General features: G+C 42.3%; 7 protein-coding genes and 2 long non-coding RNA genes across 11 annotated transcripts; 3 read left to right on the forward strand and 6 right to left on the reverse strand.

The window, feature by feature from the left end:
- The first annotated feature begins 12,664 nt into the window (after positions 1–12,664).
- Positions 12,665–16,089, forward strand: LOC9272371 (uncharacterized). Its single transcript, XM_015755560.3, has 7 exons — positions 12,665–13,086; positions 13,408–13,620; positions 13,698–13,850; positions 14,065–14,184; positions 14,258–14,344; positions 14,438–14,905; positions 15,619–16,089. The coding sequence occupies exons 1-6, from the start codon at positions 12,727–12,729 to the stop codon at positions 14,873–14,875; spliced, it is 1,371 nt and encodes a 456-aa protein (XP_015611046.1). The 5' UTR covers positions 12,665–12,726; the 3' UTR covers positions 14,876–14,905; positions 15,619–16,089.
- A 1,328-nt stretch (positions 16,090–17,417) lies between these two features.
- Positions 17,418–20,669, forward strand: LOC4347433 (uncharacterized). Its single transcript, XM_015756902.3, has 4 exons — positions 17,418–18,037; positions 19,199–19,482; positions 19,650–19,877; positions 19,977–20,669. The coding sequence occupies exons 1-4, from the start codon at positions 17,551–17,553 to the stop codon at positions 20,424–20,426; spliced, it is 1,449 nt and encodes a 482-aa protein (XP_015612388.1). The 5' UTR covers positions 17,418–17,550; the 3' UTR covers positions 20,427–20,669.
- On the reverse strand, positions 20,411–23,412 carry LOC4347434 (IRK-interacting protein). Of its 2 annotated transcripts, XM_015756901.3 has the most exons (3): positions 22,955–23,412; positions 21,431–22,376; positions 20,647–21,356 (listed from the first exon to the last, which is right to left on the reverse strand). In XM_015756901.3, exons 1-3 carry the CDS (start codon positions 23,249–23,251, stop codon positions 20,935–20,937), a joined length of 1,665 nt encoding a protein of 554 aa, XP_015612387.1. In that variant the 5' UTR covers positions 23,252–23,412; the 3' UTR covers positions 20,647–20,934. The 2 variants fall into 2 exon arrangements, with proteins under 2 accessions (XP_015612386.1, XP_015612387.1); XM_015756900.3 differs by having other exon boundaries at positions 20,411–22,376.
- Positions 23,413–30,894: 7,482 nt separating this feature from the next.
- LOC4347435 (lysine-specific demethylase JMJ30) lies at positions 30,895–35,252 on the reverse strand. Its single transcript, XM_015755133.2, has 6 exons — positions 34,691–35,252; positions 34,077–34,286; positions 32,978–33,109; positions 32,759–32,902; positions 31,991–32,083; positions 30,895–31,348 (listed from the first exon to the last, which is right to left on the reverse strand). Exons 1-6 carry the CDS (start codon positions 35,156–35,158, stop codon positions 31,157–31,159), a joined length of 1,239 nt encoding a protein of 412 aa, XP_015610619.1. The 5' UTR covers positions 35,159–35,252; the 3' UTR covers positions 30,895–31,156.
- An 852-nt stretch (positions 35,253–36,104) lies between these two features.
- Positions 36,105–44,802, reverse strand: LOC4347436 (transcription factor TGA2). 2 transcript variants are annotated; one of them, XM_015757080.3, is made up of 10 exons: positions 44,537–44,802; positions 43,305–43,411; positions 41,986–42,038; positions 41,625–41,837; positions 41,418–41,462; positions 41,201–41,260; positions 40,912–40,989; positions 40,402–40,788; positions 38,698–38,937; positions 36,105–36,654 (listed from the first exon to the last, which is right to left on the reverse strand). In XM_015757080.3, exons 1-10 carry the CDS (start codon positions 44,722–44,724, stop codon positions 36,460–36,462), a joined length of 1,566 nt encoding a protein of 521 aa, XP_015612566.1. In that variant the 5' UTR covers positions 44,725–44,802; the 3' UTR covers positions 36,105–36,459. The 2 variants fall into 2 exon arrangements, with proteins under 2 accessions (XP_015612566.1, XP_015612565.1); XM_015757079.3 differs by having other exon boundaries at positions 43,305–43,417.
- On the forward strand, positions 40,313–43,152 carry LOC136351819 (uncharacterized). The gene is made up of 2 exons (XR_010735057.1): positions 40,313–40,983; positions 41,666–43,152. It is a non-coding gene; the product is annotated as an uncharacterized lncRNA (long non-coding RNA).
- Positions 44,803–47,746: 2,944 nt separating the features above from the next.
- On the reverse strand, positions 47,747–50,663 carry LOC136351821 (uncharacterized). Its single transcript, XR_010735060.1, has 2 exons — positions 48,983–50,663; positions 47,747–48,395 (listed from the first exon to the last, which is right to left on the reverse strand). It is a non-coding gene; the product is annotated as an uncharacterized lncRNA (long non-coding RNA).
- A 589-nt stretch (positions 50,664–51,252) lies between these two features.
- Positions 51,253–53,923, reverse strand: LOC4347439 (ETHYLENE INSENSITIVE 3-like 3 protein). Its single transcript, XM_015756608.3, has 3 exons — positions 53,805–53,923; positions 51,665–53,673; positions 51,253–51,590 (listed from the first exon to the last, which is right to left on the reverse strand). Exon 2 carries the CDS (start codon positions 53,503–53,505, stop codon positions 51,670–51,672), a length of 1,836 nt encoding a protein of 611 aa, XP_015612094.1. The 5' UTR covers positions 53,506–53,673; positions 53,805–53,923; the 3' UTR covers positions 51,253–51,590; positions 51,665–51,669.
- A 3,456-nt stretch (positions 53,924–57,379) lies between these two features.
- Positions 57,380–61,500, reverse strand: LOC4347440 (beta-glucosidase 29-like). Its single transcript, XM_015755463.3, is given in 10 exon segments — positions 57,380–57,902; positions 58,620–58,722; positions 58,851–59,472; positions 59,811–59,898; positions 60,024–60,101; positions 60,325–60,400; positions 60,906–60,964; positions 61,066–61,096; positions 61,099–61,140; positions 61,279–61,500. Coding segments are annotated over 10 exon segments (1,533 nt in total). The 5' UTR covers positions 61,426–61,500; the 3' UTR covers positions 57,380–57,615.
- Between the last annotated feature and the right edge of the window lie 7,838 nt (positions 61,501–69,338).

The raw sequence follows: 69,338 nt of genomic DNA on the forward strand, positions 1-69,338 counted from the left end.
CTAGCGCCGCCGGCTGGAATTGGGGAACGGCTGGAGGTTGAAGAAGAGAAGAGAGAGAGAGACTGACAGGTGGGACCCACCCACAGTGCCATTTCACATTTATTTGATTTTCAAACTTTAGAAGTCCATATCTTTTAAAATATAGATCCAATTTCAGTGAAACTTGAACCAATATTCTTCTAAAATCATTCTCTATCTATTGAGCCCCTTTTTGCTATTTTTTCATTTTATTTTATTTTATTTTCTCTATTTTTCTTATTTTTGGATTTTATTTAAACTCCTTTTGAATTTAAATTTTATATGTCTAACCCTAGGTCTTGAGGATTCCTCTGACACTCTAGATAATATCAATCAATCTCAGGACATCGAGCAAGGCAAGTTACCATATACCTGTTGATCATTTAAGCCTATATTTTACAAATCATTTATTTATTTATAGCCTTCTATTCAATATTCTATTTTCTATGCATAAATTAATCATAGAAACCCAGATAATTTAGTATTGCTTATTTTGCTTACAATCTGGTTAAAATACCCTATACTTAGATTGGGACAATACGTAAGATTTGGATGATTTCCAGGTGGCTAGTATTGTCTCAATCGATATAAGTTTTAACAGGTACTTATGTCGAACGAACGGGTACGACCGCAGATTCTAGAATGGGGACAGACCTAGTTATTATGTTAATTAGCAATATGGCACCTCTGTATAGTGGTTCTTATTTTTAAGTCCTCGCGCAGGAGGCAACTATAGCCGCGAAGGGCAACTTTAACCATTACCATGTACAGGTAAATGGTTTGTGATACTCGAGTATAAACTATATGGTATATTTCTAAACCCTGATCGAAATGACGTGGTGTCATACGATCAGTTCCCCTTAAATACCTCGGGAACGCCAGAACTCCTCTTGCTGCTGTTAACATTACGTTCAGAGCATATGAGGATATAAGTTCATGGAACAGGTGCCATAATTGTTATTGACTTAATACTGGGCCATGACTAAAGCCGATAATTATCAGCAAGTCGTGGACTGCGGGTAAAACGTACATCTGCTGCAGTAGAATATCTTTGAAACTATTCGAATAGCCGTACTCATGGAGTTGAGTACTGGGACTCATATGGTACCCTGGTTAGAAATCTAAAGTTTATATGTTTTATAAATTCTGCTATAACTTTTCCAGATTGTCTAATACCGCTTTTTGCAAAGAACCCTATTATATGTCAATGCATAACATATTTCCATGATAACTTGCTGAGTATTGTGAATACTCATCCTTGCTCTTATAACCCCTTTTTCAGATCTGGGTCAAGAGGAGGACCCATATGACTATTACTACGAAGACCCCGATAACTTAGAAAATCCCTGAGGGTTTTACCTCACTAGTCAGAATGTATAGAAACTTCCGCTGTGTACTAATTAGATAGGTGAGTACCTATTATTGTAAAACCCTTAGTATTGTAAGACTTTAACATATGCAATAAAGAACCAGTTATATTGTATGTATCAATTTTTACTGATCCAGGGATTGATACAATAATCTCAGTCGGATCCAAGTTGTTAGTTTTGGGCTCCGACAATTAGCCTAGGCATCTACCACCCTGAAAATCAGTCAACGGCTTGATTGTCTAGATATTGTGTTTCTTTTCATACTTAGTGTTGCATCAGTTAAGTTTGATCTACTAAGTCGTGCTTAGAACCATAATCTCTAGACTGCTTATTGATTGCCAGTAAGGGTTTCATCGGGGTTTCAGCTGGTGAGTTACATGGACGTTGCATCGGCTCATAAGGATTGCATATACATATAAGTTGGATTTAGCCGATGGCAACAAAGGTTTCATTGTTTAATCTAATCTTGTGGATTTCATGACATCGGACCTCCAGCCGATGGGTGCTTTAACCTTCGGATCAATACTTGTTCTACTATATCATATTGTTAGCCGATTGGTTTATACAGGATTATATTGCTATATTACATCATCATCAGCCGATTGCCTTTATATCAGTATCTACATTTGACATATAGCCGATTGCTTAAACCCTATCGCTATCGGCTTGTATCGGCATCGGCTATTATCGGCTATCGGCTGGAACTACTCCATCGGCTTGTCAGCCGATCGGCTGTTTGATCTATTATTTGCAAATCTTGTCAGTTACAGGATTAAATTGACTGGCACGTCCGCATCTCATCAATCTTTGGACCTGCACAGGAGCTAAGCAGATCTCCCAGGCCGGTGTGTTCGATTTTTTCATCAACAGCGCGGCATGTGGCGGATGCAGAGGGGGGCGGGGCGGGATGAGCACGGTAGATGGTACACGTGTCCCCGTTCGGTTTTTTCTATTTTATGTTTTTCTTTATTTCTTTTGCTTTTTTGGTTTTTTTTCCTTTAGTTTTTTATACGTACGAATACAAAGTTTGTATATGTGTATGCAAACTTTGTATATGTATGTATGTACTCCCTCCGTACTTGTAAAGGAAGTCGTTTTGGACAGCGACACGGTCTCCAAAACACAACTTTGACTTCTTGTTTCTATAAAAATGTTTATTGAAAAGTGATATATGTATACTTTTATGAAAGTATTTTTCAAGACAAATCTATTCATATAATTTTTACATTTTCAAACTCAACAACTTGAGAGTTATTCATGATTTATATTCCCAAGGTTTGACTTAAACATTGTCCTAAACGTCTTCCTTTACGAGTACGGAGGGAGTATACACGTATACAAAGTTTGTATATGCCATATACAAATTTTATGTACGTGTATATTTTTTATACATCAAAACTATATATATATATATATATATCATATTTTTTATATACATCATATACACACGCATATATATACTTTATATACATACAAAGTTTATACGTATGTATATAAAGTATATACGTACATATATAAAGTATATACATACGTACTCCCTCCATCCCATAATATAAGGCATGGTCAAACTTAGCACGGTCTTCAAAACTAATTTTTGACTTATAATTTCTCATATGCTATAAGGTTTATTGCAACAAAATTATAATCATCTTAAAGTACATTTAAATGTTAATCTAATGATATTAATTTTAGCAAATAAAATTTAATTTATATTATAATAATTGTTGGTCAAATGTTTTTAAAGTTGAATCTTGTAATATGAGCACGCTTTATATTATGAGATAGAGGGAGTATATACTAATGGGACTAGAGGGGCAGGACTGACCGCGCGGGTGCAGCCCCGCTCGGCTGGTCGCCGATCAGGCATCCCTTGCACAGCTCTAGATCTCATATTCAAGTTGGATTTAAAGTTTGTATGTTAAATTATACTACCTCCATTTTTTAATAGATGACGCTGTTGACTTTTTCTCACATGTTTGACCATTCGTCTTATTCAAAAAATTTACGTAATTATAATTTATTTTTTTATGAGTTGTTTTATCCCTCATAGTACTTTAAGTGTGATTTATATCTTATACATTTGCATAAAACTTTTGAATAAGACGAATGGTCAAACATGTGAGAAAAAGTCAACGGCGCCATCTATTAAAAAACGGAGGGAGTAGTAGTTTAAAATGTTATATTTCATCTAAATATTATCAGTATAACTTTAAAGGTTGTATATTGCTAGCAGGATATAAAGGTGATGTCACGCTTTCTAGTATCATTAAATCATCATCGTACTTCACTGAGAACTTGCCCAAAACCAAAACTAAGAAAAAGTACAGACTAAACAGAAAGAATTAGTAATGTGTATACACCACAAGTACAAAATACACCACGATCAAATAAAAGTATAATTGATGCTTTAGAATATTAAACTGGTAAAATTAGTTTGCATAAAATACACAATTTCTTGAAGATTTAAACTGATGGAATATCTTTAGTTTGAAATGGAAATCTTGGAGCTTTGTCTACTCAATAAAGAGAGAATCAAGGATAAAGCAGAGTAAAATCAACCATTCCATGCAGATTCAGTCATTTGAATATAAATTAAATTTGAACCGGCTCAAAGCTGAGTTCATCAGTTTTATCCCAACTTAACTACCAAACCTAACTCCCATCAGAATCCCAATTTATTTTCTATAAACACAAGAAATCAAACATAGTGAGACTTGTATTGATGTGGTAGAAACTAACTCATGATTAATAAAAATATTTGGTGGATTATACATAAGCTTGAGACTGAAGACTATCAAAGGCTACTGACTTGTATTGACATTGAAAAACAAATTGGCAGTTCAGCCCTGTCAGGGTTATGGATACCACATACCTAATAGTAGTTGACTAAATCTCGGCAGGACCCACCACATACCATGTCCTATACGGAAACAACCTACGGATATAGGAGGGAGTTCCGGATAAGGAAAGACAACCAGAGTTCTACATGGAAACGACAAGGACTACTTGAATTGTATCCATATTGGTTTCCCTAGTTCTACTTGGACAAGGGGACACCTATGGGTATAAATACAAGCCCCCCTAGGAGGACAGGGGGACACACACCCACCATGGAGGATCAACACGATCGACCCCCACCATGAGATGATCAACACCAATCATGAGACGATCAACACCCACCACGAGACAATCAACTCCCAACACAATCAACATAGAAGCCTACATACGCCAAGACAAGCCGCCGGATATCGACATCAGAGATACGCTTGGATCGACCCTATCCGGTACCTTCAGAGGCTGGCCGTAGGGATCTAGCACTGTCTCTGATTCCGTCGGGCGCGAGCTCGAGGAGGAAGGCTACCCTGTTGTCGACTACGAGTCAGACCTTCAGACCGCCATATCGACAACAGTTAGATAGGCTACCCACATATTGTACTGGTGTGATTATGGTGAATAAGAGCAATACCAGCTTCGGCCAACAGGATGTAGGGTTATTACCTGACAACTCAGGGGCTCGAACCTGTATAAAAATCCATGTCTCCATCTCTTTTACCTCAGTCTCGCGTATATCCTAGCACCAACGATCCCCATACTGTCCAAATACCGTAGTCGTGACATCAAACGTCGACAGTGGCGCGCCAGGTAGGGGGATTTTGGTGCTTTAGGATTTCGACGAGATGGGTTTAAGAGATGGACTCTCCGACAACCAGCTACTCGACGACTTCGGCTGTGGGGAGATCCAACCTAACCAGATCGGAACCATCATCGTCATCGACAACTTGGTCTATCGAGATCATCCAAGCCTCAAGATACGCGGCGTACCAAAAGATGTCAGATCATATGATGTCGAACGAGTACGCAATAAGGTAATTGGTAGATTGGTTTTTCAAATTGATCTACTAATTTCGTAGATACATCCAGCATGTATCTACAAAGGTACGCAATATTTTATCTACAATTTATCGTACCTATTCTGATCATACAACATTGTCAGATCTATAATTTATTATGTTTACCTAGAGCATGTTCTTTATACAATAATATCTGTTGCGCGGGTGTCCCCGATGTTAAATCGACTACGATCTAACGCTGGGGGCTCGCTCTGTCTTCTTCTGTATAAATCATGCTTGTTTATGGTTTACATAATGCCTGATATTTACATCTGCTCGTTATATCCTGATAATACTAGAAGACCCATGCAGTTTTTCGAATACATATTCGATATTATCTGCTATATATCTTGCCTTCTAGAAAATATTTTTCAGGAACAGTTGAGCACTCGAGTAGGTGATGGTCGAGTACACTCCATTACCGAGAACATTCTCGACAAATGCGGAGTTATCGCACCCAACCTACCAACGAAGACCGACGACCTATCTCATAGCACCGGCCATCGCTGGACTACTCGAGAAAAGGTTGTTAACGGATAATTCCTCGTGAACGTCGTCGGCTTGATCACCCGACATGATTGCGAGCGGACATCCGAATATGCTATAAGTTGGGTATGTACGTCATGCTGGCCACATGATATGCACATGTAATAAACCAACTTTAGCGCCCCTTTAGGTGATTAAGAGATTCCTACTCCTGGTTCTTGAACCAGTAAAACGTAGTGATCTCTCTCGCCCCACTTTAAGTGGTCGAGTTACGACTACTGCCTGGTCCTCGACCAGCGATGTAGCGTTTCTCCCACTACTTCTACTTTCAGTGGTCGAGTTACGACTACTGCCTGGTCCTCGACCAACGATGTAGCGTCTCTCCCACTACTTCCACTTCAAGTGGTCAAGTTATGACTACTGCCTGGTCCTCGACCAGCGATGTAGCGTTTCTCCCACTATTTTCACTTCAAGTGGTCGAGTTACGACTACTCCCTGGTCCTCGACCAGCGGTGTAACGATTCTCCCACTATTTCCACTTTAAGTGGTCGAGTTACGACTACTGCCTGGTTCTCGACCAGCGATGTAGCGTTTCTCCCACTACTTCCATTTTAAGTGGTCGAGTTACGACTACTGCCTGGTCCTCGACTAGCGATGTAGCGTTTCTCCCACTATTTCCACTTCAAGTGGTCAAGTTACGACTACTGCCTGGTCCTCGACCAGCGATGTAGCGTTTCTCCCACTATTTCCACTTCAAGTGGTCGAGTTACGACTACTCCCTGGTCCTCGACCAGCGGTGTAGCGATTCTCCCACTATTTCCACTTTAAGTGGTCGAGTTACGACTACTACCTGGTCCTCGACCAGCGGTGTAGCGATTTCTCCTACTACCTCTACTTCAACAAAGTTGATAGTAGGTACACAATATCGCCAAGTGTTTTACCCAGAGATCCCTTACCACGACGACACCTAGCATTGAAACCTATCCTACTGTCCCTTTACGCCGTCTTGACAAGGCCTCCGAGGAACCTAAGGGATCTTCGGCTGGGGACGCCCAGAGCCGATAAGGCCTTGTCGGATCCTGTAGAGACAAAAGGCCATGTAAGATCTGGCCGTGTAATCAGAAATTGACTTTTCCAACTTCACGGCTGGGGGCTAGGATCAGTGCTTATTCAACCAAGGCAGGTCAAGGGTCCAAGAGCCTTATCCTCCGAGAACGATTCTCCGACGACAAGGCTGGGGGCTAGGGAGAGTGTATGACTCTACAAACTGACTGATCGAAGTCGGTAAGAGAGAAGACCCTCATACACAAAACATTGGTCGGTAAATTTAATTCATTTTCAATTTACCATACATATTATAACATTGTCACCTTTTGAGCGTTCGCTCGGGGGCTATTTCTATCTAATATTCTTTTCTGAGTATTGATTTCAGGAAAATTCTATTCGACATTGTTGAAGACTCCATGTCTCTGTGGTTCTACACCAAGATCGACTAAGGCGAGTACGACAAATGTCGACAAAGCTCCGTCGCAGACTCTACGCCTTCTTGATCGCTCGAGAACGGTTGCTGGATCTCGACAAGGAATACGGAATAAAGACATGGTGTACCCGCCGAGATAAAATTTCTTGACTTCAATTCAAATTCTCGATTACAGCAAGACGGGAGACTTAGTTGTACGCTATGTACTTTCTCGGTCGACATCAAAGATTGACTTAGACAAACCCTTTCGGTGCCCGCACGAGGCTGACAAAGGAAGTCTAACGTTATCTCTGAACTCACCGAAAACGTTCACATGAGCTCGATAATAGTTACTCCAAAGTCTGCGCGCGATTGATAATATGAATTCGTTCATTTGCATTGAAGTCGGGGACTACTGTCAGGGTTATGGACGATCAACACCGATCATGAGACGATCAACACCCACCACGAGACAATCAACTCCCAACACAATCAACATAGAAGCCTACATATGCCAAGACAAGCCGCCGGATATCGACATCAGAGATACACCTGGATCGACCCTATCCGGTACCTTCAGAGGCCGGCCGTAGGGATCTAGCACTGTCTCTGATTCCGTCGGGCGCGAGCTCGAGGAGGAAGGCTACCCTGTTGTCGACTACGAGTCAGACCTTCAGACCGCCATGTCGACAACAGTTAGATAGGCTACCCACATATTGTACTGGTGTGATTATGGTGAATAAGAGCAATACCGGCTTCGGCCAACAGGATGTAGGGTTATTACCTGACAACTCAGGGGCTCGAACCTGTATAAAAATCCATGTCTCCATCTCTTTTACCTCAGTCTCGCGTATATCCTAGCACCAACGATCCCCATACTGTCCAAATACCGTAGTCGTGACATCAAACGTCGACAGTGGCGCGCCAGGTAGGGGGATTTTGGTGCTTTAGGATTTCGACGAGATGGGTTTAAGAGATGGACTCTCCGACAACCAGCTACTCGACGACTTCGGCTGTGGGGAGATCCAACCTAACCAGATCGGAACCATCATCGTCATCGACAACTTGGTCTATCGAGATCATCCAAGCCTCAAGATACGCGGCGTACCAAAACATGTCAGATCATATGATGTCGAACGAGTACGCAATAAGGTAATTGGTAGATTGGTTTTTCAAATTGATCTACTAATTTCGTAGATACATCCAGCATGTATCTACAAAGGTACGCAATATTTTATCTATAATTTATCATACCTATTCAGATCATACAACATTGTCAGATCTATAATTTATTATGTTTACCTAGAACATGTTCTTTATACAATAATATCTGTTGCGCGGGTGTCCCCGATGTTAAATCGACTACGATCTAACGCTGGGGGCTCGCTCTGTCTTCTTCTGTATAAATCATGCTTGTTTATGGTTTACATAATGCCTGATATTTACATCTGCTCGTTATATCCTGATAATACTAGAAGACCCATGCAGTTTTTCGAATACATATTCAATTTGATATTTAATTTTTTTCCAACGATAGAGCTATTGTGGAGCCATCTGATGCTTTAAAGTTGATGCCAACAACTTAAAAATTTGCATCCAAAATAGCAGAGCTATATTCGGCTACTCCACCCAAGGAACAATTAGAAATACACAATTCGCTCATATTTCAGATGTGTCAAACTATCATCATGAGTAAAGGACCCAAATTTAAATACTTTATTAATACAACACATATCAAATTATCAATGTATTGTCTACCTCACATTTCTCCAGTGATACACCGTATAGTCAGGATAATCGACTGTTGGTATCATTCCCAAAGTGAAGAAAACTATATCTTTAAGCGCTTTGTGCTCATTAAAATGAGTTTGAATCATTTTGGACAGTTGTTAATCCTCTATCAACAAACATAATAGATAAGTAACCATGGCGAATAAAAAGTTCAGATGCCTAAATATTTTCATCATACCATCACCATATGTTATAGGAATTAATATAGCCTTATGAATTTGCAATATGCTAATTGTGAGCATATAACAAAACATAGTGTTAGAATATATAATGATTCCATACCGTTAAATCTTTAACAATTTTTATCAGAACCACCTAATTGTTCCAACCACTATGATTTAGCTGCACTGCATCCCAACAAGCTAATTTCAATTTTAGACAATTATTAATGGATAGACATCTCCAACGGACATCAAGCTAGTTGAGTAGATTCTGATTCTTGGTGATTCTAATTCTAATTCACCCTAAAATCAGAAACTAAAAAAATCAGGATCAATTAGATAATGTGTTTGGTGAGAAAAGTTTGATTGACTCAAAATACAATTAAAATTACAATAATTTTATAAACAATCTCTCTTGCAAGAAAACAATCAACAAGATCTTATATAAATGTACTTCCAATGCAGTAACACAAATTACTGAAGAACTAAAGATGACTTGATCGTAATCATTAAACCATAGAAAGTCGCTACAAGGCAGTCAAATAATATTATTACCTCTCCATTACATATGTTTCGTGTTCTAGAATTAAGCAATGATGCATTAGAGGTACAGTTTACTCTCTATTTGTTTGAAGCGATGCATTTCTAGTAAGACTGGTTATATTGGGCCTTAGGTAAGGATCAACATTGTAAGTACTAAATGCACCACACCAACTAGCATATTTTTGGCATCCTTTGCATACAGTGAAAAGGAGAAAAGATAAGAAGATAGGGGATGCAAATACACTAATATAGAGTACTCTATTCATCACAGCCCAACAGTAGTCCATTCAAGCACTTAGCTAGCCTAGCCTAGCAGGCAGCAGTGTAACCCTACTTCAATCACACACAACATAAACTATATGCAAATATCTATAATGTTTACTTCTATCATCTAGTAGCAAGTAGGCAGGAAACAATATTGTCGTGACCTTAGGTCACGGACAAGATTTGGGATAGAGGGGAAAGTGTATATTCTCCGTCTATCCTGAATATGAGCTCGAATGTAAATGCCAAGAATTGAAGTTTGTATTCCTCTTCCTCCTCCTCTGTTACAAGGTTAGGGTTGGGTTATATAGCCCTCAACTATACATATGAGATTACAAATTTGCCCTCAAATGCTTACAAGGAGTTACTATAATACCCCTATAAAGCTTATAACCCTAAGGGTATATTGGTACATTTTTGTGGTTCCTAAAGATTTTTGGCGCCAACTTGCAAGAGTAGTTGAAGTGGTCCGCATGGAATCTTCTATGCTTGAGAGCATTTTCCTTGATCTTCTATTGCCTTGGGTGAAAGACATTTCCCATGCGAGGACTCGAACACACTCCTCCGTTGGCTAGCTCCTTGGGTGTCTGTCTGCTATAAGTAAAAAATCTCCCCGACTGTATATAATAGCTCGAATGTGATTTGCCATGACCAAACGCCTCATTGGCTATGTAAAATAGCTCGAATACAGTTTTCCATGACCAAACACCTCATCAGCTATGTAAAATAGCTTGAATGAAGTTTACCATGACTAGAGACCGCCTTGATCAGGCTCATTGAGTCGAAAAGTATTTGCCAAGAGTAAAAGATCACTTTGACTTGTTCGCCAAGGGTGTTTAGACTGAATAGGGGGATGGAGTTTACCCTGCCTCAATACCTCATGGACCTCATTTCTTTTTATCCCAAAATCACAATATTACATAGCAAACCAAAGTAAAAGAAAATATCTGTTACCAACATGATGCATACAAAATAAAATGCAATCATTGCTCATCTCCTTAACCAAAATAAAGAAAAGGTGGCAAAAAGAACTATTTATCCATGAAGCAAATTTACCATTCTTTCACGCTGTAGTTGGTATGCAGGATGGAAGGAAAGATGTGAACCGAGGGAAAGCGGCTTTGGTGGCTCTTGTCGAGACGAAGTAGGATGGTCCCAGTGGCACTTGGGGATGAAAAGGGATGATTAGCGGCTAACGAGATAGCGGAAAGCGGCGGCGGGCACGGGTGAGATCGAGATAGGGGTGGGACGGCGGTGGACGCATCAACTGCGTGCTCGTTTGCACGCGCACGCCCCCATGCCGACGTGTGGATGATAGGAAAAGGAATAACTCTACTTTACCTCCCTCAACTCATGCCATTAGTTGAATAGCATCCCTCAACCGCAAAACCGGATATAACCCATCCTCCAACTCACAAAACCATCACAAATTGACTCCTCGGGTGGTTTGGGAGGCGGTTTCGTCTGACGTGGTATCTTTGACCCCTTGACTAGCTGAGTCAACACATGGGCCCAATATGTCAGTGTCTTGTAGTACAAAAAGTCTACTTTACCTCTCCCAGATTCTTCCTCCTCCAGCCGATCTCTTGTTCGTGCCCATGCACTGTAGCGTAACCTCACCTTCCAAGTCTGGCCTCCCCATCACCTCTCTTTCCAAATTACTTGCAGAAACGGATTCTTCTCGATCTCCTCTCCTTTTCTCTCCAAGAAAGCCTCATCAATATCATGTTAAATCCCGCGAATTTTGGCCATATTCTTATCCCGACGAACTCAGGATGAACCCTAGTTTTCCACACTGAATCCATCTGTTTCTAGACCGGTCTTCCTCTCCTCCGCCTATATATATATAACCCTGGTTTGAACTCATGCCCTAGCCGCCTCCCCGAGCGCTTTATCTCTATGTTCGCCCAAGGCCACCGCTCTAGCCGAGCCGCACCGCCGCAACCGTCGTCGCCTGAGGTGGCTGTCGCCACTGTCGGGTTCGCAAGACGAAGGAGAAGCTCGGCCTCACCTCTGCTTCACTTGGACATCATCGGAGCGCTGTCGTCGACATCAACCCGAGGTCGTCGCCTTTTGAAGCTCGCCGCCGGCCACTCCCGTCGCCTCTCGTTGTCGTAATTGCGTCGGTAAGGTCCATCGTGTTCCCCTCTTCTTGCCTATGCCCTTGGTTTCCACCGCCACACCTTTGTTCGCCGTCATGCCATGGCCACCGCCGTGCACCACTACCAGGCACCGCCACCGCCTCTGCAAGACACTGACATATGTGGTCCGATCCACATGCTGACGCAGCTAGTCAACGGGGTTGCAGATGCCACGTCGGACGAAACCACCTCCCAAATCGTCTGAAGAGTTGATTTGCAACGATTTTGTGAGTTGGAGGACGGGTTATAGCCGGTTTTGCGGTTGAGGGATACGATTCAACTAGGGTATGAGTTGAGGGAGGCAAAGTAGACTTATTTCCTTCCTATACTTTATTGGGTGAAAACTGTGTGCAAAACAATACGGTTAGTTTTACTATAGCCCACTTGAAGCTACATGGGTTTGGGCCTTGAGGCCCGTTCCAAAATGGGCTGGATTTCTCAAAGCCCAACAAGGCAACAGCTGGTCTCCACAACTCAGCCGTTTCGTTTCGACAAGATGTCTCCAGTATTTCACATTTCGAAAACCACTTTCGTCAAAATCACCCGCTCAAACCAAAAAAAAAAAAAATCCCCAATTCGAAACGCGATTCGTCAGCCGTCGCCATGGTCGCCGCCGCCGTCGGCGAGGCGACCCCTCCGCCGGGCGGGCCACCCTCCCGCGTGTCCGTGTCCTCTTCTTCGTCCACCCCGCGGCGCCGGTGCGCCGCCCTCACGAGCCGCTTCCGCGAGCCGGCGAGCCCGCGGCGGCACGCGTGGGTGTCGCTGCAGGGCCGCCTCGTCGGCGCCGAGGAGGCGACGTCCGCCGCCTCGGCCGCGCCGGGGCTCCCTCCGGATGAGGCGGTGGCGTGGGAGCTCTTCAGCCCGCTCCACCGCGTGCTCCTGGTCGCCACCGTCGCGGCTGCCTCCTCCCGCTCCCACGAGGCCCGCCGCGTCGAGCAACTCCAGCGATCGATTCATATTAGGGTTTGGTTTTACTGATCTCATATATTTCGCCTTATCCCAGATTTATTAGTCACATAGCTAATACTTAATAGATTGAAGTGTTGAACCCCTTTGTTGATTTTAGTGATCTCATATATACTGAAGCCTGTGTGTTCTTGTCATTTCGGCCAAGTGCTATGCGTATATGACTTTTATTATAGTACCTCGTAGGTGATTAGGTTCCACTTGAATGTTGCATATTCTAATGTTTGCGGTAATGTGCTATATGCACGATATCTCGGCTTTTACATGCTGTTCTTGCAGCCTTAAGTAATCGTATGAAGAAATGTTTATGGTATGCAGGATGAGGTGCTTCAAAGCATGCAGCAGAAGCTTGATGATCTGTTTGACGAGATGAACTCCCTGCAACAGCAGTATGTCAAGTGCAACACCTTCATTTCCTCGGAGCAGGGAAAATCTGAGTTGGTGGGTAGCAAGAAGGTAGGAGATTATGACGGAGCTAGATGCTGTGCGTGTGCAAAGCCAGAGATTGCTGCTACTCCTCACAAGACAAAGGTATTATGTCTTTACAGAGAGCTTGTTCCATGAGGTATTTTCATCTCACTTCCTTTTCATATGGTGGACGAGTGCAGGATATCTGTGGAATGGACGATGCAAAATCTGATGTTGTTGATAGGTCCAGCGTGAGTCATATGGACCATGAAGAGCGCCGAATGTCAGACCTCTCAGACTTTTGCTGGAGTGTTGTGTCATCGGTGGATAATCATGTAAATGGGGACAATCAGGTAAATCCTACTCCATTCTGTGGTGAAAGCATCTTATTTATGCGCAACGTCATCATTGTTAATTGTTCATGTACAGTTTTTTTTTCAATGTACGAATTATTGATCAACATTTCAGTATTACCTTCATTATGGAGCGGAGTGCTTTGATAAAATCTGAACATTTCTCGTGCTTTAAATGTTGCTGACTGGTGACACTCTGGTCAATTGCATCCAGCTAAGTTCCCTGGCGGCAGAACAGGAATTGTACAACCTTCAGAAAGAATGCGAAGAGAAGGATGCAATCATAAAGGAACTGGCTGCAACTGCACATACATCTAGCACTGCTGATGCCAAGGTACAAATTGTCGTGGTGGTATGCCAACCATGTGAATTATATATACTTATGTTATCCATCTGTCTATATGCAGAGAATAGCAGAGCTGCAAGAAATTCTTAAAAGAAAAAACATGGTGATATCTAAACTGAAGAAGGACATGTCAGCTTTAAAGCAGATGGTATGTGGTCCATTGCTACTTACATCTTGTGATTTTTCTTTGTGTGTTCTGGTAAAGTTGTAACATGTCTTGTTTCAATGTTTCATACTCAAGGTTGTTGAATTAACAAGGGCTAAAAGAACATCTTCTGTCAATTTAAGTACTAGCTGCTCTGAACTGCCAGTGATGTCAAGTAATGTTCTTTATGATATGAGCAGCACTAGCCCATCATCATCGGATTCTGAGTCTCCTGTAGCACCAAGAGAATACCTTGATGATCATCTTAAGGTTGATGATGGCATTGCTGGAGACTCTGAATACAAGGGTAGTTCTAGATTCTCAATGGAAAGCGCATGTTTTCCCACAAAAAACTCATCAGCTGGCAAGCTTCGGTCGACTAGTCCATTAAAAGAGAACCGTATAGATCCGAATGTTGAAACAAGTTTGGTCGGTAGACAGAAGCAACGTATATCCACCAATGGAGACTTTAAAAGGACTAGACGGCAAAGCCAGCAAGACTCAAGGAACAGAGCTACAAAGAGATGGATGTAGAGTTTAGACTGCAGTTATTACCAATTACAGGTACACTGAATACATGACTAAATTCAGTTCCACAGCTTTTGTTAAATTTATTCTACTATCAAATATGTGACTTTATTCAGTGCACCTTTCTTCCATGTATATTCTTTTTCTTTGTACTGTGTACTTTTGTCTTCCTCTTCCATCATCTTTGCTGTTGCTAGTCCTCAGAACCGTAGCCAATATTAGTGCAATACTCCCTCCGTCCCAAAAAAAAAAGACAAACCCTGGACATGTTCAGATTCATAGCCAGGGTTTGCCTTTTTTTAGGATGGAGGGAGTACATCTCTAGGTGATAGGCTGACAGCCTTTGCCAGATCAGCAGATACAGCAAATTGATATTCTATATTTCATTTTGATTTGTGTATTAACTGTAATTCAGTATTCTGTTACCAGATACACTGTAGATATCTGTTTATTCTCTAGATCTTTATTTCTTTTTGTTAGTTGTTTCTTTATTACTGAAAGACTTTTGGACGTTAAATTACATCTGAGAACACATCGGCTGCAACTTTTCAGTTTGTCCGCTTTTTAGGGATCAAATACAGTCAGCTTCTTTGATACTATATATCCATAGTATTTCTTTTAAGATGCACATCGTGTAAAACGTCAGTTAACTTCATGTCCCCTTTTCTTTAACCGGGTGCAGCAGCTCTTTTTTTTTCTTTTAAAAACTTGGTTGATACGCTGACCAATCCATTGTTTCGGCATTTCAGAGCAGGAAGAGACGAAATTGGTAGCTTCATCCTGGCTCCTGCTGTTTCTGTAAACAAAAAATATCGATGCAAGTTGCTACATACTTTATTTATGTCTATGATGAAACCGACCAATTCAAGCTGTTCATCTTCGTCATTGGTATCTGCTCCGATGTATAATATGCCATTTGGATCTGCACAGTCAGCGTCTCTCTGCTCTTGAATCTATCGCTCTTTTTTAATTAGTGGCTTAATTTATCAAACGGAATCCAGCAGTTCATACGTGCACATTTTTCCTATATTACTTGTTTACCAGGTACACAAAAAATTCTTCATACGAGTTGCCAGATGGTTAGATATATATACTCCTGGATTCTGTCCATCAGGAGCTCCTGATTCTTTTTCTTCCAGTAGTACAACTTATGTGCCTATGTATTTGCAATTTGTCGCACAATTTGATACCTGGATTGCTTGCCGCTGGCGGGCTCTGCATATGCCATTGCTTCCAAGCTTCATCATCGTTTATACATATAGCCATTGGGTTGGGAAGTCCACAGGGGCAATCTGATGAAGTTGACTCCATTTGGGAGCTCTCCAATCGCATCTAACCAACAAAGTCTTAGCTTGGAAATTTGGAACATATGTGATCAATAGGAAATAGTAGTCAAATTTACAAAGGAATCAGCTCTGAATCGATTATGGATTATCTGGTTTTTGAGATAATATTCAAGGGTGTACAAATGAATAAATTAGCTACCCCAATTACGTAGAACTAATTAGACATCATATGGTACTTCGAATTATCTAGATTTATAGTACCGGATTAAGTGTTCAATCTAGTATTAGGCTTCTATATTTTAGAACGTAGAGTACTTTAAAATTGAAATTTTGTTTCGTTAAGAAAAAAAAGGTATTATAAGAAACTTAGTTTTTGCAGAACTCGCAACGTTTAAGAAGCTTGCAAGCATACACGTAATAGTTTGCAAGCATTACTCTTAAATCGGTAAGAGGAAAAGAACAGGAGTCAAAATCAACTCGTGACCATAAAAAAACGGAGTAATCAAAACACGCCCTGCACTGTACGAACAACCTGAACAAGTGAACAGGAATTCACCGAATCGCATTCAATTCGGAGGTGGACACATCAAATCCAAAGGCCAGATAATCCAACGAGGCGGCCGCCGATCCCATCAATCCATCAAAATTCCAACTGTACTCCATCTAAAAGTTTAAATTATAAGAGTACTGTATTTCTTTTATTACTAAAAGTAGAAAGGAATTCACTCGTGGATCATATGAAAAAACCAAGAAACTAATAATATACATACATGTAACCAATAAGTATTAAAATAATTTCTTAAGTTATGATCAATAATTTAATCTAATTATCTAGAACATAGATGTTGTAAATATATTAATCTCATTTGAAAAAAACTAAAAAAATAAAATATGCACGAAGTGAGCGTAACTTAACTGTGGTGGTGGAATCAGCCTACCCAGGTAGCAAGACGTCTGTGGTAATAGGGCTATTGTATACGTGTTGTGTGAGACTGCGTTTATACTATGTATTTTTAAAAATAGAAAAAAAATTGAAATATGCAGTGACATTTTGGATAGAGAGAGTACTATGCAATACCCCCCTCTCCCTCTGACATGTGGGCCACGCAGCAACGGATCGAGCGGCCCTCGCGCGCGCGAGAGGTGAGAAACGAAACGAAACGTGACGCGGCGCGATTGGTCGTCGTCGTCAACCACCTCGACGGCGACTTGCCCCCTTCTCCTCTCCTCTTCTTTAACCCCTCCCCCCTCTCGCCGCGCGCGCCGCCGCGGCCGCGCGGGGCGCAAAGTCTGCGAGGAGCACGAGGCCGCGCAGAGTATTCTAGAGAAAGTCGCCGCCCCACTTGGCCCACGCGATCGTTGCAGAGGTTGATCACTCGAGGTCGAGGGCGATCGATGATGGAGCAGGAGGACGCGAGGAGGAAGATGGCGGCGGCGGCGGGGGAGCGGGGGCAGGTGGTGGTGCTGGAGTGCGTGGCGGGGAGCTCCAAGGCGGAGGAGTGGGGCGGCGGCGGAGGGGTGGTGCAGGAAGGGGACGTGGTGGAGGCGGTCCGGGTGGGGCGCGGCGGCGGCCCCGGCCCCGGCGCCGCGGTGCTGGAGGCGCCGTTCAAGGGGGGGCGCGCCGCGCTGCACAAGGCGATGCACGCCGCGTTCAAGCGCGGGGACACCTCCGTCGAGGTGCGCGTCCGCGGAGGCAGCGAGCTGCAGGCCTGCATCCTCCCTCACTCCGGCGGCGGCGGCGGCGGCGGAGGCGGTGGCGGAGGCGGAGGAGGAGGCGGCGGCGGAGGTGGGAATAAGCAGTACGTGCTGCGTTCCCTGCACGACCCCAACTACGTTCTTGGCTTCGTCGACCGCCTCGAAAGCGAGTGCCTCTTGTTGCAAGGTAAACTACTTCGCTCACTGCTCATCGCTCTGAAATCTGAATAGTTCATCCGTTTTGCCGCGCATTTTGCAATTTTGCTGTTCCAGACGAATTCAACCAAAAAATATATTACTGTTTCAAGTTGATTCAAGTATAGAAATGTTCTGCCGCTTCAGCTCATCCTTGGTGTTATGAACTGAACCTTTTTGCTGATCAAATCGATTTCAGAGAAGTTCGGTGTGTTCATTTCATTACGAGAATTTTTTCTTGTGTGTGTTCATTCAATGTGTTGGTAAAATATAAACAAGAGTGAAACGAACGAAACAGGAGTATCAACAAGACAGATGCGGCATTTAATCTTGTTTTCATTTTGTGCCTTTCTTGGCCTCTACATGTGTTTTTACACCTGTTGTGAAAAAGACAAGTTTGCTGTCAACTCTTTGAGGTTCAAAACCCCCACCAAGAATATTCTGATAAGCTGATCTTTCAGCGCGTTGTTGCAGGCCTAATTTCCTTGCATAAGTGTGTGTCTTTCTCTCACGGAGAGAAAACTAATCTGCCTGTAGTTATCAATGATAAGAACGATAGCTACATGACAAAAGATAATGGAAGCAAAGTGGAAAGAAAATAGTGATAAAGTATGGGAGAATATGGAAGACGTTTCGGAAACAATGTCAGGCCAATTGCTTTGGTAGAGATTGGTCGTTTGTCTAGATGGTGATCAATTTCTAGATACCTCGTAATGTTCACTCGTTTTCTCAATTCTCATATCCCCGGGGAAGATGGAATTTCTATGGTGGACTAGACTTTGTAGTCGTTATAAACAGTCATCGTTTGTGGCCTCCTGATTAGTTGGTTCATTACTGTTGGGACATAACTACCGCACTCTTATCTGATTAGGCTGGTCTGGACATATATGGCTTTTGATCTACCTGGCTAGAAGTTATAACTGTTAGTGCCCTGGTGCAACTTTTCTTTGTCAAGCATGTGCGTTTTCCTGTAGAATTCAGCGCTTCTGAACAACTGGTAGATGCTTCCATCCCTGACTTTAAGTTTTAAGTAAGAAACAGATAATCTATTTCGTTGTGAACTTTTGGGTAATGAAACATATAATCTCTTTTGTTGTGGTTTTTTGGATTATCTTTCTATGGAAAGTATGTGACTTTCCCTTGATTCATGAAGGCACTAGGAGCACAAGAGTGGCATCAGCCCTGAGCAGGGCACAACTTCAGGATGGTTATGTTGCATACCCATGGGAGAAGAAGATGCGTGACTCGTTGCGCATGCCCAACTCCAGCAGCTACCTCTCGATGCTCGTCCTCCCCAAAGCTCTGGACCTGAATTCATGTCGATACGAGTCCTTTGAGGACACCCTTGCCCGTGCCAACGCGTGGATCTACTCCTCGCAGGTCTCAGGAATCCCCATCGAGTTCATGAATGTGCAGAGTGAGGCTCTTCTCACCAAGGTGCAGATACAATCTCCCTGCTTCAGGCTTTTTGCAGCCTAAATTTCCTGTTGCTTAACTGAACCTTCAGTAGATTGAACCTGAGTATGAACATAAAACCCCAGATAAGAGTTGATTTGGTTAACTCTACTTATTAAGATGTGATCTTTGCACTTCAAAATGTACAGATATCTGGAGAGACAGCGTCTGCAACTGTTAACTCAGGTTCTTTGTCTGATCTGTCTAACGTCACGAATGCGACCCTGTATGGTTTTGAGGATTACCATGGGGTAGATATTGGGGTGGTGAAAGCAGCCCGACTTTGGTACAGCTCCATAGCAGAAGAGATGCCGCTGGAGATTCCACTTGAAGAAGGTGACACGAGGCTAGGATTCGCCATCAGCCGTACTGAAGAGGTACTTTGTCACTTGACACTGTACACAATGCCGACAATAGTGTACCTGAACAATTAGAACTACACATGGAACACACTGTGACACATTTCTTTCTGGCAGGGTTTTATCTTCATATCTTCAGTGGTTGACAATGACAAGGACAATGAGGCGCCATCGACACGGTCAGGGCTCCGCGATCTGTTCAACCAGGCAAGGGAGGCATCAAAACTGCTAGTTATCTCAAGGGTGTCCAATGAGAAGGTCCTTCCCTGGATGATCTCCAGCTCAGGAGCGATCCGCTGCTTCGACACCATCTCCCTCAGCCAAAAGCTTTCCTTGCACCGCCTTGCGGTGCGCCCCATCCAGCTCCACCTGCTCATGTGGGAGAAACCTAGTGGTCCTGTAGAAAGGATCATTCGCTCTCCGAAACTTCCCCCACAATCTGAGCTACCTCAAGTACCCTGGAATCTAATTGAGAGCATTGAACCTAGAGTAGATGTTGATGAGGACTATGTGGGGGATTTGTCATTTCGGATTGATGATCTTTCAGTGGGAACCAGCTGGGTGTGATCCTTTCATGCTGCAAGCTTCTAATGTGCATATGTATGTCTTCATTTACATAGTTCTCTTGGGCAGTATGCTCAGTTTTGTTCCATTTAAGTGTAGAAGCCTGGCTAGAAATGTCCAGAGCCTTACTAGGTTTCTGGATATACCAAGGGCGAGGCTTTCATAACATCTGAAACATTATGTTGTGATGCAATGTTTTTGTTGATCATAGCATACCATTGGAGGAATACATAAGCATTTCAATAATTATCTAAGGATTATCCCAATTATGGGCCTGTTAAGTTACTCCCAAACATATTGTTCAACACTGACATTTCTGTACTTTGTACTGAACATAAAGTTTGTTACACTTAAACCACACAAGCTATTGGTCAATGAGAGCTAAGCCATGAATCTCAATTATGCTACTTATCAAGTTGTGAGCACTCTACACTTGAGCACTCGATATTGGACATAGAACCCCGGCATTACCATGATCTTTACCTGACAAGGATTGTGCAGCTGCTGCTTGTCAGGTAGGATGTCCTCCATGTACATCTGATCGAATACGCGGCTCTCTTCGACCCGCATGATCGTCAGCGCGGGGGTGAAGGAGAAGGCCAGGAGGTGGAGCAGCCAGACGCACTTGGCAGCGACGAAGAAGCACTGCAGCAGCTGCTCCGGCCATGGCCGGGACCAATTCTTCAGGGTGGACACAATGCAGCTCATCTTCTGGTCGCAGAACCGGCTGAAGTCCTCGCTGTAGTACTTGGTGCCCTTCCTGAGCACCTCGTTCCAGCTCAGGTTGCGCAGTGCGACGAAGGAGGCGAAGCTCTCCTGGGATCCTTGCTTGGGATCGAGGCACCGTGGCGAGCCGTTCTTCTGGAACGTGCAGTTCTCGAAGTCCTGGTACATTGCCTGGTTCATCAGAGCTTCCAGATGGTACAGCACCAGCTTGGAGCAATGCTTGTTGTCAGTGATCATGAGCTGGTAAGGTTGGAGAAGAATGTTTAGTTTTTCTATCAAACCATTGTCAGGTTCTTCGACCTGCTGGATCAATGCCTTGCAGAATTGCTTCACCGAAAGCCGCGCCTCGGAGGCGATCTGCAAGAAGCCTTCCACCATGGCTTCATGGCTGACCGGCCCCGGGAGCTCCTGGCTTGCTCCGATCGATCGCGTTGATCTCCTCGACATGGAGGATGATGATGGTTGAGCGTTGCTGGTTGAGCTCGTCGCTAGTCGCAGTGCCTTCTTGAGCTCCGAGCAGTAGGCCTCGAGGCCGGCGAGCTTGGTGGTGAGCTCTCCCAGGGACGACCTCATCTCGGCGGCTTCCTGCAGCGCGGCGTCGCGGTGCGCGTTCGCGTCGGCGAGCTCTCGCCGGAGCGAGTCGAGCGACAGCAACCCCCACTCCTTGAGCAGCTGCGACATGTTCTCCCGCTCGATGGCGCTCGGCGACATCGGCTTCGCCTTCTTCTTCGCCCTCGGGAAGAGCCACGAGAGGATCTGCGCCCTTCTGTGCTTCGCCGGCCGGGGCTGCGCCGCCGCCGCCGCCGCCGAGAGCGGCGCGCCGCTGCTGGCGAGGAACTTGAGGGCCCCGACGTCGATGCCGTGGTCCCGGCCGATCGTCGCCGGCCGGAACGCGCTGCCGCACGTCGACGGCGCCTTGAGCAGCTCCGCCGTGCCGGCCATGGTCGCCCTCCCCGCCGACGCGAGGAAACGGTCGGCCGACGGCGCGGAGTGCAAGAACGCCGGGTGGACCTTGTGCCGCCGGTGATGGTCGGTGGACGACGGGAAGCGGAGCTCGCTGTTCGAGGACGAGAAGGCGTTGAGGTTGTCGTAGTCGGAGAAGGCCGCGTCGTCGTCGTCGTCGCCGCTGCCGCCGCCGCCCAACGCGATGCCGCTCCAGTTCTCCGACCGGCTCCGGTTGTCCTGGCAAATGTGGCTGAGTCCGGCCATTTGCTCCTCATCGTAAGCCTGACCAATTTAACAAGAAATTCAAGCCAAAAATTAGCCAAAAAAATCTTGCAAAAGAACAGAACAAATTCAGGGACAGTGAGATTGAAAAAAAAAAGTGAAGAAATCCAAACAGAATGGCACATTGCAACCCACATTTCTGCAATCTGCATGGAGTTGCTACTGAAAGTTTCCAATTTTTACCATTTACCAAGGCAAAGTACAGGTTGCTGCTATAGGTTAAAGCACAGCAAGAGATTACTCCACAGATGTGTCATCAAGCTTCTTTCAGAAAAAGGTGAGAATGTGACATCAAAAGAATCTGAGATAACGCAACTTTTACTGTTGCTTAACTGCATTACATGTCCTATTAATTGCAGAGTAATAGTAGGAGCATCTGGGATTAGCTGTCAAGAAGAGGAAGAACATGCTAGCAGCAAGAAGAGCATGCAAGTTAAGGAGAACTAATGAATGGCTCAAGTTCATCACCAACGAATGACCCTTGAAAACGAGAAGAGATGAACCAAGAAGGCACATCGCCATGGCAGCATCAAAGATAGCAGTGACAGGGTGACTGTACGCAAGAAAAGCTCGCTCACCGGAGTAAACACCGGGTAGTCCTCGTCGACGGTGGCCACCGCCGCCGCCGCCGCCCCCGCCCTGGAGAGCGCGGGGGACGCGGCCGGCGGGAGGCGGATGATGGCCGGGCTGCGGCTGGCGCTGGCGCCGCCGCCTACGCCGCCGCCGCCGCGCTGCAGCAGCGCGGCGTGGAGCGCCCGCAGCTCGACCGCCTTGGCGATGGCGGCCTGCACGTCCTGCCGCGTCGCCTGCACCGGCGGCGTCGACGTCGCCGCCGCCGTGCCGAACGCCTCGGCTGCGGCGGCCGCCATGGCCATGTCAGGCGAGTCAAAGGCTGCTTCGCCTTCGCTTGCCCCAAGGATTCTTGGAACGCAGAGCGAGGCAAGCGAGCACGGGTGAGGAGAAGCAATGGAGGGGGAAATGAACAGTAGATTCTTGAGAGAGAGAGAGTGGTTGTTGCAGAGGAGAGTGACAGATTGAGAGAGAGATTGAGGAGGTGGAGGGAACTGCACATTTGAAGAGATTTGCCAGTGCTTGCTGCAAGCAAGGCCCTCTTTTCTTTTGAGCTTTTTTTTGGCTTTCTTTTCTTTTCTTTTCTTTTTGCTTTTAGCTGCATTATGTAGATTCGCTGCTGCTTTGTGTATACTTTGCTTGATTGGTAGGAGTACCACCTCAAATTCGGGCCTCCTTTGCCAAAAATCTTGTAAAGGTGTATTACATGCTACCGACCAATGTTAAAGAAACAGCCGACAAGTTGGTGATTAAGGTTACGTTTTTTTCTGTTTATTCATCGGCTTCTTGGGACAAAGATTATCAGAATCTCGATCCATATGCTAGTACCTTACAATACTACTACGATTCTACCAAATCAAAGCGGTACCGATCCACCTAGTATTTGCATTATGCTTTAAAAAAAATGTTTTCTCGAAAACTTTCTTCTACTGCAGTGCTGAGTAGTGAAATACACTTGAAATAGAGTTTTATATTTGCACAAATTTCCCTCCGAAATTTTTCTACACATACAAACTTCTAACTTTTCCATCACATCGTTTTAATTTCAACCAAACTTTTAATTTTGACCGTGAACTAAACACACCTCTATATCTGCACAAATTTCGAGCCATTGTCACTATTTTTCACCTGTTTATGGCTGGTAGTTGGAGGTAGGTCAAAAATCTCAATGCCAACACTACCTCTATCTGCAACAACCCGGCCATTAATGGACATCTCTGTTGCGATGCCCTGCAGGCTTTCTTGCTTGCTTGCTTGCCCCGCGGTGGCGGATTTGCTGTCCAACCGAGGCGGCGACGGCGCATTAAATTCCCGGCCGTCGCTCTCCTCTCCGGCGGCGGCGGCCACCGCGATCGCCGCCGGTGACACACGCTGCCGTGTCAGGCTAAGCTCGTGACAACATTCTGGTTGGAGCTCGGACTGAACATTTTCTTTTCTTTTTTTATGGTTAGCTCAGACACGAGACAGACATTCTGCTTAGCTCAGCTAGCTATCACGCGCGACGCGGACGGAATACTGATAAGCTTTTTTTTATCTTTTGAAAGATAAACTATTAAAAGGTTGGACCTTTCGTCAGGAATGCAACCTGGCTTTAACTACCATTTCTAAAAAGAATGAAGCGTATAAGATGCAGTTGTTGTTGTTATTGGTATTTTTTTGGGTAGATGCAGTTGTTGCTGATGATCCATTTCCTCAAAACTTAAAATGTACTCTGAAATCTCTCCATGTCAGTATACCATAAAGAATTTTACAAACATTAAGGTACTATTTTTCTTAGTGTAAAATTTAGTATCTTTACATACCTTCTTAAGCGAATATACAACAACCAGACAAATTTGCTAACATGATATAGATGAGAGTAGAGAGAAATGTTGTTATAAGATTAATATGGGCTTAACAATGATTTTTATTGTTTATAAAAGAAAATTGTGCTGTGTAAGAGTAGGGAAGAGGAAAGAATGTAATAAAAAAATCCGTATACTAATAGTTAGAGCATTTGTTATCTCAATCGTTATATGATGATAATCTCTAACTGAGTTGTGCTTTAAGAGCCACATCAGGTTCTACATTTGATCATGCCCTAATGGGCTGTGTACATCCTTTTTTGGGTGTAGAGGCCGGTTTAATCCATTATCTAAAAAATTTGATCATGCCCTAATGGCTTTAAAAATCATAGTATCCTCTGGAACTTATGAACTGCTGAAGCAGAGACAGAGATTTAGATGTTCCTTTTTCCTTGATTGTTTTTTTAAGGGGAGGATCTCAAGGAGTCTGTCATTCTTCGCATTGTTTTGAGCTTAGTGCAGGATTGGTCAAAAGTTAGCTGTAAAAAGGTTTACAAGATCCAAGTTATACACCTATCTTGAATCTTAAATTAAACCCTCAGGGAAGTGTCAAGCAGAGAGCATACTAGATGTAAAGCTCAAGGTCCTAGCTGTACATATGTCCAATCCAAAAGGCCCAAGAATCTTATGCCAGGACTCAAGATATGTTAAGGGGGTAGGTTGATCATTCTTAACTTTATCCATGGAAATTTCTCAACAAGTGATCTGTGAAAGGTTTTTTGCAAGAGACAACACAACCAACAAAAAGGTGATCTATCCATTCCTTTTCTCCTCTTTACACCTTTACTGAATTTTCCTTTGTATCGGAGTGCTTTTCCAATGGCATCTAGCTAGATGGATCTTTGCACATTGAGCTCACCATGGCCATGCATACATGCATGGAAGGAACAAGATTGGACGTCTCATTGTCAAGTTAACCACAGGGGCTGCGTGCTACTAAAGCCTAAAAAGGCACTAAACCAAACACTTTGAGCGTATCTTATCTTAACCTTTTACAACCCCATTGATTGAGTAAGAGCTGATTATAAACTTATCAACATAATAAAATTATTTGTGAGTAAACCTTCTCTATATATGTGTTCTTAGCAATTTTAAAGCCAATGCTGGAAAAATAAACTACAATGAAAAAAAAAACTTAAAATCAACTTCAAAATTATTTTCTTTTGGCAGTGGCATATATAACCTTTTATGTGAACCCTTCTATTGTCTTGCATGCATCTGATCTGCAAATTTTTAAAAGGAGTTTTCAGAGCAAGAAAACGAAACCAGGCAGGCAATACCCCCAAAGAGGCCTTTGTCTTGGCACAAAGCAAGGAACAAAATACTCCAGCTAGGGGGCAGTATGCGAAGCCAAGGGTAGCTGCAGATTGTTGCAGATTGTATACCTGGAAGGGATGGATGTCTGTGTCCATGATGGTGTTTGTTTAATCCAAAATGGCATCCAGTGATGCCCATCCATTATACTAGGGATGTGTGAGTCCATTTTGTTTGAGGGTTATTAATTTATTAATCCATTGTGATTGATTTTACAAATCACAACAAAATAGCCTTAGAATCCATTTTTGTCCGGGCTGTTGTTCAGGACAAGGTGGTGTTAAGGTCATTTGGAATTCACCCCTTAGTTTAAGTATGACAGGTGCATGTGAGCTCCTAGTCCTTTCTGGCTTTCTGTCCACTCTTGGTTAGGTTAGGTTAATTATCTCTTCCCTCTTATCCTTCAATCATCGGTCGTTTTGCTAAAATAAAAGAAAAACATAGTAACCTTTCCTAATAGCTTATATGAGCCTGAATGCAATAAGAAAAATACAAGTGCAGAAACTGATTTAGGGCATATTTGGTTTGCTACTATCTTCAACCTTACCAAATTTTAATACTCCTATTGCCAAATTTTTTACCCTGTTTGAAACATATTATTCACTGGATAATTGCCATGGGTTATCTACATGTAGAGATAAATTAAACATTTTTATAAACAAACTTAACAAATAGTTTAGAACAAGTAGTGTAAGCAATGAAATAAAATTTATGAGAAAACATACTTTAGAGATGCATAATTTTCCCTTAACTTATTCACATAACTCTGCACAAAAATCTGATAATGTATCAAACCAAACTAACAGAGTTATTAAGGGGGTGTTTGGGACTCTCAAAAACATAAGTCCCTCCCAAACACCCCCTAATTTTGGCATCAAACTGAACACGCCTTTAATCGAACAGAAAAGCAGTGTATCTTTCAGGCCAGAAGAGTACAGGGAAGCACAACTTGTGAGTGTTTGCTGCTGCAAAAGATTGCAGCGTGCACAGTACTAGGGGTGAAAACGGAGCGGATATTATCCGATCCGATCCGCTCCGAATCCGTCCGAAGTGAGGATATGGTAAGGGTCTGTAGATATCCGTCCGGATGCGGATGCGGATGCGGATAGATGCATGCGGATGCGGATGCGGATATGGTATCGGTAATATCCGGCGGATACGGATTATCCGCTATTTTAAACGGATTATCCGATAAACGTTTTGGCGGATAATCCGAATTTCACAGCCCATATAACCACTCAATTTGGCCCATTTGACATGAGCATTTTCATCGTGTAAAGATTCAGCCCATCCATGTCCACCTTATCCATCAATCTATCCAGGAGTTCAGTCCGTGACTCAAACGACGTCGCGTCAACCAATTTTTTTATCGAGACTTCTCTTCTTTCAGTCCTCCCACGCCGCCACCTGACGCCCTGACTTACGTGTGGAACTTCTATGTCTTATGTGATACTGTTTTTTCTAACAATTGTGAAACTTTTATGTCTTGCGTGTTATGTGAATGCGATATATCGTGATGTCAATACTGTATGTGTCGATTACATGCTTTTGGACAGAAGACAAATCAATGTTAACAACTTGACATTATATTATGATGTGATTGGTGCTTTCATGAGTCATGTGAATTGTGATATTGGTACCTCATTGTTGCTCATTGCACAGATGATAAGATGTTATATCGATTGTATATACATATCACATCCGATTATTTTCATCCGTTTCCGAGCCGAGTCCGCACCGAGTCCGCATCATTTCCGACACCCGAAATAATCCGTTCCGCATCCGCATCCGCACATTATCCGTACCGCCTCCGAATCCGATTAAAAAATATGGTATAGGATATGGTATGACTACTATCCATCCGAATCCGATCCGTTTTCACCTCTACACAGTACAATGGTTGCATATATAGGACTGACAAAAGCTACAGCCGCGAGTGCGAAGCCAAAGCAGGTCCAGGAGACAGATATAACTGCATTCTGTGAGAGGCGGACAAGATCAGCGGCGGTGGCACCACTGCACGACCCGGTCGGTGGCCATGCAATTGCAGATGCAGGTCAGGTGCATTTGCAATTGCAACGCAAAGAGGTGTGTTTGGTTGGTGCAGCTTCTTTTCCGCGGCGCCTTTCGCCGCCTGGTCCAGAGAGAGAGAGACTCCCATTGTTTCCCCCATTCAGCATTTGTTGTTAAATTTTGAATTTAGAAGTTAAAATTTAAAGTTGATTTTTGATTTTTTTTTTCATCAAATTTTATTTTTTATCATTAGTATTTAAGTCGTTAAGAACACATATATGACAGTTTTATCTATAAATTATTATTATTTTGTTAATACGTCGTATGGTGTATTATCCGTATTCGGCCAAACAATGGTGGCCTAGGAGGATCTGCACGAGAGCTTCTAACGGTTGTTGTTTCTTTTAAATTAAAAGCTCACTTAAATGGTTTAATTTGTCACTCTAGATTTTAACAAGTTGTAGTTATGGGATAAAAAATAAACTAAAAACAAGAAGTTAGTTTTTTTTCCCTTGCTTCTCCTGATTCTCCTTCTCGAAACCTAAAATTCCTCACAGACATTATAGATCATGTTTAAGTAGCTGAAGATTTTGATAAGCAACTAGTAAGAATACCAAAATAATTTTTTTTAGCCTCTTCCTTTTAGTTTATAACCTTTAGTATCTGAATCAAAACCAGACTCTTCGAAAGAGTAGAGAGATTTAGGAAGAGTTGTAGCTGTCAAAAACTCTTCTAAACAGGGCCACATGTGTGCAGTGGTTCAGGGACAGAGATATCAGGATGCTGCCGAAAGACAAGGTGCCAAAAGAATTAATGCTAATGGCTGTCTTGACAGTCCTACTGTCCACTGTGGTTAAGCTATTACGCATGGCAGGGCAGGCTTTGAGGCTACTGTTACTAATGGGCCCTATTATATTGTTTTTTTCTTGTTCATCTTTTCTTCCTCTTTCTTTGCAACTGTAGTAGGAGTACAGTACTCCATTTGTGCGTCTCAAGAGAATGGATGCCCAGTCAGTGTCGTTCTTGGGAGTTGGAAACAGTAAGATAAGTGTACTAGGGGCTGGTTTGGTTTTGCTACCATGCCAAAATATTGGCAATGCCAAATCATAGGCAAAATTTGATAGTGCCAAATGTTTTGGCAACTTATGTACCTTATAGGCACATTTTGTTAGCAAACCAAACACTAGCCAAACTACTATTTAAAATGCCAACAATTTGATAGGGCACATTTTGGCATCAAACCAAAATGGCCCTAGATTAGTAGGAGTATACCAGAACGTCTTTGCAATCCTTCCAAGGGAATGAATTGGAATAGTAAGATAATATGTGTTGTGTAATTAGCCGGTAGGTTAGGTCCGAGCTTCCAGGATGGTGGTGTGGTGTGAGCACATCGTGCTAGCATGCTAACAGCTAATGCCACTCATTATGCAAGGCCCACAAGTTTAACCTGAGTAATACTCCCTCCGTCCCAAAATATAACAACTTTTAACCCCTAGAATTTATCTTAAAATATAATACTTCATCCCTTTCACAATGTAAGTTATTCTAGCATTTCCCATATTCATATTGATGTTAATGAATTTAGATAGATATATATGTCTAGATTCATTAACATCAATATGAATGTGGAAAATGATAGAATGACTTACATTGTGAAAAGGAGAGAGTAACTTCTCCACCAACATTCTCTTCCCAACCAATCGCAACTCTCCACCATTCATTTTTCCCATCTACCTTCACTACTCATCTAATCACAACCCTTTACAATTTACATCTACCTACTTTCTTAATAACCGTGTCCAACTCTAAAACTTATTATATTCTGATACGGGGGAGTAGATCATTATGCTCGAGGGTTTTTTTCCCCTCTGAATAGATATGTCAATATCTAATAAGTTTCAGACTTCAGACGACTTATTCATTATTGGAAGTAAAATCTTTGCTGCTGCTCAACACAGTAGTCTACTGCTTATGTAGCTCACTACTGTTTGCAGTTGAACAATCTGATACATGAAAATAATGTCAAATCTGACAGGCAGCCATAGGGGTGGGCAGAAAAAAACCGAACCGAAAAGACTGAGACCGAGACCGAGAAATTCGGTCCTAGGTAGTGAAAGACCGGATTTTGTTCGGTCAATTCGGTTAGTCCCCTCGGGTAACCGAATAGACCGAAAAGACCGAATTACCAAAAAAAATATCTAAATGCAACATACAATCCACTATATTTAATAGGATTAATCTCTAATTTTCACATCCTACTTCTTCTAGGCATGCAACCTATTAAGAGTCTTTACTCATAAGTGCTTACGAATTTTTTTTTGATTTTTGTGTTGAAAATTTCTATTGTTTCTTTGCATATATGAAAATATTGTTGAATTTCGGTCAGGACTGAGACCGAGACCGAGACCGAATTTGTCGGTCCTGACATTTTTTACTGAAATTCGGTCTTCACTTTTCAAAGACCGAAAAGACCGAAGACCGAGACCGAAATTTTCGGTTAGACCGAATACCCACCCCTAGACAGCCATACCCCAAGACCACAAAAAAGGGGGGAAATGTACTCACTGGCAGACATACATTGTACGCTCAATTTATGCATAATAGCATCGATGGCATTGCCGGTGTGTATACATGATGCAGAGGACAGGGATGTGACCCCCTTCTGTCTAAAACAGCATTGATCACCTCATGTAGAGAAACACTGAAAATAACCTTACTGATAATTGTTGGGAAAATGGGACCCCATCTGCAAATGGGTTGTAATAAGCCCACAGGAATTGAACATGAATCTTGCAGGAGCAATAAATCCAACCCTCCAAGCTCAATGCTCAAGCATCAGAGGTTACCAGAAGGTACATCGTCATTGTTACATTTGGTATAGTAGCAACTACATGTTTAGTCATAACAGGGGAAGTAACAATGTACATCTGCAATAGTATGGCCACATCCATGCAATAGTGGATGCTAAATCAAAAGGTTCTGTCAGGTTTTCCAAGGTCCCGTGGTCCGGTTCTGCTGTACAAAGACCAGAATGTGACGCTATGAACCCTTTGAAGGTACAACAGTTGAACGCCACCAAAAGCTAACAGAGAAACTAATAGAAAGAGATCTGACGTAATGCCACCATTTTGGTGGAATGTAAAGCAAGTCACCCTCCTCCAATATACAGTCCAAGAAATCAAGATTTTCTACCCGTGGGAACTCCTTCAGATCAACGTTGTCAAGATCTACCTGCACAAACATTTGAGCTGTGTTGATAAATGGGCAGTTAGGAGAAACTATAGGCAGTGCTAAAATTATCATGGGGCTAGAACACTCTGTATCCTCACATCGCACACAACAGAATTGGACATAATGCTTTTAACCAAATAATCTGAGAAATGGTTATGACTAGCAGGTAACTGAAAAGGTTGACCTAGAAAATGGAAGTCAAGCATATTTATTGTTTCCTAATTTAGCTCTTTAAAATGCTCTGATAAGTAGATCCAGCTTGCAATTTCATGCTTAAGAGTAATCAAGAAGAGGATACTAACGCTGAGTTCTTTTCAGCAACTCATTGGCAACTTACTCATTTTCCGTTAGCACGCATCCAAACTGCTAAACGGTGTGTTTCGTGCAAAAGTTTTTTATATAAAAGTTTCTTTAGAAAAATCAAACAAATCCATTTTTTAAGTTTGTAATAATTAATACTCAGTCAATCATGCGCTAATCGCTTGTCTCATTTCGGGTCACATCCAAAATTTCCGCCAAACTGCCCAATTGAATGGCCCAAGAATGCAAATCTTTGGCTCACGATCCATATATATTAAATGGTGATGACCTGCAAATATATATTTTTTCCAAATATGTAACCAATCGAACGGAGTTATGTACCTGACTGGTGTTACTTAGCATAGTTTCTGTGTGTGGGTACAAGTCCTCAGATATGGAAGCAGGATATAGTCTAATATACTTCCTTCCCAATACCTATCAAGGAGAAAGCAAAGATATTATTAACCAATAACTGTTGATAAAAGTTACCAAAAGAAACTGCTGAGTACTGATAGTTATGAACTATGATAGTACTATGCAAACATCTCAAATGGGTCAGCCGTCCACCATCAATGGATTAATGATGTGCAGAAAGGCATTTGAATTTGTCAGCTAAACTCTTAAATATGTATCAGATCGCTATTTTTTTTTGGAAAAGGAGTATCAGATGGATTTGAATGTTTGGACACTCGAATCCTTTGCACCGCAAAGTTTCATTTACAAAGATTGATTCGCTAATATTAGCTTTTTCTTGACTGCTCCAATCAATTAAACTTATCAGATGATCATTGTTGCCAATTTTGAAGAACCGTTTCAATTATTTCAATCAATTAAACTTATCAGATTATCATTGTTGCCAAGTTTGAAGAACTGTTTCAATTATATCTACCTGGTAGCTGACTACGGAATTCTGAGTAGATTTATGCATTTAGACATTACATAGATGACATGTCAATCAGCACCTAATCATAACGTGATGAGTAACATGATAGCATAAACAGTGTGAACAGTTGAACTTGCTCATAGAAAAAAGAGTATTTACTCTAGAAAAAATTATTGACAACAGATCCAAACGGGGAAAAAATATGAAAAGGAGTACTCACACTATACCTGAGCTAAAATGTTGTGATGTGGATCATGGTGCAATGGTGTCACTGTCCCGTGTGGACCAAACCATGCATTAAGTGACTGAAGCTCCCCTCCACCAGCATAACAGTAGTCAGGAACCATTATATCTTCATGGAGCTCTTTTATCTGCAAATGGCACAAAAAAAAAACTGACAATTGGGCTTATACTTACTAGAGAATCCACAATGATAGCATGGTTACCTGTTCAAACAAGGGATGCTGAGCCAGATATGTCAAGTTTGAAGGACAGCCAGCTGACCACATCCTCTCAAGGAACTGAGAGAAAGTGATTAGCTCCTGCTTCCACTCACTGCACACATAATTTTTTCCAACCTGACAGATATTCAATTACATTAGTGCTATATAAGTATTCAGAGGTAGGTCAATACAGGAGGAACTTTCATCATAAAATGTCTTCGAGCAAGCATAATTACTCGATGCATGAAAAAGGTAACTACGGGAGAATAAATGCTGCATACTAATTGGATTAGCCATGTAATTCAGTTGAATAAATAGCATTTTTGAGACACTAAATTAATGGGTAAATATGTTACGACACAACTATTCTACTGTGATCAAATTTCAGGAAAATGTTCCATCACATAGAAGTCTTGTGAATAATAATAATAATCTATGTATGAAAAGATTGTTCATGCAAGAGCGCCGTAGAGTTAATCTAGCTGTACATGTTAAACAATCACACAATCATATAAACCAAATCTTTCGGCAAAATAAGTTCATACAGAAAGAGCATTGAACATAATATGAGTAAGTTAAAATACTGAACCAAATACCATGGCAATATGGCATCAAACTGAAACCAACAAATATGAACGGAACAGCTTAAAATAGGTTCAATCTACCTACTGTTCTGATCACCAAGGCAAAAGATTAGTGTTCCAACTTGCAACCGGAAGAATACATTGTAACACATTTCTCAAAATTGCACCTTTGTACAAGCAAGTTGAGTCAGAGACAAATACAAGATACAAAAATAATCTACTGTAACTTAATGTTACTTGCAGACAGCTGGCCAAGTTCACTAAATATCATATTTTGATGTATATAGGTTGTTTGTTACAAATAAGTAATAAAACTTAGCACCAAATTTAGATGCACTTGTTTATTTTACTTCAATTGAAAAGGGCATAATATTGGCGCTCGAATTTGTTACTATGATCATTAATGCACTATAAAAACTATAAGCATCGAATAGTTTAAACAAAGTTAACTAAACAGAAATGGCTTGTTTCCATATAATAGTCTTCCAGATCTAGTGTAAAGAGCAAAAGGCATTTACTTCAACAGGAACAGTTCGATCTCCAGCAATCTTCTTCAGGTATTGGATGTCTTTCCACTTTGTCCTTGCAGGCCAATGATCGATGCTTCCACTGATTATAACAGGGGACTCGCGTAAAAAGTAATCACATATAAATTCCTCCAAAGAAATGCATGATCGCCTCTCAACCTTCTTACAAGATAAAGACTTTGCCGGAAGAATATTAAGTGCCTGGAAAAAGTACTGTCAGTAGTAATACAAGATGAGCAGAAGGTAATGATTATGAATGCCCTTATCCATACAACAAATTCAGAAAATGAGTAAGCGAAGTGGTAACTAGAATGAACGGTACAAACCATAAGGAGTAATCTACAAATCTTCACTGATCATTCCAGAAAAAAAGATATTCCTACAATTTATGAGTTGATATACGGCAGTTCACCCCTAACAGTTTTTCGCCACCAGTTTGTTCCTTAGCCGGATCTAACTATATATGAAATTATATAGTTGCAGCCATAGTTAATTACGCATACTGCAATGAGCTCCTAAAAAATTAAGCTAAGTTGGAACCCGCATTGCCGCAGAAAAGCGCGCAAAACAAACACGGAATCCTACAAAGGCAACAGCGATCTCACATCGGCGACGTCTCGATTCCTCTCGAGCCCTTCCCTCCACCTCCGGGTCTCCTCGTCGACGGCCTCCGCGTCGCCGCCGCCGCCGGGGTCGGCGACGATGCGCGCTATGGCGGCCTCGAGGTCGGCGCGGAGGAGGTTCCCCCCCATGATGAGGCCCATGTCGAGCGCCCTGAGCGCGGCGCGGCGGTCGGCGGCGGCCGCCCCCAGCCGCCGGAGCCGCGCGACGTGGAGGCAGGCGAGCGCGTAGGCGTCCCTCCACGCGGCGCCCACCTCGCTCCACGGCCCCGAGTGGAGCTGCTCCCACGCCATCTCCCGCGCCGCCTCCGCGGCGCGGAGGTCGCCGCACGCCGCCTTCTCCGCCGACGCCACGAACGCGAACCCGCCCTCCTCGGTTATCTCCCGCAGCAGCGCCGCCCTCCGCCCCTCCTCCGCCTCCGTCGCCGGCGCCGGCGGCTCGCCGCCGGCCATCGGGGTGGAAAGAGAAAAAAAAAAGCGCAAAAAGCGGAGGAGATATTTTTCTGGTCGTCGTTGCTTTTGCTCCGGATGCTTCCTCAACGGGGATATTTGCTTACTCCGTTTGGTATGCTAATATCACGAAATGACTTTCTAATTTGGGACAGATAATGGTTGGGTTCGGCCCATATGCTTTGGGCCCACTAGTAGACAACATAGCAATATATTTGGGCCCTGCTGATAGGCCTATGTTTTTGGCCCCAATATATGGTAGGGCCATGTCAGCTGGTACCAACAGATCGTTAATGGGCTAAAAAATTGGGCCAGTAATATATCGATCATAATCGGCCCAGAAAATTTAGATTAAGGCCCAATTTCAAACGCACACTTGAATTTCACATTATTTTTCTTATGAGCTTCACATAATTCAGAACAAAAAAAAAATCAATGTTTCTTGCATTCTTTTCAGCTTATGGCCCATGAGTTATATGCGGATAATTTGTGTCGTGTTTCAAAAAAAATACAATTTATTCAAGAACCTTTTACATTAGCATTAACAACATCATTGTTTCATTTATTCATTTGCTTATTTGAATCACTTATTAGCAAATAAAAGATCCATTTGTCAGTAAAAGTTTTATATACATATCCTTATCGACTCAAAAGCAAATACACTAAAGTAAACTAGGGTGAAAAAACAAAAAAAAATTCAAAATTAAATTCTAAAATGCAAATTTTAGCTTATAAGCAAGCACCAAGCAATGAGATCCTAATTGTTTAGATAACTTATTCTAACCAAAATATGTTATATACTTTTATAATCGGTTCAAATCATCCATTTCAAAATGCCCCCGACTGCTGGATATTCGTCGGATCGAAGGTTTCAAAAACGAAAATTAATCTTGAAAAACCTCACGTTGCAAACGCGGTTTGATCGAGGGAGCATGCACACTCCTACAGATTAAACGAATTAACAACGACTGCAGGTTGCGTTTTCATCAGGAAAAAGTTTGATTGAGCTGCATCAACACTTGATGAACCAGCTGCTGAGGTAAGATCCGCTAATTCAAGATCCTATCGACAGAGATCTCGATCGATCGACCAAGCAGTCAAACACGCCTACTTTGTTTACATCAAAGGGTTAATGCCCAAACACAGTACACATCGGTTCATCCATCCATCCATCCATCCATTCCATGGGGGGTTTCACAGTCGTCGTCCTCTCTCGATCGATCGCTTAATTTCTGATCTCTCGATATCTCTAAGCTGCTAGCTAAGAGCTACGGTGTTTGCATGCGTTGCCGGCGGCGGTGATCTCAGGTGTGGGGGGCGGCGGAGTGCGGCGGCGGCTGGTGGTCGTGAGGCGGGTGCCTGGGGCGGGTGACCCAGAGGGAGCTGAGGGTGCGGAGGCGGTGGAAGTAGTCGGAGACGGCGAGCAGCGACCGCGCCATCTGCCTCGTCGTCAGCACCTGCTGCAGCCGGTGCAGCGTCTGCTGCCTCAGGTTCTCAGCCTGCATATATCCAGTTAATTAATTACATTAGAATTAAATCTACTAATCATGCACGAGCTATTTAGAGTAAGTATAATAGAGCGCTATAAGAAGACTGAATGCTGAGATAGATGAGAGAGGAAAGGAGAGAGAGAGATGAGAAACGGGACTGTAAGCTTACAGCCGACTTAGGCAAAAAAAACTAAAAAAATCTATGAGACAGACAGGTGGACTATATATCTATAGTGAAGAGCTAACCACTTTATAAGTAAGCTGAGATATAGACCATAAAGATCTATACAGTAAACAACTAAATAACTGGTTGTCTTATTAGCCTTGCTCTTAGCTTGTCGGAATGTCTGATGCTTTGCCACCGTCATGCCAAAATCAGCAGCTAATCATCCAGAAGCACAGTTAGTTGAAGACTTTGGAGTGGAGTTGGAGTTATATATGGTAAAACTATTATATATTCGTGCAATCCACGATATAAAAGTAAAAATAAATATTGGACGTTTGTAAATTTGTCACTGGTTTTTTCTAATTTTAAAAGGATGCCACTCGAATGATAGTTTTGCAAATTCAACTCTAAGATTATATTTTAGACGCGGATGATAAGAAAACAAATAGACGATAAGAGACTATAGGCTGGAACTAAATCATTTCTATTTTCAAAAACAAAACATATATTAATTCATACTTGCATCTCAAATGGATATAAGAAGTTATCCTCCTATATATTTTAATTGTAAAAAAAAAGCAACAACTAGTTACACGCATTGTAGGAATATTACTTTACACATACGTGGACATCATTAATTAGTTGGCTGATTAATTATACTAAGCACAAACAGTAACCAATTAAGCAAGTTGCAAAGTGTGATATGAAATGAAATGTGTGGTCGATCTGTTTGTGGCATCCATGAGCAGGTGAAGGGCGGCCTATAAAAACCGAGCAGCCAGGCACATCTACCCAACATGGAAAGACCGATGAACAAACTAACAATTAGTCAAGCAATAAACCCTCATAAATTATACATGTTTGTGGTGTTTGTTACACAGCCTTTTCAGGGTTTTTATATCAAATCCAACCTCTGCTCTCTCCCGTTTCTGGGATGGAGACAGTCGGGTGCTTTTCAAAAGCTGAAAAACCTAATCCACATATGCTTCTCTGTCGATCGATCGACACAACACCTAGCTAGGCGACAGCAATTATCTAATTTAATCATGAACATATTCAGTATTGCAGTGTCGATTTCAATTAGGTGAACTATCCATTGAACCTTCTCAACTACTAACAAATATATGTGATCTTCTCCCATTGGCTCCAGCTCTAACTAATCCATCGAAGTGACAGGAGATTAACTAACAAATAAACTATAATAAAGTCATAAACATGTAGTACAACCCAGTTTTATTGTTCCGAATAATTAAATGAACAGATGGTATATTATCTGACTATTCTTGAGATACTCGACGTACAAACGAATGAATTAACTATTATAAAGTTAAAATGTGGCTTTTATTAAAAAAAAATTCTAGGCAATCTATATATAATTTCTTGAAAAAAAAATCGTATTGTTCAGCAGCTTGGAAAGTGTAGTGCGATAATCAATACTCCCTCCGTCCCACAATATAAGGGATTTTGAGTTTTTGTTTGCAACGTTTGACCACTCGTCTTATTCAAATTTTTTTTGCAAATATAAAAAACGAAAAGTTGTGCTTAAAGTACTGTAGATAATAAAGTAAGTCACAAATAAAATAAATAATAATTCCAAAAAAATTTGAATAAGACGAGTGGTCAAACGTTGCAAGCAAAAACTTAAAATCCATTATATTATAGGACGGAGGGAGTAATTAATCTGTAAGAGGAGGAAGTACAAATGGGCCTACAACTGATGGAACTGAAGAGAAACCAACTAACTGATGATGAAGAGTGCATGCAATGCATGACTGAACTGATTGCAAGAAGGGTTGGTAATTTGGTATGGTTTGGTTACTGAGCTCGATCAAATCATGAGAGAAGAAGATGCAGACAGTGTGTGAGAATCACGCAAGGTAGGGTACCTGGCGGACGAAGCCCTCGAGGGTGGAGAGCTTGTTGATGGCGACGGCCATCTGGCCCATGTAGTTGGCGACGTTGGAAGGGCAGCTGAGGGCGTCGGAGACGACGGTGTCGGAGAGCGACTGGTAGAGCGCGTCGAGGCCCTGCGTCAGCGCCTCCTCCGTCTCCAGCGCCGACTGCTGCAGCCCGTACACCCCCACGATCTGCTGCTCCGTCAGCGGCTCCACGTGCGCCACCAGCATCTGCATCCCCTCCAATCCACATTGATCACAATTACTACTTATTAATCAATCCAATCACATTAATCACATCACGAATTCAGTCATGCAATCGAGCAAAAAAGAAGAGAACAAATGCACACAAACTGTTGCTCTGTCAGCTAGTGATCAGATATTCAGATATTCATTCAGGAGTTATAGTATATGTCAATGCAGGTACTGTGATAGCAGCTGATATAACAGTTCAGTATACGCGATCGATGGAGCAGTTTAATTACACTGAAAAACCCAGCACAATTAATCGTAACAGATTCGAAACGAATGTAGGTAAATCCTGAATCCGTAATGGTTTTTGTTGGTTTATCAGTACTGCTACGTACGTACGTACAGTTCTACAACATTTGGTTGGATTCAGTTGTGGCCCGGCTTGAAAAGCTGAAATCCCAGTTTCCTGATCTGATTATGATCAGATCGATCATTCAATGCGTCGATATATCGATCGATTCGATCGACGCATGCGCCCACGCGGTCGCGAAGATGGCGGGGAATGCTCGCACGCGCGCGAGCGCGACAGATCGATGAAGCTAGCTATCCATCCACTACTCGTTGTCGTCGTCCAGCTCTCTCCATGGAGGGAGAGGGTATGATGAGCTTGCCGAGCAAGTGCACAACTTCTCCTACCCATTGCTGGAAACGACAATAACAAGGTGTGTGTTTTGGCTTTTGTCACATGAATATTATTCACTGCCTCCGCGACCCATATAATTAAGGTGCCAATGCTGCTAATACTCTCTCCGTTTCGTATTATAAACAAGTACTAAACTAAAATAGGGTTTACTATCGACATTGTTTTTTTTTTTAAAAAAAAAGACATTTTCCTTTACAGACGGCTAGGATGCATTTGCAAAAGACGGAATCGCCCCCCTAACAGAAGGCCAATGAAAATTTTCACATGTAGAAAATTATCACATTCCACAAGCAGTTGGCTTAACTCAACCACGTGTGCGGCCACCTTAAGTCAGCCATATATGAAACTACGTTTTCGTATGCGATCAATGACACGACCCTTATGGATTGTCAATGCAGTCGGAGGGGGCATCAATAGAAATCATTTTTTATATAGTGAGGCTAAGTATTATATATTTTCAATTTTCTTATCGAAATTGTTTTCGATAAGTTACTTTTTTCATGTTGATCAAAATTAGAAATGCGCAAACTTTTTTCATGCGACATTTTTCTTCATCACTCTGAAGACCCGAGCTAGTTAAGGTTGTTTATGTAAATTCTTTTATTTTCTTTTGAGGGACTAATACGCAATATAAAAATATTCGAGGGGTTTCAAAGCATAATCCAAATTATTTTTTCCCCACTTTGTTCCGTTTGTCTTCTACCTCCCGACGAAGCCATTGTCAATCGCTACGAGCATCTAGGGTTAGGGTTAATCCAATCCAAGCCAATCCATGGCGGGGGGAGTGCATAGTAGCGTACCTTGATGACCTCGGAGGGGCGGAAGCCGCCGAGCCAGAGGAAGCAGCGCTCGGCTGGGCTCATCCAGACGCCGGAGATGAGGTGGAAGACGTCGCCCCTGATGGCGCCGTCCTTGATGGCGGCGACCTCGTCGTGGTGCGCCAGGCAGCTCTCCACGTACACCTGCAGCTCCCCCTCCGGCAGCTGCTGCTGCAGCGCCGCCCGCAGCTCGTACATCAGCCGGTGGTGCTCCTCCTGCCACCTCCCGTACTCCACGTCGAACATCGCCGCCTCCGAGCTCAGCCCCCCGCCGCCGCCGCCGCCGACGCCATCGATCCCGCCCAGCAGGACCCCCTTCCCGCTGCCTCCCTCGCCGATCAGCCCGCCGCTGCCGGGGAAGAACACCCCCTGCACCATGTATAGATCCGTACACATTTTCATCCATAATACATAATCCGAATTGGTTGTGTTTGATTTGATTTGGGTGCAGTTTGAATTTTGCTCGAATTTGAAATTATGAAATTCGCCTACCTGGGCTCTCGCGGTGTGCAGTTCCTGTTCGAGCTGAGCAAGCCTGATCCTGCTGGACTCCAGCTGCTGGATGTAAGCCTGTCGTTTCAGTCAAAATTTCAGTAAAGTAATTAATCCACAGTGGCTGAATTGAAGAAGAGTGGTAGTAATTAACTAGCAAAATTAATTTGGTTTAATTTGATCAAATTTGGGTGATTGCTTTTGTTCTGAATATATTGAATATATATAGCCTGTCATTTTCTTCTTTTTCTTTCTGTGTTTAATTACTGTTTAATTTTGCTTCACTCACCTTCTTCCTTAGCCTGCTTTTCCTTGCTGCCTCCCTGTTCTGGGCTAGCCTCCTCAGCGTCTGCATATATTTACATTAATCACAAAATGATACGCAAAAAAGTAAGCATGATCAGACCAAATCATTTTTAGTATTGTCCTTAACTCAACTGATATGCACAAAAAGAGAACAACAACTAATCTCTAATTATTTCTTGAGAATATCACTAGTATAGTACCTTTGGGTCGCGTTCACCAGTAGATACACCCCTCCTGTGATCCTTCTGCAATAATAAAAAAAAACATAAACAATATGCACATTAATGTAAGCTAAAACATAAAAACAATCAAGGACAGTGTTCTGAATAGATTAATCAGGGTGTTTTCTTTAGCTAGCAGGGTTAGATATTAGTTGGTTAATTAAGTGGTTAAGTGATGATGCTGACCTTGGCTGTCACCGGCTTCACATCCCTGTTGATCCCTGCAGGCTCAGCAGCGAAAGGTTGGTGCTGCAGGTGGTGGTGATCCTGTCTCCTGCTCCCTGTCGCCAACTCCTCCATGGCTGCTGCTGCTTGCTGCTGATGGTGGTGGTGATGATCAGGTGACCTCGCCATCTTGGTTCCCACAGCTGCTGGGGACAGCACTAAACTAATCTCTCCCTGCCAAATCAATCAATCAATCATCACATCCACAAACATTAAACCAATCTTTGATTTCATATATACTACACACGAGTGCTACATTGAAAAGACAAATGACATAACCAATGTGAGATTCAGATGAAAGTAAGTAAAATTAATTAAATACCTTGGGTGATGGCTCCACATGCATGGGCTGGGAAGGGAAGATGTTGAGGGTCTCTGCATCATCCATGAGCACAACACAAATCAAGAGATCGATCGAGCAAAAGCAGAAGACCAGCTAACCCTGGAGACTCACACACCACAACTCACAAACTGATCGAATTGCTACTGAAAACTCTACTGAAGAAGAGAGCTAGGCTGTATATATGCAGGCATGCAGCTGGAACAAGACACTACTGTGCTACTGCTGCTGCTGCTCAAATTCATCATGCTTTGCATGGCAGAGAGTAGTGTGTACTATATATGCATGCTAGGTACGTCCAAAGCTAGCTATAGCTGCAGTACTGCAGGCACACAGGCAACACGAGAAAGCTGGGGGCTACGAGAGATACGGGAGCCAAGGACAGATATCACACAGCTGCACAGCTAGCTGCTGCTACACTGCAACACTGATCACTGTAACCTGAAGCTGGAAACAACAGAAGTGGATAGCATCGATCGGGTCAAACTCGAACAAATGTGCACATCTTGCTACTACTCCTAGCTAGTAGCAGCAACAAGAACGATCAGTAGCATGGGGATTGATCGATCATCTCTTCGGCGTGTGTGTGTACGTCCCTCTTTCTCTGCACCAGGCCACATGCAGATGCAGCTCGATCTCGGCGAAATCATTGAGCAGTTTGTTACATGTCACAGTCCAAACCAGCCGGCCAGATCTTAGCAGTCAGAGATAGAGAGAGAGAGAGAGAGGGAAGAGAGAGGTATAGCTAGAGAGATTGTTGGTTTCATATGCATGGACTTTGGGTTGCTGATTCCCTGGTCCTGAGATGTGTGATCTCCACAGGAGTGCAGTGGTAGTAGTAGCAGTAGTAGTACTGCAGAGATTTGTTGCAGCTAGCAGATATCCTGGTCAAAATGGAGTACCTGAGAATCTGCTGCATGCAGGCCGGCCGGCCGTATACCATGATCGTTTCTGATGACCCCAGAAAAAGGATGCAACTTTCTGCAACCATAGGAATATATCCCTCCTCCTCCTATACTACAGCCTACTGCTACTCCCTGTGTATGCTTGGCACATTTGTTTCTGTGCCTAAGCTATATATACTGCTGTTATTATGCTATTATTACTACTAATGCTAAATGCCAAAAGAAGAACAACTGAAAACTGTTACTACTGATCTCATCACCTGCATTAATACTCTTTGAAAAAAAAAATCTGAACTTTTTGCAAGGAAATATATATGGTGAATGCATGTTTGAGAAAATTTGTGGTGATTTTTCGGTTGGCGAATTAAAATTTACGGGTTTTTTTCGTATACGTACGCCTTTGTTCTTGGTGCGACGCCGCATGGCTGCCATGATCCAGGTACATGAACAAGGCCTGGTCCAGCTCCCCCAGATGATCATAAGCTCCTGCAGATGCCTCCTTGCTGCTCCTGGTGGTGCAACACAAGAAGCAAAATTAGGAGCAGCACAAGAAGCAAAATTGTTGGTGATGAGGTATAGCTATATGTATGTGTGAGATAGATGCAGGTAGTATAGTAGCATGCATGCACAAGGTTGAGGAAGTAGTGAAGGCATCACACATCATCATGAAATCATGCTTCTATAAGCCAATTATGTATGATGCTATATTAATTATTTGTCTGGTCCAACCTCTGCAAGACTGCAAGAGTAGGAGCAGAAGAATAATATGAATCTACTCTACCTTTGTAGCATTTATTTTGGCACAGCCCAGAAAATAAGCATGGCCATGTACTCTCCAAATTTCATGTGTGCAAGTCATGCTCACTGTAAATTAAATGTAAAAACTTGGGCAGATATGTATGATCAGTTGGTCATAAATATGTCTTAGGTAATGCTCTTGTACTTATGCGGAAATGAATCGCTGACCTCCCAAAATTTGAAAGAAAGACTAGCGAGTTGTTGCAACAATTCAACTATATCTGGCTCCAGATATTAAATCACAAGTACTGAATTTTTAAATCTGAACTTGTTTGATCATCGTCTAACTTTTTTTTTCTTGGGGGGAGAGGAAGAAGGAAGAGAAAAGGACCGATCTGTTTGCATCCGCTCAAACAATCACTGAATTCCCAACCAGGAAGCAAAAAGGCAAAATCGTCTGCATGTAAAATGCAAAATTCTAGCAAAAAAAGAAGCAAAATCTTCAACATGTAGAACAGTAGAATGCAAAATTCAGTCCACAAGAAGATTATTGGTAACCTAGTTTCTCCATGGCTAGTGTTTTGTTAAAAGAGGAGGAGGAGGAGAAGAGGAAATTAAAGCAGTTTCCATAAAAAGAAGAAGGAGAAGAAGAAGAGGAAACCATGGCAAAAAAGAGATCAGAAGAACCAGCAGAAACAAAGAGAGCAAGCAAGAAAAAAGAACCAAACCAAAACAAACCATGCATGATCATGACTAACAAATCAGAGATCAAAATCAAACTCCAAGACACGGCCCAAATCAAGAACAAGAAAGAGACACACATATATATGCATCAAACAAATCAGAGAGAGAGAGAGAGAGGGAGAGAGATTCAGTAAACAAAGCCGTACATGAAGCTTGCGGCAGCGGCATGCATGGAGGAAGAGGAAGACGATGACGGAGGCGGATGATGATGGTGCTGCTGCTGATGCTGTCCGTAGTGATGGTGGCCATGGTTCATCATCATCCCAAAGGAGATGTTCATCTCCTGCTGCTGACGATGCTCCCTCTCCTGCTGGCTCTCGCTCCCGCTCATCATCGATCGATCAAATCAAAGCTAACCTCTTCAGAATCGAGAGGAGGAAGAAGAGAAGAAGAAGAACACACGCCGAAACATACACAGAGAAGGCAAGGTAGCAAGCTATATACGTATGCGTATGTGCCTCTATCTATCTATAGCCATAGCTGCAAGGTCCTAAATACTCTTTGACTCTATGAGGCTAGCAGCCAAGGCGCCACCTCTCTCTCTCTCACTCACTTTCTCTCTTCCTCTTCCACACCAGCAACTACCCCATGCATGACCTCTAGCTCTATCTAGGACTCTAGTTCGTGATGGCGCCTTGGACACTAGCACCACTTGCAAACTACCCTCTCTTACTGCTTTGATGATGCTGTTCCTGGGCTGCTACTGCTTTGATTTCCTCTTAATTCACTAATATGGTTGCTGATGATGATGATCTTGGCTATGTGTTTCTAGAGAGAGAGGTGAGTGGGAGAGCCATTAATGGCGAAACAGACTTTCTGTTTGGCTCCATGCTCCCTCTGCATCTAATGGTATACTGCTACAAACAGCCGACTTCTTCTCTTCTCTCCTCTCCTCTCAATTTTCTCTCTCTAGATTGAGAGAGAAGTAGAGAGAGAGATGGAGGGGCAGGTGAAGCAGAAGACGTCGCCACCTTTAATTTTTCTGCCACTTTTGCACCGAAGCACTCGTGGTTTCTCTTATTCTCGTTTCAATTCAAACCCCGGCCGGTGACAAATTGCATTAGCCATTAATTTAGCCACTGTATTTTGTTAACTAAAAACTGAACTGTTATTACGATTTGAGATGCCGGTAGAGTTGTGCAGTTGTGCATGCATGCACCAATTAACGATTTGAGATGTGATCCTTTCAACTTGTCTTTGTCTCTGTTTTGACTTTCGGTAGAAACCGATATTGATGTGTTCACTCCCAACAGCAAAGTCAGTAGTACGTACTACCATGAAAAAAGTTGGTCAGAGCCACCCAAAGATTGCGAGAGAGAATTTTTCTATGAGAGTGAGCTAGAAAAAGTAAGCAATGCCTTGTGCCAAAAAGCCCAGGCCTCTTCTAAAAGTAAAGTGAGTTCAAACTGCCCGTTTGTCTCACGGCCTCGATCGTGTCGATATGATGTTGTAGAGATTAATTGATACTATCTTTGATTTTTAAATATAAGTCGTTTTAGCCTTATGATAAGAATTGAGAAAACAATACAAACGACTTTATTGTGCTTCATTTATACTGCGGGGAAAAAATAGCGTGTTTATTTGTGAGCGAGGTAGGTAGCATTTATTTAGCAATGACGGGTAGGGAAGAAAGACCGAAAAAGTGTCTTGAAGTTCCAAAAGGACTTGTATTTAATAATACATTGAGAAGTTTAAAATGATTTAGAATCAGAGAGAGTATTAACTTGAAAATTTGCAAAATGTCATGTGAATCAGTTTAATTCCCATAGAACTCCATGAAACTTTGTACCCATGATTTCAAAGAGGAGAAGAACTAGATAGGTGTGGTGTAAAAAGGTAACGTAGGTAGCATGATCGAACAGAAGCATGCGACGAACAAAGAACCACCCGCCTTCCTAGCCATGGTCCCCAAAAAAATATACATATAGTTTAATTCTAAACGGAAGAAAGATCTAAGAAAACAACACAAATGATTTTATCGTGCTTCATTTATACATGGAAAATGATTCATTTACTTACGAGTGAGGTAGCATTTATTTAGCAATGACAACCAGGGAAGAAATACCAAAATAGTGACTATAAATTCCAAAATAACTCATATTTAAGAAAACATTGAGAAGTCTAGAATGATTTAGAATATGAGGGAATATTGACGTAAAAATTTTACAAAACTAAGTGTGTGAATCAGTTCAATTCTCGTTGAATTCCACTACCCATAATTCCAAAGAGGAGAAGATCAGCTAGACAGCTAGACAGGTGTGGTGTAAAAAGGTAATGTAGGTAGCACGATCAAACTAGAGTAGGAGAGGACAAATAACCGTCCACATGCCTAGCTATGGAAAAAAATATTTCTAGTTTAATTCTGAACGGAAGAAGTGAATCGTTTTAGCCTTGTGCGGAACAAGTAAAAAAACAACATGAATGACATTATTGCACTTCATTTATACTACATGGAGGAAATAACTCAATTATTTACAAGTTAGGTAGTAAGCGTTTGTTTAGCAATATCAAACAGGAAAAAAGAAGACCGCAAAAATGACTAGAGGTTTTAGGACGACTTAGATTTAGGAAAATATTAAAAATGCTATAAAATAACTTGAAAATCTGACAAAAGCCTATAACATTAAAGAAAGTACAAAATGTCACGTGGATCAGCTCAACTCCCGTAAAACTTCCTACATATGACAAATTGGGAAGGAAAACGTTGAGCAAGCATGCTATAACTTGAAATCAGAGGGAGTATAACATAAAAACTTTACAGGATATCTAGGTTTTAATTCTCCTGAAAATTCTGCAAAATTATACTTTCCGCCTATGATTAGTGTGGTGTAAAAAGGTAAGAGTTTGGTTTGGTAGTATAGGTAGGTTGGTCGAGCGAAGTGGAGGATCGCGCGGGCGACGACAAAAGAACCGCCCGCTCGCTCGCGCTGGCTGTGGGCATGGTCCAAGATTGAGAGCCGCGCCTGGGATCAGACGCACAAGAGACGCAGAAGAATTATTCGCCGAGTATGTGAATGCTCCTGTTGCTGCCCTCGAGGCACGTATACCGTCCCCAACTCCCAAAATCATCAGTCTGTTGAATGAATGAAAATGAATGAATGGCCATCGCCTTACGTGGCCGCTATCTCCCCATCCTCCGATCCAATGCATCTTTGCTTAATTTGCGTTGCATTATCCCCCGAATTCTCGGCAAATTTCTCTTCATCATCTCCAGTTTCTGTTTGTTTTATTATCTCGATCATCATAATACAGGTAGTAGTAGTTTGTTATAGTACATCTATCATCTTGAAATCACAACACTTGTAGTCCTACTAGCAATTATTTTTACGTGAAAAACATAATTAAAAAAAACCACCTGCGCCGATAAACAATGATCATTGAGTTGTCTGGCTTAACAAAAATATATAAAGAGACAAGATAGAATCCTAAAGTCCTACTAGCAAACTAACCTGAATATATTGCATGTTAAAATTCAAATCACATTTATATTTAACAGTACGTTTGTTGAAATTGGTTCAATTCTCGTTGAATTCCTTTGTTGCAACGGACCCAATTGAATTGGTGCACACGTTACAAAAAAACTGGCCTGAATTCTTGGAGGAACAGGGGAGAAAAGTTTCGACTGACCGACTTAAATTGTTCGTTCACTGGACGCATTAACTTTGAAGTGAATGTGCTAGCGAGTGACTGGCAGGAGGATCGTCGATCGGACCAGGAGGACCGGACCGAGGGAGTTCTGACATCTTGGAAATTGCAGTCTCGAGATGGTAACTCGATCAGTTCAGCAGCCTCATGGCTTGTAAAAATTCTTCGTCTTCTCGTGTACTAGAAAAAAAAGATTGTTCCTTTTGAGACTTTGAAAATACAGTTGCTGCTGCTCATGTCATCTGGAGACTTGCAGCCTGTGGTAGGACGCTCCTGGAAATTGCAGCATGAGTTGTGACCCAGTTTAGCGAAGCCGTCAACCTTTGCCTGATGACGACGAAACAGGAACTCCGTCAGCTCCTAGCTAAAGAAAACACAGGGTCAGATTATCTCACGAGATTATTAATTTATTATCATTCGTTTATGACAATTCATATTCTAGGAAAAAACTCAGCATATATTATTATGTACAAACGGCCGGAAGCAGATTCTTTTCTATTATATAACGCTCGTTTCAGCTACAAAATATGGTCAAGACGACAGTGAAAATAAATGAAAATGCAAACGTCCATGAGTTATTTCTTTACCTAATGTGCTAGAAGAGAAAAGGTAGAGCAATTGCTAAAAGACTCACCTTGACAGCATAGGTGAAGAGGAGTAAGAGCAGGTACGATAGCAGGCTATAAGCCAGCTATAAATATATTTTAAAGAGATAAAGGAAGAGAGAGAAAAGCGGCGGGCTACAGATCTGTAGCCAGCTGCAGCACGAATTCTAAGATGTAATGTGTGTATGATAGATGGGACTAGGTATTAATAGTATAGTAAGCAACTATTGTATGAATTGACTATTACATTAGTTATAGATAATTTGGAGCTAGTAGTGGGCTATACTATTAAACTTGCCCTAATAAAAGATTAGTACTCTAGGGGTAGTAGAAAGGACTTACGGAGTACACTTCTCTCCATGCGTAAAGAGTACTTGCATCCAAAAGGAGAATCTCCGGTAGAAGTCAAAACTGTTACTGCCTGACATCCCGTTTCGCAAGTCGATATTCTACTCAACAGAGCTTTTCACTGATCCAGTCGTTCTGAATTCTGAACATATGCTCCAGCGGGTAGCAGGTCTGCCATGTGATGGGAGGCATGGAGCTGCAGCTGCTGCTGCAAAAGGATTAGGATCAGAGGACCCACAATAGTTGGCCCCTGCTATTTTGTGCACAAGAACAGCAATCAAATAAGGGAACAAGAAGTCAAGAACAACATTGTCTCTCCAAGCCAAGAGGTATGAATCTTGTGTCTTTAACGCAAAAGGAATCAAACAAAATCATCCTAAAAACACACGAACAGAAAAGAACAACAAACGAGAGGCAGCAACAACATTCCAGCATGGACTGAACAGCAATGGCAAAGCTCAAACAACCAACCAAACAATGCAAATCACTGCGATGTCAAAACAAAAATGCAGATGACAGATAACAGCAATGGGAAATGATTATGCAAAAACAGAACCCGCTCCATGATGAGATGAATGTGTTACATGAAGCTCTGCACAATTAGAAGTCATATGGCAAACTTTGTAAAAGTACTGCTGACATTGACAGTAACAAAAATTAGTATTTCACGAACATAACTGCCCCAATGCGATCAAAGAAAAATCCCTTCACTTTGACCTTTCCCTAATTCATGCATTACAAACATGTCGCAAGTCAATGACAATCTCAATCCATTATCAATTCGAATTTTTTGAAAATAAAAATAGCAGCAGCCATTCATTGCTTGGATTGATCTCTACTTTTATCATTGAAAAGAAAATAGTATGTCAACTTTTAACATTTGAAACTATGTTGGCTGTTATGCATACAAAGCTTTTCTTCGTGAAATATTTATCAAGACCATTTCAAGTTCACATGCTACTCCCAACTCACATGCTTCTCAAGGATACATAAGCTACAGCTCGCAGATCTTGGATGCATGCATAGTCACATAGATGCACTGTGGTGAGAAAACTTACGGATAGCCTCTAGATAAGAATAATCAAGCATAGAAGATACATGGTGCAAGGGATCCAAGATGCATGGTTTAGGAAAAGAAAATTGTACTGGAAGCAATTTCTACTTTCCAAGAAATTGTGCTGGGTCATAAGTAAGCAGCTCCCAAAATTAAAGCATCTCATAAAAATAAGCAATCATGATGATATAGTTACTATCAATGCTGCAAGAACCTAGTAACATTCTACATGCTCATGGCATTTGGGCAGAACAGGTTCTTTCATATAATAGTCAAAACTCAAAGATTATACTTTCATAATAAGAGCATCAGTTCAGGACCAACTCTAGCCATAGATTGATGGGTTTCTTCGCCCAATTAAACATCATGTAACCACATGCAGCACTGTGCTTAGCTGAAGTTATTAGTATTAATAAAATTAAGATAAAACTTATGCTTCCCAGTGTTTAGCCATAAGCACCAGAACATTTCCTTAACATTAGTTGTTTTTAGTTTTTTAGGTAAGAGAACTACAGAAGACACTCCATGGCTCTTATTCAGCGTATAAACGCTTTCTTGGACTTCTTTTTTTTTTTAAAAAAAAAGCAAGCAGGATTGCAAACAGATTCTACAAATTGGAAAATGTACCAGTCATACAAAATGTCCAGCAGGACAAGCTATCATAGTATCATACAGATTTAAGGGTTATTTTCTTTTAGGGAATGCACAAAGACTTGTCTATCATCACATCAAGCCTGGGTACTGATGTTCAATTACATCGATCTAACTTCACAGCTGCATGAGACCACCAAAAGTAACTATGCCATATTGCCATGTATGATGTATCGTTGCATCAAGGGTTCTTTTCTCTCAGCTATCTCCAAAAATAACTATGCCAATTGCCAAGTAGCACAAGGGGACAGAGGAGGATAGTGTTGGTGTGATTTAGTAGCAGCCCCCATTGCCACCTGGTAGATAGTGCCATTACATTAGAGTATCCTAAAATTTTATATGCACTTATAGAATTGCTTCACTTTTGTAACTATTAGAAAATGGCACTGGCAAAGAGCTTTTGATCTGCTACAACAGTTCTCTACTTCATTGTAATTGAACATATGGACAGATCGGATACAGGAGGTTCCTATCAACTGATGATTTTTCATTTATTAGTCGCATATAAAATGTTGAGGTGAATTCTCAATGTTTCTGTAGAATGCATAAGGGGAGAGAGTGAGAGAAAGCAGGAGACCAAAACTTTCATTTCTCGCAGGCTAAAAAAATTACAAAAACTATGTTCATTCTTCACTAGATATCTTTCTTCAGAAAAGGCCATATTTCAAACTTAAATCATATACACCTTTCCCATTTACAATTCGGTCATCATTTGATATATCATTTCCAAAGAATGCAAGTCAGGTATAATTTGCCATGCTAGAAACGGTATCAACTAACAAGATTGATATTTGATGGCAAAATAAGAAGTATAGCCTTCCATACTCAAGTTACGATGGTAATCCTACTGACAAAATGGGCGACAGAAACAAATGCAAGGAGGCATTGGAGCCTAACCTGAAAAGGAGAAATGAAAAAAATGGTCAAAGAGGAAGCAACATCGAATAAATGGATATGTTTAATGAATTTACCTATGTTATGTTCCCAAGTATTCCATTAGATCATCATCATGCAGCAGCAAATCATCAATATCTGGGATTGGGCTACTGATACTGATATAGTCTAAAGGTAATCCCGCAAAGGAACTGCCAGCAAACTTATCTTGTTCGCCATAGAAAGGGTAATCAATGAGCTGCATATCTCCAGGAACAGAAGTAGAATTCCCACTACCAATTATTTGATCACTATAAGGACTGTTGTCAGCTGGTGTTCTGATACCCAAGGGAACCACATGATGCTCCATGATAGATAGTGGAAGTGGTTGCTTAGGAGGTATGGTCTGGTAACTACTAGGCATATTGTTAAAGCCTGAATCAGAATCCTGTGGGAAGATATTTCCAGTTTTTGGCCTGGAATTGTCACTGCTTTCATAAGGTACAGCCTGGCCTCTCATGCATATGCTTACAGGAGTAGCAATTGTTGCCTGCGCATTGCCATAGTGATTAAAATCGGCAGGAAGATGGGCCAGTTCTTGAGTATTTCCTCTGTGTTGCAAAGCTTCACTCGTATTAGCTTCCTCATTGAAGCTTGTAATCTGGTTAGCCATGCCTTGGATTTCTACCTGGTCCAGTCGGTTCATATCTGGAATCATATTCCTTGAATGTTCTGATGCGTCATCAGCTCTTTGTACCTCCTGCTCAATTACGGTGACACTGTGGCGTGGTCTTTTTCTCTTTGGTGGTTCTTTTGTTCCTGCCTTCTTAGGAACAACCTGATTAGGGCGTTTGACTTTAGCTCTTTCTCTCCTTGTTGGGGCATGCTCCTCGCTCAACTGTGCAGCCGGAGAAAGATCTTGTTCATCATCTCCAGATGATGTTGAAAGGGGAGCCTCCTCAAAACCATCAACATCATACTCATTACTGCTGCTGTGTGTGTCCCCATTTCTGTACTCCAGAGCACCGTGGTGAGTAACCTCTGACATGCCATTGTCAATGCTGAGAACAAGCCTTTCCTCTCTCTGTAGAACACCCAACCAAATCAGGCTCTCTTTTGCAGTCATCTTATCCTGCAAGCATTTTGATTTCCTAACATGGTTTCTGATCTTATCGAAGTTTGGGGACATGTGCTTGATCACACCTGTAAGCACCCCAACCTTCCAGACCTTCTTAAGATCATGTGGCTTTTTATACGGAGGAATTTGCCCCCTCGGAAGGCCCAACGCAATCCACCAATCCTCGTTCCCTGAAGGCCACCACGGGGGTGGAGTGCCCCTCTCCAATGGGTACTTGCGCTGCGGTGGATCACAGTGCTGCATCAATGACGAAAGCAGTGAACCGAGAGTGGCGTCTTGGAGATCCATCAAGCTGTGCTGGCTCTTGATCCCGCTGCTCGGAGCATCAGCCGACGCCAAGTTCTCCGACTCATACTTTGCGATTGCCGCCGGCCCGTTCTTATCAAACTTCACCTTCTCCTTCCACCAAGCTCTAATATTGTCGGAAGCGCCGCTCACGGGCTTCCCTTTATCAGGGATGATCCCGTAAACGAACCCGCGCGCGTTGCACACCTCCATCAGCTTGAGCATGTACTTGAGGATCCCGTCCTGCGCCCTCGACATCTTCTTGCGCATGGCCTGATCGGATATCGGCTTCCCCTTGGACTTGTCCAGCTCAGCCTGCTGCAGCGCAAGGGCGAGCCTGTCCTGCCTCTCCTTGATCCTCCTCAGCTTGATCCTGTCTTTCCACATCCGCCGGGCCAGATCCTCGGCCTCAATCTCCTCGTCGCTGACATCATTCTCCGTCAGATTCTGGATGCCCTCCACCTCGAAGTCCGACGAATCCCCCAACTCCGTCGCAATGATAGCCAGATGATCCATCACAACACCACAAACTAGGGATTTCCCACAACCCGATCACATCCAACTCCACTCCCCCCCAACCCTCTCCTCGTCAGCAATCCGCCCACCGAAATCCTAGCGAGAATTCATACCTCCCGGTGCCAATCGGGAGCGAGTCAGCACCAATCCGAATCCGCGAAACAAGCCCTGCAAAAGGCGAAGACCAATACAGGATTAACGCCACCAAAAAACCAAAACCCCATCCATCCACCCCGACTCATCCAGGAACACCGAAACAACGAACAGAAATCGGAGGAATCAGCAGGGCGGGCGCGTACTTGGGCAGCAGCGGATGGGATTGTGCGCGGCGCGGCGCGAGGCGAATGCGACGGCGAAAGAGAGAGAAGAAATCGCTGTGCTCCCCTCCTCCCTCGAATCGAAGCGAATCAATCTGTTCGGGGGAATGGGGAATTTTATTTATTTTTTTAATTTTTTTTGCCCAGTGGAGGTGGAAAAGATTCGCTTCTCTTCCGTGTTTCCCTTTTTTTAGAAAAAATAAAAGGGGAAAGGGAAAGGAAACACGAGGGAGGCTAGCGCTGAGGAGGAAGGGAGCAGGGGTAGGGAAGGAAAGAAAGAAAGGCTCGCAGATCCCATTTGCTCCGGTCCACTCTGTGCACAGCCCTGTGTTGTCTAGGACTACCTCCGTCTCAAAATAAGTGCGGTCATGGAAATCTGTTTTCAACATTTGACCGTTCGTCTTATTTGAAAAATTTATGAAATTTTTTTAAAAAAATAGTCACACATAAAGTATTATTCATGTTTTATTATCTAATAGCAATAAAAATAGTAATCATAAAAAAAATTCAAATAAGACAAACGATCAAACGTTGGAGATGAATAGTGTAAAACTGCACTTATTTTAGGACGGAGGGAGTAAGTTGGAGTTGGGAACTCTCCTCCAAACATGTAAAACGGAGCTATCCATTAGTAAGAATTAATTATTTTTTTAAAAAAATAAATCAATATGATTTTTAAAGAAACTTTTGTATATTTTTTTATGCAAAATCATGCTATTTAGCAATTTGGTAAGCATGTGTACGGAAAACGAGGAAAGTGAGTTGGGAAAGCTAATTCTATATACCACTTTAAATGATGTTACACGTAAATGATCCAGAATTACTAATTTTAGAAATTGTAAAGGGTTACGTACAAAACCTTCAAATTCACCTTCTACCAACAAATGAATTATAAGAGTCTCCAATCTTGTATGATCCGACCGTATGACTCGTGAACATAGTCGGAGAGGATAAAACGAGGTGATCTAGAAGCATTTTTTCAGTGTGGCTGCCCTTGGAGATGACATTATATGCTTAATCATCTAACCATGCTATAAACTTGTTTTTTTTTTGCTTTTGCTTTTATTTCTCAAAATATACTCCCTCCATTCCAAATTAATCTGCATATATATTTTTTTAAGTTATTCCTAAATGATCTACATATTTGCGTTCATTCATTAGGACTATTCGTTATTTGTACATTGGAGTAAATAGATATTGATGCATGCATCCATGCACACAAGCATTTATAACCCACATGCAATATCTTGATTTGCTATTGGCTAGAAAATAGTGGGGATGGTGTATGCATTGAGTTTGTTGCTAGAGTAAATATAGTATGAGAGAGTTATTAGCTTTTCTTGGTCTTGGTATACCTATGAAATATGCAGATAGGGAGTATGTTGCAACACACAGGTTTTAGCTAGTTTTTTGAAAAAAAAAATGTTGGAGTGTGTGTCATTTCACATAAATTTCATTTATCAAGTTAATTTATAATAGATGATAGCTGGGTTAGAATATGTATTTTTTACCAACTACTTGTCGTAAGTTACAGTTAAAATAGTTAAGCTGTTTAGAAAGATGCGAAGATTTGTTCGTGATTTTCAAATATAGTGGTTTTCTCATTGTTGTTAGAATATAATATACTCCCTCTGTGTCAAGATAAATCAACTTTTGTCCTAAATCTAGACATTAACGTAGAGAGTTAATTTATTTTTTTATGGGAGTATCATTTTTTATTACACAAAAGACGCACACTACTCCCACATCCACGAGTGTGTCTCCTAAAACACGCTCAAATTTAGCCGCGGCCGTAGCACCACTATAACCCATTTGTTGCTTCATTTTGCGTGTAAAGGGAGGGTTCCCAACCCTTCCAAAACAACACAGCCCGTATAACTCAGCCAACCCAACAGTCACAGAAATGTGAAACCTCTTCCTCTCCACAAAGGATCCCGATCTCAAGGGGTCAGCCATGATGCATCAATGTTCACTGGACACCCCCAAGCTTGTGTTTGTGTACGTTCCTTCCTTGAGTGACTTTTCCTGCTTCCGTAGAGCCGTTTTCCAGCGTCAACCCATGCTCGGAATCTCGGATTCTCGCTCGGCTACGACCACTCCCCATCCCGGAGACCGCCCGTCTCAACCACCCCACCCTCTCATCGATTCCATCCTTTCTACGGCGGTGGCGGCGGCGGCGGCGCGCGGCGCTGCGAACGGTGAGCGTCAGGCATTCGTCGTCTTGACCATGAAACTTGAAAGACCTCGTGGTTGTACTCTGGCAGAGGCGTCGTCAGACGTGTCATCGTCAAGTGGCTATAAAAACTAACACTACTTAAGTTTGAGGTCAAATAGATTCAGAGCCACACGTTTCTTAAGGATCAAGGAGTTTGATTTAGCAAAACAAAAAATAAGATTAAGCAAAGTTATACAAGTAACACAAACTTGCAGGGTATGGATAAGATAGTAGCCCTACTGGTAGTATTCTAGGAGTACTGCTGGTAGCAGCTTGTTTGTTCGTGCATGGCACCTTTGGTGGTTTTTTTTTGGCCATTTGCTAAGGTTCACTGAAAGGGCAGATTCATTGAACGTGGACCCCCTCGTTAGGTGCCGAGGAAGCCGTCCAGATTCACTGTACCCAGCAGCGGGCCTCTCATGGGCCTTGTCCATCAATCTGGGCCGAGAGCCAATTCAGGCCGGAACACAACAAGAGCAGTAGTAGAAAAGTAATAAGTTCAGGTTAGGTCCCTTGAATTATCACCGAGTTCGACTTTGGTCCTCGAACCACAATACCACGTACAACAACGAGGGGGCAGTCCCTCAACTTGCAAAACCTGTACCCGAGATTCTAAACAGTATAGTGTCCAGTTTTAACTAACATGACTAGGTGGGTCTCACATGTCAGGCATATTTCTCGTCCTCTCCAACCTCCTGCCATTGCTAACTAAAATTATAAATCTCTCCTTTTTAGTTTTAGTAGAGTTGTTGGTATTTTTTGGATGTATCCATCCTAATCAACAAGCAGGAGGTCTCTTCTCTGATTTAATTTGCTAGCCCATCAGATATGGGGTGCTTCGCGTTCAAGAGCGGCAACAGGAGCAAAGGCCAAGAACGCGCGGACGCCGGTGGCGGCGGCCGCGTCGTCCTCGCGCGCCGTCAAGCGCCTTAACCAGCGCAGCCTGCAGGTCAGTATGGTTTTGCATTTACTCCTCTCAAAAAATTGCCATGGTGCTTTTGATTTGAGCTAGATTTGTCAAAACCATACCGAATTTGTTCATCAGAATGATCGAATTACAGGCGATACTTCGGCAAAAAATGAACTTGCAGATTTTGTCTTTTGAGCCTGTGCACTGACCACATGTCTGCATATTTTCAGAGTACCAAAAAGAAATAGGCCTAATATGTGGGGCTCACTCGTCACATAAGCTAAAACCAAGCATTATACTGTTTGGGATCTCGGCTACAACAGTTTTATAAGTTGAGAGACACGTTATATCTGGCATTGTGTTTGGGGGATGAAATTCGAACTCAACAACTAGATAAAGGACGTAAAGTGAACTTATTCCAGTGGAAAACGAGATGAAACAAAGAGACGAGAATTTGTTTTATTTTCCTCCAGATCGACGAACAAACAACCGAAACGAATTCCAATTGGTAAATCAAATAGCTCAAGCAACAATGAGCTTTATCCCCTCCCCCTCACTCAACAATGGCAACGGTGGTCAAGCATGTACAGTACATCAATTCACCAATCACTCTGAAACTGAAAATCGCACAGAGAGCTAGCTTAGCTTAGCTAGAACCATTAGCTCACTCAGTACTTCTTCCGCTTGAGGAAGTTGGCGATCCAGTAGCTGGACTGCTTGTGGTAGCGCTTGAGATTGTTGAGGCGGTCGATGTAGATGAGGCCGAATCGGTCGAGGTATCCGTCGCCCCACTCGAAGCAGTCCATGAACGTCCAGGTGAAGTAGCCCTTCACGTTCACCCCGTTCTTGATGGCGTGGTTGACGAACTGCAGGTGTTTCGAGTGGAACTCGATCCTATGCCCGTCCTTGAGCGCCTCCGTGATTGGCAAGCTCTTGTTGTTCCCCTCGGCGATTCCTGCAATCACACATGAAAGTCATCTTGCAGGATGTCGATCCCCTCGTTTTTTTTTTCATTTCCATGTTATCCAAATAGTTGTGAAAAAGTTTTGGAGAAAAAAAATGAGAATGTAGTTCAAATGTATCAGCCCACAAAACATGCAACTTCAAGTTCAAATTAATCTATATAAAGAGTGTACTACTTATCTATACTCCTTTAAAAGACCCTAATGATAATGGTGAGTGGTGAATCTGCCACCACCCACCACCACTACCATATGGGTCCCCTAAATACTGAGATAGGTGGACTTTTATCCCTTCCTTGGCCAGAAGCCATCAAACAAGGAAAACTTATTTTAAAGTGAGATACAAAATTATGAAAAACATAATGTGGAATGATTTATAATGGGGATAATTTTATTTTAATATTTGTGGTTTTAAAGCCGTATATTAATTCCTGTTGCAATGCACAAGCATTCAGCTAGTATATCAAAAAGAAGTTAAAGCCATTACAATGAGAAAGTTATTTAATTGGGAAGTGCGGCGGTATAAATCCTAATGCTCATGAATATTATGCATACATGAGTACATTTTCAATAGGAATTTAGTGGAGCTTAGGATAAGCTATTAGTCCCTGTCTATTTGAGCGTATGCTAGAAGTGTGCGTACTCGTGGGTGAGTGTAGTGCACGTATTTATCTCGTGTGTAATGAAAACAAAGATGGTTATTTAATTACCATTTTCTGTGACGTAGATGATCGGGTTGTTGTACCTCCTCTTGGTGTAGAGGAGTAGCTCGCGGAGACCCGGAGGGTAGTTGAAGAAGATCGGGGTGAACTCCTGCCAAAATGTTGGAAGAAATTAATCAGCCGTGGATTGATGGATTGATCGATCGGTCTCAAGAAAATCAAGAACATGATGTTGTGTTCATGCGTTGGTGTTGAGGAGGAGTCGATCTATGTACGTACCTGCGGACCAATGGGTTTGCCGTTGCGGAAGCCAGTGGTGTTGGCGCGGATGTCGGTGTCGTAGGAGAGCCTGTTTGAGCTGGGCAGCGGCACGCTCTTGGCGTAGTAGGTGGTGTAGTAGTTGACGCCGATGAAGTCATAGGATCCCCTCACCGCTGCCGCCTGCTCCGCCGTGAACGCCGGCAGCCGCGCCCCGAGCCACCCCCTCATCGTGCCTGGGTAGTCGCCGTGCACGATGGGGTCCAGGAACCATCCGTACATGAAGTCGAGGCTGCGTTGCACAACGCGGCGGTCAGCGGCCGTGTCATTATACGGCACGAACCAGTGCGACACCGCCGTGATGCCGATCTGCCCGTGCTGCGTGGGTTGGTACTTGGTGCGGTAGAGGTGGACGGCGGTGGCATGGGCGAGGATGACGTGGTGCGCTGCTAGGTAAGGCTCGCGGCTGGAGTCGCCGCCGGCACAGGAGGTGGAGACGTAGGGGGAGCACCGGCCCAAGGCGTGGATGCCGGTGCCGTAGCCCTGGGAGCAGTAGGTCCATGGCTCGTTGAAGGTGGCCCAGAACTTGACACGGTCGCCGAACTCCCGGAAGCACACTTCGGCGAAGTCCACATAATCCTTGCTGAAAATATTGACAATCCAAATCTCTAATATGAGTATTTTTTTAAGATAATGGTAATGGTTTACATCTCCGGTGTCTTTCGACAGGCACACAGCCAAATTTGCATAATCGACAAATTTTAATGTGAGTCATTGATGAATTCTAGCCAAATTTGCAGAACCGACAAGCAATTTATTTTGATTCAGATGACCAAATTACCTACCCTGTTCTATCTAACTGGTTTTTCTTTTGAAACTTAGGTGAATGGCCTAACTTTAATCAACCTCATCATCAGCTTAACAAGTTGAGTGATTTTAACAGGTTTATGGATTTTCTTTGTCTCTATCTAAAAAACTTACATGATATTCTCACTCAGGAATCCTCCGTATTTGCTCTCAAGGGCCTGTGGTGTGTCCCAGTGGAAGATTGTGACAAATGGCTTCATCCCTGTTATGAAAATTTTGTAATTAATTCAAAGTTTACTACTTAAAAATACCAAAAAAATATTTATAATTTTGTAGTAACAGTAACACATGATTGTAAATAGGACATAACTGAAAAAATTTACTCACCTTTGGCTATGATTTCATTGATCAGGTTGTTATAGAAAGCTACTCCTTCCTTGTTCACCCCTCCACTCAATGTTCCATCTGCATTCAACAGGCATTTACAAAGGAAAATTTCACGGTCAAAAAACTGAAATGCAACTGAATGCGCTGATACGATCTAGGAAATATAATGCCCATTCTCAAATACTTCCTCTGATCATAATTATTTGACGTTCTGGACAGCCATATACTAAGTTCAAGTCATCTTAACTGTCTAAAACGTCAACTAATTCAGTCCGGAGATGGTAGAATTAACTTCACTCACTTGGCAGGATCCGGCTCCAAGAAATGGAAAACCGGAAGGCGTCCATGTTCATGTCTTTGAGAAGGTTTACATCCTCCTGCATTTTCAAGGTTCAACAAAAGAAATGAATGATCAGTTCAAGAAGATTCCTGTCCAAGATAAACTTTTTATTCGGTCCATCAAGTCATGAAAACATTTATTTTTTGACATACAACAAGTCAAAGATTAAAACCTTGAGTTAATATCTTTTTAAATAATTAGACTGACACATGGAAATCATATGGGTAAAATCTCATAGTAAAATCAGGTTTTTATAATGTGCTCACTTCGGTCAAATTTATTTGACGTTGGGAGAACTGAGTTTAGTTCTTCCAATGTCAAATATTTTTTTTACTAGAGGCTGGAGTATACTATAACAAAAATTAGTCATTAAAATTGCATTCCAAAGACTGCGATTTTTTGGGGAAATTACTGTAGAAAAGGCTTCTACAGTGTGTAAATATATATTCCAAAGACTGCGTTAATACCGAACAATGTGTTTCCTTGAATGCATTTCAAGAGCAAGAACTCCTGCTTTACTTAAAAGAAAAACTAGAATCTACCTTGTAGCGATGATAGAAGTCATCTGCCACATCGCCGGTGTCACCATTTAAGATTTTTCCTGCAGGCATGAAAATAGTTTCCCTTAATCACCTATTTTAAATTTTACATGCCAGCTATATATATAATAGTGGGAGGTTAACACTTAATAATAATAATAACCTGGGATGTGCGAGAAAGTGTCCCACACGCTAGGACGCTAGGACCCCTACCTCCTTCCTTAGCAGCTCCCTCATACTGCAAGTAATTAAGCAATGCAAGGATACATCTCTGAATTTGTTCAGGAACTAACCAAGAACCATGTGCATTGCACTTGATTCAAACCATTCTTGCAGATGTAAGAGTTTTGGACAAATTTATCTCTGTATGGATCACCTGATACGCTGCAGAGCCGGTGCCGAAGATGAAATCCTTGGGGAAGCTGTACCTGTTGAACGATGCATCAACACCGCTGCAGAGTACAGCAACGAAAACAAGAACAGGAACAATCTGCCTTCCCATTCCGATTCCGAGCCAGGCCATCTCGAAACTGGAACTGATCAAGCCAAGCAGCTTAGCTGGGCAGTGGCTCTGCAGGAAGCATAATTCAGAAGGGTATTTATAGAGAAGAGTTGGCGATGCAGATAAACGGATCAGATCATAGGCCAGCAGATGTGTTGGCGTTGCTTCCCTGATTGGCAATTCTCACTATTCCGAGATCGAGTTCCTCAAGACTTTCGAGAAGAGATATCGTATTATATTTGATTTTAACCGGTTGAATTTGTCATCTACAGTAGCAAGAAGACGTTGAAATTGATTTGTTTAGTTCAGCATGAGGGGCACGAGAGGGCAACTGCTCAAGGCTTGAGACATGTAAGTACAGTTTTTTTTTATATATATAGAATGTATATATGATAGCGGCTGATTTCGTTCTCATTCTTCTGAAGAGGACGCACCACCTATAATTTTTAGTTAAAGTATTTTGTGATTGGTACGAATGGTGTATAAATATATAATGTACGTTGCAATAAAAGGAATAGTTGCTATAACGACTTACGCACGACGATCGCCTAGTTGCTATAACTGGAAATGTATTTTCAACACCGCAATTAATTCTCTTCACATGTAATGGCGTGCCGCTGGTTACAACTGACCTCTGTACTTGTAAACCTCTTCAAATGGCAATGGAAATTTAGTTGGGAAACCTCTCCCCTCTGGTCTCTGGTGATTATTAAAAAAAAATAGTTGTATTGATTATAATATAAGTACACACTATACTTATATTATAATCAATACAACTATTCCTTTTTTTATATCTCACTTGGATACTAATAATATACCTCCTATGTGGATTAAGGGAGAGACATTTGATCCTTACACGTAAGGTAATGATATAAAACCGACATCACAGTCGTCATCTATATACAAACATGGAAAACACTATAAGATCAAGATTCATTCTAGATAAGTCATTTAAAGGCACGATATTTTTGATAAATTTTCATGAGGTGGATTTATTGCGCGCATGTTCGCGCTCGAAATCGCTAATAGACGATCAGTCGCGCGGGGCGTGCGACTGGACACGTGTCATGCGTGGAGAGGGGGGCGTGGGCGGCGTGCAGTTTCTTTCCTTTTTTTTTTGTTTTTTTCGCACGGTTTCTAGGCGGCACGCGGTTTCTTTTTTTTTTCTCTTTTTATACGCGCGGTTTCTTTTTTTTTTTTTCTTTTCTTCTTTCAGTATCGTTACTTTTTTTTTGGCGCATGGCTTTTTTTCTGTTTTTTTTTCTTTCCGTATTTTTTTGTTTTTCGGTTTTTTTAATACAAACATATACAAATTTTGTATATGCGTATATAAATTTTGTATACGTATACAAAATTTGTATACGTGTATATAAACTTCGTATATGTGTACTTTTTTATATATAGATGTACAAACTTTGTATATATATACGTATATAAAGTTGGTATATTTTGTATGCATACATATATAAACTTTATATACATCGTATACAAACTTTGTATATGCCATATACATACATTATACATGTGTATATACATATTAGAATATCTACTTATATATACTACTTAAAAAGTTTAAGATGTTTCCTTCCTCTGTTAATAAATTTTTTTTAAAAAAGTCCGATTGTAATTAAAAAAAGCCCGGGGCGAAAAAAAAAGTGCGGCAAAAAAAAACTGACCGATTCCTATCCTTACTTAAAAAAGCGGAACAAAAAGGTGCGGCAAAAAACGATTGTAAAAAGGAAGCCCGGCACGGCCAAAAAAAAAATTTGTCCGTTTCCTTTTTTTTTCCTTTTCCAATTTTATTTTATTTTCACCGCTTTTTTCTTTCACCGTTTTTCCGGGCTTTTTCGTCCGTTTTCTTTTTTTTTCGTTTTATTTTCTTTGCGCCGTTTTTTCTTTCACCGTTTTTCTGGTTTCGCTATTTTTTTTCTGTTTTTCCATTGGGCCGAATCCTAGCGCCGCCACCATATCGATTTGCATTTTTATGTGTTTCCTCATCCAATTGATTGCAAAAACCGATTCTCCACTACTCTCTTATCATTTTCCCCTTGAATTTCTCTTCCAGTTCGTCATTTTTTTTCCAAGTTTTACGGATTGCTTTGATTTTGGTAAAAAACGAAAAAGGGAATCGAGTGGATCAAAATCTCTCAACAATTTTGGAGATCGAGAAAGATTCGACCGCATTTGACGGAGAGGATCGACTCCACCATCGTACAGACACGGTACTATGCGAGCTCGACCAGATTACCGGATTTGATGGGTGGATCGGCTCCGTCATGGTACGGGCACGAGTTGACGGAGAGGATCGAATCCACCATCGTACGGACACGGTACTATGCGAGCTCGACCAGATTACTGGATTTGATGGGTGGATTGGCTCCGTCATGGCACGGGCATGAGACTGTTCGAGCTAGGCCTACAGTTGCACTTGTGGGCTAAGCCGAAGAGAGGTAGGCCAGGCACAGGACTGTTCGAGCTAGGGCTACAGCTCCACTTGTGGGCTGAGCCGAAGAGAGATAGGCCGAGCATATAGATGTAGTGGACTACTCTAGGACTAGAGCTGAAAAGGAAGGAAGGAATGAATGTCCGGTCCAAAAACAAAGAAGCATCCGGTCCAAAACCAAGGGAGTATAATGTATCGGCTTGTTTGGTAACTCAAGGGAAGGGGATTGGGAGTTTACACGAGGGAATTGATGATGAGATTAAGATGGGAATTTGATTTTTAATCTCAATATCTTGTTTGGTAGAGGTGATGGAAATTGATAGGGAGTTTAGTTGGAGATTAGTTCATTAATAAAAACGGATGGCTGAGATTCGCTTAGACAAACTAAAGGAGGAATTCCCTTCCAATTACCTTCCCCTACCCAGGTATTGAAAAGGAGGGAGTTCCTTACTCAATTCCCCATCCCACCAAAATTCTCATATCTCCCAACCAAATAAAACACTTAATAGCCTCATCCCTCTAAACTCTCAATCCCTCATAAAAACTCCTTCCAACTAAACGAGCCATATAGGATAAAAAAATGTTTTTACCCGTAGCAACGCACGGATATTTTTTCGTGTGTGTGTCTATATATATATATATATATACACACACACATATGTATAAACTTTATATATAAAGTTTAGGAAAAAGTACGATTTACCCCCCAAACTATTGCGACAGTACGAATTATCCCCCCGAACCACAAAACCGGTTATATTACACCTCAAAACTATTGATACCGGCTGAATTACCCCCTGACTCAATACTGAGCGGTTTTGCTCCTACATGGCATACACGTGGCGTCGACGTGGAAATCCAATCAGTAAAAAAAAAGAAAATATAGGGCCCACCTATCATTACTCTCACTGTCTCTCCCTCTTCTCCTTTGGACGGCGACGGCCGAGGCAGCAAGCGCACGCGGAGTCAGCAGCGGCGAGGCGAGGCAAGGCGGCGGCGGTGGAGAGCGGCGGGGGCGGAGGAGAGGCTAGCGCGGTGGGGGCGGTGGAGAGGCGAGCGCGGCGGTGGCGAGGCAGGGCGGGCGCGGCGGAGAGGCGAGCCGAGCGGCAGGGGCGGAGGAGGCGAGGCGGCGGAGAGGCGAGCGTGGCGGGGGCGGAGAAGGCGAGGCGGCGGCGGCGAGGCAGGGCGGGCGCGGTGGGGGCGCCGGAGGAGGCGAGGCAGCAGAGTGGCGAGCGTGGCGGCGAGACGAGAGGCGGGGGTGGAGGAGGCTAGGCGGCGGCGGTGAGGCAGGGCGGCGCAGGTGCTGCGGAGGAGGCGAGCGGCGGCGGGGTGCGGCGGAGGAGGCGAGCGCGACGTCTTCCATTCGCAGACACGGGTCGGTCGCCGGCGGCGGCAGCGGCGGGAGGAGGTTGGCGTTCACGGCGAATCCCCGCGACGTCGTCCCCCACCAACCGCCTCGCAGCCACGCTTCGTTGCCCTCCGCCGTGACAGGGGGGCACGGGCGCCATCACGCCCGCCGGCCACCGGCCGCCTCTCCACCACGCCCGCCGTGCCCCCGCCACGCCCGCCGCCTGCCCCGGCCCCACCACTCCCTGCCGTGCCACCCGCCGCGCCCGCCGCCGCGCTCGCCACCCGTCCGCGCGCCGCCGCCGCCGCCCACTGCCCTTCAACGCGTGCCTGAGAGAGAAGGGGGGAGGGGGAAGACTGAAGAGAGGTAAGGACAGGTGGGCCCTATATTTTCTTTTATTTTTTTTTGGATTGGATTTCCATGTCGACGCCACGTGTATGTCACGTAGGAGCAAAACCGCTCATTATTGAGTCGGGGGGGGGGGGTAATTCAACCGATATCAATAGATTGAGGTGTAATATAACCGGTTTTGTGGTTCGGGGGTAATTCGTACTGTCGCAATAGTTCGGGAGGTTCCTAAAGTTTATGCATACGTATGTATATACATGTAGTATATGAAAGAGACTATAGGATCAGAAACTGACCGCGCGGCTGATCTCACATTAGGGCGCCCGTTCGCGCTCCTCTAGTCAGCGTGCAACATGACAAAAATTAACCTACGTGCGGCCGAAGACACGTGTTCAGCCCATGAAGCATTATAGCCCACGTACTATCCTTTCCTCGTTCAGCCCACAACCGCATGTGCCCAAATATATGCTTGCATTTGGACTGTTGAGTCTACTAGTTTTCAAGCTCAGTAAGCAATGTGTTGAAAAAATATATAAAAACTTTATATATGTACTCCCTCTATTTCATAATGTAAGTCATTCTAACATTTCCTACATTAACATCAATATATCTAGATTCATTAATATTAATATAAATATGAGAAATGTTAGAATGATTTACATTATGAAGCAGAGGAACTAAAACTTATATGTGAAAATTTATAAATATATATTTTGTGGGGACAAACTTTATACACAAAAAAAGTTTAAACATATAGAAAGGGTCTACACATAAACTTTACATATATATATAAAACATATTCAAATTTGTTTTCGCAAATAAATAAATAAAATAAAACAAACATGTGGGCCATCTGTCTTCATCGTATTCCCACACCACATTAGATTTGGCATGCTCTCGCAAAGGAAAGAAATTAAGATGAGCTAAGCACGAAAAGAAAATGCATGCAGGGAAAAAAAAGGTGGATGAGCGATGCCAGTCCTTTAGCCTTGTCGAGTTCCACGGTACGACAAGAATGTCTCTCTCTAAATCTAACTTAGTTATAGTGTATTATAGTATCATCGACCTTAAGTTGGTTATACTTACCAGCCGCTTACACCGATCGCTTGTTCTACCTGTTCCGCTATACGGTACTTCCTCCGTTTCACAATATAAGATTTTATATTATTGTCTATATTTATTAGATGTTAATGAATCTAGACATATGTATGTGTTTAGATTCATTAACATATATATATATATATATAGAGTACTATAAAGTTTTACATTGTGAAACAGAGAGTACATCCTAAGTATATCTCAGTCCTAGTAATCAACTCCATTCATGTCTATATCTATCTATGTATCATATATACTTGAACCAAAATCTCAACATACGTTTACCACAACACCAAAAAAATCTTGATCATTGGATCATCTTGGTAAAGGGCTAGGAGAAGATCTCAGCTGATATGAAACTGTCTTTAATTCTCTTCTGTTCACATTCATAAGTGCATTTCATCATCGTAATTACGGGATGTTCTTTCCTGCAGCTTTTAACTGAAGACTATATATATTGATGTCCTAAATCATGCAACCGAAAAATCAGTACTTTTATCCTTTTTTTTTGTCCCTTTTTCTTGGGGCTGTTTACGGCTCGGGCGTCCGATGATTTCAAGAAAAATCGGGCGCTGACGTCAGCGTCCGATTTACGTGCAAAACTACTTTAAACTGATTTTTCTCCTAAATTACTTATCCAAATCATAATTCGATTGCACCATTAAATTCATTGCAATTAAATCTTCAAAACAAGACCACACATGGATAAATTCCGACGAAAAAATAGCTTATTATTGAATTATTTTTAAATGTTGCATGATGTTCCACCAGGTATATCGGAATTGTTTCACTAACTAGATCGAAATGTTTCACTCGTTTAAATTGAGTGTTGTTTCACCTTATATAAAAATAATGTTTCAACAAATAGCGAAAGAATATTTCAGTTCACTGCAACATTAAATCTATACATAGTGAAACATTGTGAGTACATTAGGTGAAATATTTTTTGGTGGAACAAAAAATAAACCAAATTCCCTTAATAGGGGGTTTCCAAAATATGTGGGTTTTTTGTTGCAATGGAATGTCTCGTTCACTGCAACATTAGATCTATACATAGTGAAACATTGTGAGTACACTAGGTGAAACATCTTTCGGTGGAACAACAAATAAACCAAATTCCCTTGATAGAGGGTTTACAAAATATGTGGATTTTTTGTTACAATAGATTATTTCAGTTCACTGCAACATTAGATCTATACATAGTGAAACATTATAAGTACACTTGGTGAAACATCTTTTGTGTAACAAAGGGAGGGATAAGTGGGTGGGTCCAGATGGGGAGAAGGGAGCGCGCGCATGGGGGAGGGGGAGCGACCGATTTTTCCCACCTCCCCCGGTCGCCCGATTTTAATCAATTTCCCTTTTTCTTTAGCTTGCATATCTTTTCAAATTCACTTATGTGCCCGCTGCAACTCACGTGGTATCACCTACTATCCAAAGCAAACTCTAACCGAATGAGGAATCGAATCAATCCTAACCTAGTCACGACAGGAACCAACCAACGTACGTAGGCTGGAGTTTCTCAGATCTATCAAGAACACTGTACGTTGCGTGGCATTGGTACGATAAAGCAGCGATTCTAACAACAATTGACTGTTCTGCAATAATCGATTCATGATTATACTAGATCGCAATATCTTCCTCCTGTTTTGTTTTCAATTATCCGGCCCCCAGCTTGTAAGATATCAGCAGACAGCAAGTTCAGCACACTGCACACCGACGCCGACACCACATTAGGGAATGCAGGAACACATGGGTTTACTGGCGTGCAGCAAACTGAAACGCGGCTCATCGCTCACCCCTTCCATCGATCTGTCGGCGCAAACCCACATTAAACTTACCCAGTTACATTGCTGGGGAAGAGAGCTTTACTCCCGGTTAGTAATCTTTCAGGGAACCGGAACATCTAATCATGGACTAAAGATGCATAGCAAGTCAGAAAAATCTGTGGGTGTGGGATTTAAACTCAAGATTTCTCACCTCATTCCTTACGCACGTTACCATCCCACCTACTACACATATTTGACTTTGATAGAGATGATTTTTTTAAACTAACCTTGGAAACGTTTTTAGTCTAGATTGGTGACACCAATTGGGACTAAAAATATATTTAGTCCGACTAAATATTAATTTTTAAACTAACCCTGGAGACATCTTCAGTCTGGGTTGGTAACACCAATTGGGACTAAAAATATCTTTAGTTTGACACCAACCAGAACTAAAGATCAATATTTAGTCCGTGTTAATGCATCTTTAGTCCGGAATAGTAACACCAACCGGGATTAAAGATCATTAGGGGCCTGACAAGGCCTAACAGCTATTGATCTGTGGCTAAAAGTGATTTTTAGTCCCAATTGGTATTGCCATTGGGCTTTTGAATTGGGGCTAAAGATATTCTTTAGTACGGATCCAATTAGAACCGGGACAAATGTGGTTTTTGCCATCCGAGTAAAGATCAGTTTTTCATTAATGTTAGTTCTTCCCTCCATTTCATATTATAAGTTATTTTAACTTTTTTAAAGCTAAATTTTAGGTTTATCAAACTTATAGGAAAATCTGACATCTACAATATAATATGAAATTAGTTTTATTAAAAATAATTAAATATATTTTAATAATATGTTTGTTTAGTGTTAGAAATGTTGCTATATTTTTCTATATATTTAATTAATTTCTTTTAAAAAAATAATAATTTTT

This window comes from Oryza sativa, chromosome 9, assembly GCF_034140825.1.
Source record: "Oryza sativa Japonica Group chromosome 9, ASM3414082v1".
In the NCBI taxonomy this organism is placed as follows: Eukaryota; Viridiplantae; Streptophyta; class Magnoliopsida; order Poales; family Poaceae; genus Oryza; species Oryza sativa.

What these genes read in the sequence shown, in the direction of transcription:
- LOC9272371 (XM_015755560.3), top strand. Translation starts at nt 12,727, where the DNA reads ATGGTCGCCGCCGCCGTCGGCGAGGCGACCCCTCCGCCGGGCGGGCCA. An exon ending in AGCGATCGATTCATATTAGG is followed by an intron (nt 13,087 to 13,407) that starts GTTTGGTTTTAC and finishes TATGGTATGCAG; the next exon opens with GATGAGGTGCTTCAAAGCAT. An exon ending in CTAGCACTGCTGATGCCAAG is followed by an intron (nt 14,185 to 14,257) that starts GTACAAATTGTC and finishes GTCTATATGCAG; the next exon opens with AGAATAGCAGAGCTGCAAGA.
- LOC4347433 (XM_015756902.3), top strand. Translation starts at nt 17,551, where the DNA reads ATGATGGAGCAGGAGGACGCGAGGAGGAAGATGGCGGCGGCGGCGGGG. An exon ending in CGAGTGCCTCTTGTTGCAAG is followed by an intron (nt 18,038 to 19,198) that starts GTAAACTACTTC and finishes TGATTCATGAAG; the next exon opens with GCACTAGGAGCACAAGAGTG. An exon ending in CCATCAGCCGTACTGAAGAG is followed by an intron (nt 19,878 to 19,976) that starts GTACTTTGTCAC and finishes TCTTTCTGGCAG; the next exon opens with GGTTTTATCTTCATATCTTC.
- LOC4347434 (XM_015756900.3), bottom strand. Translation starts at nt 23,251, where the DNA reads ATGGCCATGGCGGCCGCCGCAGCCGAGGCGTTCGGCACGGCGGCGGCG. An exon ending in ACTACCCGGTGTTTACTCCG is followed by an intron (nt 22,377 to 22,954) that starts GTGAGCGAGCTT and finishes TAAATTGGTCAG; the next exon opens with GCTTACGATGAGGAGCAAAT.
- LOC4347435 (XM_015755133.2), bottom strand. Translation starts at nt 35,158, where the DNA reads ATGGCCGGCGGCGAGCCGCCGGCGCCGGCGACGGAGGCGGAGGAGGGG. An exon ending in ATCACAACATTTTAGCTCAG is followed by an intron (nt 32,084 to 32,758) that starts GTATAGTGTGAG and finishes TCTCCTTGATAG; the next exon opens with GTATTGGGAAGGAAGTATAT. An exon ending in TGCTAAGTAACACCAGTCAG is followed by an intron (nt 31,349 to 31,990) that starts GTACATAACTCC and finishes ATGTTTGTGCAG; the next exon opens with GTAGATCTTGACAACGTTGA.
- LOC4347436 (XM_015757079.3), bottom strand. Translation starts at nt 44,724, where the DNA reads ATGATGAGCGGGAGCGAGAGCCAGCAGGAGAGGGAGCATCGTCAGCAG. An exon ending in GCCGCTGCCGCAAGCTTCAT is followed by an intron (nt 43,418 to 44,536) that starts GTACGGCTTTGT and finishes TTGCACCACCAG; the next exon opens with GAGCAGCAAGGAGGCATCTG. An exon ending in AAAGCAGGCTAAGGAAGAAG is followed by an intron (nt 40,990 to 41,200) that starts GTGAGTGAAGCA and finishes CTGAAACGACAG; the next exon opens with GCTTACATCCAGCAGCTGGA.
- LOC4347439 (XM_015756608.3), bottom strand. Translation starts at nt 53,505, where the DNA reads ATGGATCATCTGGCTATCATTGCGACGGAGTTGGGGGATTCGTCGGAC.